Consider the following 72,089-nt stretch of genomic DNA (forward strand, 5'->3'; position numbering starts at 1 on the left):
CTGGCTAAAATCTACCCAAATGCCTCTCCCCTTTGTTTCCGTAATTGTGGTCATACAGGTTCTATGTTACAAATCTGGTGGGAGTGTCCGAAAATCAGGAATGTTGGAATAAGGTATTCCACATTATACAGAAGATCACAACCATCCCCGTCCTCAAAACGCCACACATAGCTTTACTCAATTTCCCCTTGCTGGGAGTCCCCAAATTAACTCAACAACTCATTAGATTTATTCTAGTCGGAACTAAACTCACTATTGCTAGGGCCTGGAAAAAACCTTCGGTCTCCTTGAGAATGGTTAAAAGGAACATTTTGTGGATCATGGTCCAGGAAAAAACAGTGAGCATCTTCCTCGATACGGTGAACAAACATACAGCGATATGGGATCCCTGGATCAGATACACCTCTAAGTGTCTACATTTACCTGGGACCCCATGTTGAGGTATGGTGAGAGAATTCCACTTCGAACATAGCTATCTAATCTCTTGTCCCTTTTCTTTTCCTTTTTTCTTTTCTTTCCCTTCATTCTTACTATTTCTGAATATATCTTACCTCATATTTAGTGCCTCTTACCAGGCTTATTGTAGGTACAACATAAGGTTTGTGCTCTCTATAAGATTATAAACCTCAAGCCTCATTTCTGTTAGTGGATTGCTCATAGTCTTATTTTGATCAATCAGGTACTTCGGTACGGGACATTTGCTTTACAATACTTGGTCCTGATGGTGTTTTTACAATAGGTATTCGATCTTGGGATGGGTGGGGTCTCCGGGTGTTCGGCACAGAAAGTTCCCATTCGGGGTGCTGGGCCCAGGAGGCTTGACCTCCCAGTTCATATGTGGGATTTTCGGGACCTAGAGAGTTATTGCTAATAAGATGCTGTATTGCTTATGATATTTAGCATTAGGATTTACTGGTATTAACCGGCTAGATTTCTGAGTTTAGCATTGTTCATTAGGCCTCAGGGTTTATGTTGAAAGCAAAATATATGGTTTGAGAAAAGGTGTTCAACATCATTAGTTGTGTTGGTAAATGCCATTAAAGTGAAGTCATACTTTGAATTACAACCTCACAAGTACAGCTTCTAATACTCATGCCAATACAGTATTCTAATACTCCATTACTACAACTTCTAATACTCATGCCAATACAATCCTAGAACCTGAAGTCATTATTCTAACGATAAACATAACAGTTTCATGAACAAACTCTTCATAGGATCTCACACTTGCAACCTTATAATAATAGTATATATGTGGACAGGTTTATAAATGAATAACGAATACATATATACTATAAACATATTATAAAAGAAAACATAATTTAAAATACAAAACAATAGGAATTGTGAATAAGCCCTCTGGTTTCTGTGGCTCAATTCTGGAAATACTATTTAGTGTTGCAGACTCATGGTTCTCTTATCTAGTTTATTTACCGTATTTATCGGCGTATAACACGCACTTTTTCCCCCTTAAAATCGGGGGAAAGACGTGGGTGCGTGTTATACGCCGATCCCCACGGTCTGTGAGGCTAAAAGACCGAGCAGCGCCAAAAAAGACCGAGCGGTGCCGAAAAAGACAGAGCCGTCTGCTCGGCTCCGCTCGTAGTCCCGCCTCCCTGCTGTTTCTGGAGCGAGCGCTGCCGAAAAAGACTGAGCCGGCTCTACTGTGTACTCGGCTCGGTTCGGCTTGCAGTCCCGCCCATACATGTTTCCCCTTGGTGTTCACATGGAACCCCTATCAGATAGACTTCCGAGCAGATGATATGAAGCAACATGGTCTTAGCTTTCTGTTCTTTGCTTTTTGGTGGACGGAAAGAAAATCACTCAATTCCCCCATCAATATAGTTAGTGTTGATGGGGGAATGTCTCCAGCAGGGCTATTGGATTCTGCCAGCAGGGGGAGGGAGGCGGGTGTGGGAAGCCTGCTTGGTTGGCAGAACACAATGATTACTACTATCAGCTATATCCACCGAACCTAATTGCATGTAAAAAAGAACTGACAGGCTGGTTGTACCATAGTCAATCAATGGATCGACTTGGGTACAATCAACCTGCCCATACATGGATCAAAATTTGGCTAGTCCTGGCTTTAGTCTTCTGTCCCAGTAGATATTATTTTGGCGTGCACAGTGTAGCCATATACTAGAGGAACTGAGATGACATGACATTTCACTGCTTTCATTTCACTTCACAGATCACCAGGAAAGACATCGGTAATCCAGAAATCAATACAGAATGTCCCAACAGCCCATCACTATTTTGCTAGCAAGCAAGAGTGGAAATCAATTTGTGTTCCAGTCTGCCAGTTTTGTACCTCTCCTGCCACCTCTACAAGTGATCCCGTAGCCTGGAATCACTTTTATCCAACCCCGAATTGCCCACAGAATATGAAGCTACAGGGGTTATGGTAGCTAGCTGCTGCCATAGCAACGGTATTTAACGTCAAAGGTAGACACGTGCAGAACGAAAAAAATGTGTTTCGTTTTGTTTTGATTTGTTATTTACATCTATTCCTTTTGTTCAATTAATTTTTTTAAATTAGTTTTGTTCAATTTGTTTTGTTCAATTCAATTTGTTTCCGAATTTGAATTTCGTTATTTCGGATTCTTTTAAATCCAGCACTGTTCTAATTTGGAAATTCAGATACATCCATTTTCTAACAAAAATTTGTCCGAATTTTAATCTTAAACGAACCACACGTGTCTAGTTAAAGTCATGACACACTTTAGGCAGTCAAGAAGTGGCTAAACTACCATCCTCCTAAAGCAGTATTAGAATCAAAAACTAAAAATGTAATATATTGCAGCTTACTAGTTACTAGATATGGTGGCTGCATTAGTTTTCTTTTTTAGGCTTTTTCCTTCTGTATTCACCTAATGATCTGAGCACTACCACATCTTCCGGCAGGCACGTCACCAAGAGACTCAGCCTAAACATAAACCGGTTATAGTAGACACAATTCAAGTAATATACCAATAGGTGAGCACTGTATAAGGAAACATAATCACATGATCTCACTGGTAAAAAGTAGGCCTCCAGCAATATGGAGGAGCCAAGTAAAAGATCATGGTCATACTAAGTAGAAATGTACCAGTCTTTGTAACTAGAAGAGTCTGGGAAATATATGCCCTTGCTGTGTATTTACCATATGGACATCTACCCAAATCTCAAGAACTTTTCAGGGAATATTTGTGACCATAGGTGTGTGCAGCCCCTTTGCATTAAGGTGTGCACACCAAAGCTCAAACACAGAGTGGATGATATCAGTAGAGCAATGGACGTGTCAGTAGTTGTCAGTGGGACCAGGCATTTTTTACTGACAAAACATGGGAAATTTACTGGTAGAGCACATTTTTCTGGGGCTTTGGTGAAATATCAGGGGTCTAAACAGTCCCCTGATGTCTTGATTTTGGGACAGAGAAAGGGACTGAGATTCCCCAGTTCCTTTCTCTGCAGCCTCAGCTGCACTGGACAGTGAATGAATGGGAAGTGCTCTGTGGTGAGTGGTTTCCTGTACATTCAAAAATTGAAGCATAGTAAACACAGCTTATTATTCTTGAATCAGAATGAACAGGGTGAGTGATTGTGTGGTGGAGATTTTGAAATCCATATTTATATCAAGGAGTTCCAAGGGAACTTGCAAGGACTCTAATTGTATCTGTAGGTAGATGTTTTTACTGGAAGACAATATATATATATATATATATATATATATATATATATATATATATATATATATATATCATATCATATCATGATAAATTACTTTTTAGAAATACAATTTCTTCTGTCTCGTGGGAACCATTGAATGTTCCCAGGTGTTAATTGAATTCCCTTTTGTTTTACCAATTGTCTTTGCAGACATCAAGGCTCCTTTTCACCAGGGGTCGTTGACATGCAAATGTCGGAACTGTTTGGGCTAGTGGATCAAAGGAGATTGTTCATTAATTCATAGACTGAATGGCACCTGAATTTTAAGACCTGAAGCATGGACATTCTAGGAAGCTTCAGAGGTAGCCAATCAGAATGTGAGGCAGCTAAAACCAATGAGCATTTAGACTTCAGAAGTAGACAATCAGAATTTGATGCAACTCGGAACCAATGAATGTGTTCCCTTTGTTGATTGGTGGAGAATGCATATAAAATAGGGTGAGAGCTACCTGATGGTCTGTCCAGCTCCAGACCATGGAGACAACAGGATGTCCATGTAAAGTATTCTCGTATATCTCTCTTCACCACTTCCCTAACCTTTTCTATCCTAGGAATTGTCTTATCATTTTGATAGCCTGTGTATGTCGATTCTAACTATATTTGAGTTTGGCCTAAATTATTTTGGTAGCCTGACAACACTGTACCTGTAACATCACTTGACATATTTGTTCATTTCTAATTATTTGAACTTTTCTTTTCTGTATGATTAAATGTAATTGTTTATCTTTTTGCACCGTTATCGTTTGTTTTTATTCTCATATAGACAAAGGTTTAATCACTTATTTTTTTATTGTTAATAATTTAAGTGAGATATAAACATTGCCAACACAATTGGTAACGATCACTCACTGTGTTCATACAGAAAAGGAAGGGGCTGGTAAATTATATATTTCCCGGTCCCTTCCCTCCACACTCCATTCTTAAACATCCCCCTATGTGCCCACAGCAGCAGCCAGTCGGAGAGGAGGGAAGCTGGCAGTGCAGGGATAGTGGGGGCACGGGGGCCCAAGCAGAATGGGGAATCTGCACTGGGTGATTACAACTGGCACACCCCATGCGCACGCCTATGTTTGGGACTTTTAGTACCCCTTTCTTCCTTTATAGCAATCTTTTAAAATTAACAAGCAAAACTAAATGTCAGGCTCAAAATACTGTCAAACGTTATCCCTGGAGGATGAACAAAGGCTGTGGCAGATGCCACCGTCATGTCCCAGGCATCTACAAAGCCCACATTAAGGTCCTTGAAAACTTCTCTCAACACAAGATACTGGGTATAACCATGAAAGTCTCCCTGTCTTTCAACCGGGGCATAGAGCTCCCTGGTGTTTTCTGATTTAATGATAACCTTGGTGTCTGGACTGCGAAGAAAAAGGTGTTCTACTGCTCGGCGGATGTTGAGTGCCCGTCTGATGAAAAGTTTTAGCGGAAACTGTCTGAAGTGTTGTCCCATGGTTATAACAAAAATGGTGTTCTTCCCTCCAGCACGCTGATCGATCTGACGACTCGTGTACATGTCCTCCTTGAAGTAGTAGAAAGTTTCATGCTCCAGGGGGAAGCCATGTCTTTTATAGGAGACGTATAGGTCCTTGCCCATATTTAGAGCTTCCAGGGTCATTGCCCAACCAGTCCATCCGCTATAATGGTAACGAAAGTATTGCACAACTGTTGGAGGCAAGAACAAGTGTTAATTAGAAGCAATATGATTTCAGATTTGTTTTCTCTCTTTAATTGGATGCTAGACTAAAATAAACTTTGTTCCCTGCCTGCAGTAGAACTTTATACAGCACTACCTAGAGGTGTAACCTGGAATCATGCCTTGACCATTCAGCAAAAATCTCTCTAGTGATAAAAGAGGACCAATCCAACAACAGATACAAACAGTGGCAAGCTTGTAATGCCTGTAGGAATCTTTTGTGGGCATGATAAGACTCCTGGATTATGGGCAAACACTGAACATAGGGCTTTTACTTCTATCTGATTCCTGTCTATATTGCCCAAAAATAGCCCTCTCCTTACTATATGATTGGGGTTGGATCCAGGGTTTCCTCATGTTCAAAGACAACTAGCTGAACATTACTGAACACATCTGCAGATATACTCAATCTTTGATACTATTTTCAGTTTGATCGCCAGGTTGACAATAAGCACAGCATATGGTGAGATGTTTGTGTATCAAGAGATATAAAGAAATAGGAAACTAAAAAATAAGAATTGAGCACTTTAGCCCACTTTGAAATTGATTAATGTGGAATGAAAATAGATATTGCTTTCTTTATTCCCAAAAAGTAAACTTTTATGCTGCGTACACATGGTCGGATTTTCCAACGGGAAATGTTGGATGTGAGCTTGTTGTCGGAAAGTCCGACCGTGTGTATGCTCCATCGAACATTTGCTGTTAGACTTTCCGTCAACAAATGTTTAATAGCAGGTTTTCAAATTTTCGTCCAATCGTGTGTACACAAGTCCACAAAAGTTCACGCATGCTATTGAATTACCTTTTTCTCGGCTCGTCGTACGTCTTGTACGTCACCGCGTTCCCAGGTTTGTAATTAGGGATAAGCCGAACACCCCCCCCCGGTTCGGTTCGCACCAGAACTTTCGAACGGACCAAAAATTTGTGCAAACTTTAGAACCCCATTGAAGTCTATGGGACTCGAACGTTCGAAAAAAAAGTGCTAATTTTAATGGCTAATATGCAAAATATTGTCCTAAGGGGACATGGGTCAATGCCATTTTTTTTTTTTTTTAAACTGACGTTTTTTCGGGAGCACTGATTTTAATGACGATTAAAGTGAAAAAAAAGTGAAACATTCCTTTAAATATCGTGCCTGGGGGGTGTCTATAGTATGCCTGTGAAGTGGCACGTGTTTCCCGTGTTCAGAACAGTCCCTGCACAAAATGACATTTAACGGAAAAAAAGTCATTTAAAACTCCTTACGGTTTTAATGTAATACCTGGTTCCGGCAATATGGATGAAAATCATTGAGAAAAATGGCATGGGTAGCCCCCCCCTGCCCATTACCAGCCCCTTTGGGTCTTGTACGGATATTTAGGGGAACCCCATACCCATATTAAAAAAAGAAAAGGCATGGGGCCGCCAGGCCCTATATACTCAGAACAGCAGTATACAGGCGGTGCAAACAAGACAGGGACTGTGTAGGTTTGTTGCGTTAAGTAGAATCTGTTTGTAATTTTGAACTGGTACATTTTTAAAGTGTAGCTTCAGTCAAAAAATCTATTTTTAAGATTTTTGGAAAACATAGGGAAGGGTTATCACCCCTGTCTAATTTTTTTTGCCATCCTTCTTTTTTCATCTAATTTCCTGCTGTCTCCTTCCATTTGCAAGTCACTAATTTTGGCTGCCCTATTATAGACCCGTCGTTGAGCCTCCTGGGCTTTTTGTAAATGTTCTTTAACTAGCGGCATCACAGTTCGGATCCTCTCCTGCATTTGAGAGACATATTCAAGAACACTTTTATGCTGAATTGGTTCACTTTCCCATTCTTCTTTAACAAAGTCCAGTAATCCACGAGGTCTCCGCCCATATACCAATTCAAAGGGCGAAAACCCAGTGGAGGCCTGGGGCACTTCTCGGATAGCAAACAGGAGAGCTGGTAACAGGCAGTCCCAGTCTTTCCCATCCCTTTGTACCACTCTCTTGAGCATAGACTTAAGGGTCTTATTAAAACGTTCTACCAGTCCATCTGTTTGGGGATGGTAGACCGATGTGCGCAGCTGTTTAATCCGGAACAGTTTGCATACATCAGCCATAACCTTCGACATAAACGGGGTGCCCTGGTCTGTGAGTATTTCCTTGGGAAAACCTGTCTGTGTAAACAACTGGAATAACTCCCGTGCAATAGCCTTAGAGGAGGTATTCCGCAGCGGTAGCGCCTCAGGATATCGAGTGGCATAGTCGAGGATCACCAGTATGTAAGAATGACCTCGAGCCGACTTTACCAAGGGACCCACTATATCCATGGCTATCCTCTCGAATGGGACCTCAATTATGGGCAGAGGGACCAACGGGCTCCGGAAATGGGTCGCCGGAGCAGTCAACTGACAGGTGGGACAAGAGGTACAGTATCTCCTTACCTTTGCTTTCAAGCCTGGCCAGTAAAACCGGTCGGCGATCCGTGCCTCCGTCTTTTCAACTCCCAGGTGTCCCCCTAAAACATCATCATGGGCCAGGTCCAGGACCTTGCGTCTATACTGTTGGGGTACCAATAATTGTTCTACCACATTTTCTATCACTTTAGTAACCTGATAAAGCAATTCATTACATATTGAAAAATGTGGCCACCGCTCATTAGCACCTGGCTCTTGGGGATCCCCATTTATTACTACAACCTGTTCCCGTGCCCTGGCCAAAGTGGGGTCCTGCATCTGGGCAGTACCAAATTCCCCCTGGGGAACACCCAAATCTGGCAAGTCAGGGGTAGAGGCCATTTCCTCATCCTCTTCCCCCAGCATTACCTGAAGCGGGGAAGGTTCCCCCCCTCAGTGTTTAGGTAGGTCTGAGAACCCCACATATTGACATCCTTAACAGTATCAGCACTATTTTCATCATTATTAACCAAAGTCTTGGCGTTTTTATCAACTGGGTCCATATTACGAACATGTGGCATCTCAGGGTTATTACCCTCAACAACAGGAACAGAGGGACTAGTTTCTTCCCAGTCTCTGGACCTTTCAGATAGTTCTCCTTGTCTCCAAAGTTTTGCAAATAATGGACAGTCACGTCCTATGATAACGTCATGTACCAAGTTCTTTACCACCCCCACCTCTTGAGTACCAGTGCCACATGCTGTGGAGATGGACACCGAGATGAGAGGGTACTCTCTAGTGTCCCCATGAATGCACACAACCCGCAAAATTTTGCTTACCGGACCGATCTTCCCAATTACTCTAGGGTGAACCAGGGTTACCATGCTTCCAGAGTCCAGCAAAGCCTGTGCAGGGTGGTGGTTCACTTGGACTTCACACTCAAACTTCCCCTCTCCAAGGTCAAGATGTGTTGTACACGCTTTATGGGCATAAAAAGACCCCCTCCGAAGAACCCCGCATTCCATGGGTTCTTCCTGCAATGGGCAGTGGGCCCGGGTATGGCCCCAGGCATGACATCGCCAACATTGTACATCCCCTCCTCTCCGATCAGGAACAGGTCGCTGAGGGGGTAACGGGTGTGACTCTTGGCCTTCCGGGGTGTTGGTTCCAGGGCTCCTGGGGACATCCTTTCGAAGGGCGGCAGTTGGTCGGAAAGGCCGTGGCCGGTTCGAACGATACTTCCATTGGTGCACTCGTTGGGCCCGAACAGCCGTAGTCACCCCCAACCGAGCCAGTATTTCTGCCTTTAATTTTTGATAATCTTTAGCGTCTTCTGGTGGTAGGTCGAAATAGGCTTTTTGAGGATCTCGGGTGAGGAAAGGAGCAATTAAGCTGGCCCACTGGTCCTGGGGCCACCCTTCTCGCCTCTACATCATCACTCAGGGACAATTTCTGCAGAAAATGGCTTGCCCTTACGGACACCTGGTTGCCAGGGGCAACGGCCACTTGTTCATGGCCCTGAGAAAGCTGCTGCACTGCTTCTTTTAAGGCAGCCATCTGAGCCTGCATAACCTCTTGTTGGGTCGCTTGCTGGGCTGCTAACTGGGCCACCAGCAGGCGAGTATTTTCTTGCTGCAGAGCCAGCGCCTCGTTGTGGTGCGTTTTTTATACCTCCAGCTGGGTTGCTAAGCGCTGATTAGCTTCCTCATGGCGAGTCTGCGCTTGCATATTAGCCGAGGACAGCTGTTTAATTAGCTCCTCCATTGTTTCAGCTTTAACCCAGGACATAAATTCACTGTACTGTCCCTTTAAATGTCAGTTCAAATCCAATGCAAAAATAAATAGCAAGAAAAACGCCTGTTACTTTGTCCTGCCCGCATTTGAGCACCACTTGTAATGTTCGGGGGACCAGGTAGATCGCAGGACACAGGCTTTTCATACAACAAAGGGTTTATTAACTTAAATAGCTTTACAGCAGCCAAAAACAAAAGGAAAAAGGGTTTGTAGTCTCACCAACTTGCAAAGTCCAGAATAGCTGTCTTTATCAAAACAGAGCTTGATCTTGATGGCAGGTAGCTTCCCCTGCCAGGAGCCTTCCAAACAGGACACTGCTGTCCACTTTAGTTGCTGCAGTCCAAAATAAACACCATCCACCATGTCTTCTCCACTCCTCCACACCCATCTACCACTTCCTGTCTTGTTTTTTTAAAGACACTTCCTTAACAGGTGGGTTAATCAATTTTATTCCCTTAAAGAGACCACAACCCAAACAGAGGGGAAATATAGCGTCCTTCCAGGACCCAGCCACGGAGTCCTGTACAGCGGCATTACGTTACAAATCTAAGCACCAGCAAAATGTATGATTGCAAATAATAAACTTCTCATAGGAACACCCAGGAATCAATTTTATGATGGACTTTTTCATTTCTTAGTCAAAGTCACATTTTTCCACTTCTCATTCTTGGAAAACCAAGAATTGAAAGTACAATGTGTACACTATATGCCCAAAAGTAAACAATATGGACTGCCCTTAAAAAATGACAAAAATCTGGTGTTTTAGAAGATTATTGGCAGTGCTACAACATACAGAGACATTTTAGACAATTGTGTGCTTACATCCTTATGACCACAGTTTGGGAAAGTTTCTTTTTTATTCTAACATTACTGTGCCTAAAGCCAGCTAAAAACATGATTTGGTCAGTTTCATGAGTGACCTGCACAGATCCTTGACTTTGAACCTTGAAATGCAGATTTTGAACCAATATGCTTTATCCAACATGTGTAGCTTACAAATGCTTATGAGGCTCAAAATCAACCACATTCCAAAATCTTGAAGAACGCCCAATGTAGTGTGGGTTTTTAATAGTTTATTGATTTACAAGAACCTTAGTAATAGTTTTATGTTATCAATTATGTTAGTGTACAATTAATCACTTCTATTTTTATATAACATGTCTAATGTATAACGAGACATCAGGTCCCATTATTCTGTGGGAAGTTGGGAAACCTCTTACCTTTCTATTCTATGGTGTGGCTAAAACCAGTTTTAACTAGTTTTTGGCGTGCTTTATATATGATTGGAAAACCAAGAGCTGTCACGATCAGGCTCGAAGACCAATTGCTATAGCAGTTGCAGGACTACCACTAACCAGCAGGATAGGTACACAGGCAGTCACTCTGGCAGATGACACAGGCTCACATGAGGTGCGAAGTCTAAGTACTAACCGGTGTTCACCAGAGCTCCTGAAAGTGGAGATGGATTTAGCTGCATGTTAGTACCAGGTGGCGGTCCTCAGGATCGCCCCACCAGGAGGTGAGCAAGCCAGGGGTTCAGTAGCAGATGAGCAGGTAAGGATCAAACAGAAGCATGGTCAGTAAGCAAGCCAAAAGGTCGGTAACAAGTTGTTGCAGGTTGGGATCAGGCAGAAGCGTAGTCGTGGAACAAGGGTCGATAACGAGCAGTAGCAAGTATAAACGGCAGCAGGGGAGACAGCAGCAAGATACAGGCTGGAGATAGCACAATATTCTGGCAAGGAGGAAGTGCAGAGACATGGCTTATATCAGGAAGTTCATGGGAGGAGCAAAGAGTTCAAGGTTCAGCTGAAATCAAGGTACAAGGCAGGGTTGTCTAAAGGATCTGACAAGGCACTGTCCAGCATCTCAGATAGCTCAGTGAGAAGATTCTTTGCTAGACACAGCTGAGGTCCCCAGGTCCTAAGGTCCCAGGAAGTCCAGGTCCTGACAGTACTCCCCTCCTCCCAGGACGTCCACTGGACATCTTAGGGCCCGGTTTGTGAGGGAACCTCTGGTGGAATTCTCTTAATCTAGGAGCATGAACATTCTGCTCAGGCTCCCAAGAATTTTCTTCTGGTCCATATCCTTCCCATTGAATCAGATATTGCAATTTGTTCCTATAGATCCTGGAATCAAGAATTTTCTCCACCACATATTCTTCTTCACCCTGTACCTTAACAGGTGAGGGGGTGGAAGAATTCTTCCCGAAAAAGTATTTTCGTGAAAAGGTTTGAGTAGCTATATGTGAAACACAGGGTGAATCTTCATACTGACTGGAAGTTTTAGGCGAAAGGCGACTGGGTTGATCTGGGCCGAGATCTGGAAAGGTCCCACAAACTTTTGTCCCAACTTTGCACATGGAACATGAACCTTCAGATTTTTAGTAGATAACCAAACTTGATCACCCACAGGAAAGGTAGGAAGTGCTCTGTGACGTCTATCTGCAGCCTTCTTGTAACTTTCCTGAGCTTCCCTCAAAGTCTCGATCAATTTCTCCTGGATCTCCTGTAAAGCAGTTAATCTGTTGGTAACAGCAGGAATCGGAGTTGAGATAAGGAGATCAGGGATAAAAGCTGGATGATGCCCGGTATTTAGGAAAAAAGGGGTCTGAGAGGTGGAGCTATGTTTAGAATTGTTATAAGCAAACTCCGCTGTAGGAAAATAGTCCACCCAGTCATCCTGAAGATAATTAACAAAACATTGAAGGTACTGCTCTAACGTTTGATTAGTCCTCTCAGTCTAACCATTAGACTGAGGATGAAAAGCAGAAGATAGATTAATTGTTACTCCTAGAGCTGAGCAAAAGCGTTCCCAAAATTTTGAAGTGAACTGTACTCCTCTGTCAGAAACTACATCTTCTGGAATTCCATGTAGTCTAAAGATTTCTCGAACCATCAACTATGCAGTTTGTTCTGCAGAGGGTACCCCCTTTACCGGTATAAAGTAAGCCATCTTTGTGAAGAGGTCAATAACAACCAAGATAGTGGTCATTTCTTTAGAGGGTGGTAAATCAACTACAAAGTCCATAGAAATTGATCCCCATGGTCTTGATGGGACAGGGAGTGGCTGGAGCAACCCCAAAGGAGAAGCTCGGGGTATCTTATTGCAAGCACAGACCAGGCACGAGGCTACATAACCTTTGACATCTCTTTTGTACCCAGGCCACCAAAAAGAACAGGATAAAAGTTCCTCTGTCTTAGAAATTCCAAAATGTCCAGCAAGTTTGGAGTCATGAACCAACTTGAGGACTTCAACCCGAGCAACTTTAGGTACATAGAGGCGATGTGCTTGAGTCCAGAAGCCATTTTTGTACTCAAGGATAATGTCCATAGAAGGATTTTTGAGGAGTGGGTCATTCTCATACCCTTCCTTGAGGAGACTCAAGAGTGCTTTAGAACTTGTAGCACCTAGAAAGTTCTTTTGAGGCAGGACTGTGTATTCAGAGTTGTTTTCCTGAAGAGGCCCAGACAACATTCGTGATAAGGCATCAGCCTTACCATTCCTTGACCCAGGTTGATACGAGATAATAAAATTGAACCTGGAAAAGAACAATGACCAACGTGCTTGCCTAGAAGACAATCCCTTGGCAGAACGAATGAATTCCAGATTCTTATGATCTGTGAGAATGGTCACAGGATGCTCAGTGCCTTTGAGCAAATGCCTCCATTCAGAAAATGCTTCCTTAATTGCGAGTAACTCCTTAGTCCCAATATCATAATTTCTTTTGGCTGAAGACATTAAACAAGAGAAGTAAGCACAAGGATGAAGCTGCATCTTTTCACCACGTCGTTGAGAGAGGATAGCTCCCACGGCAGAGTCCGAAGCATCCACTTCCACTATAAAAGGTAATTCAGGATTGGGATGTACCAATACTGGTGAAGAAGTAAAAAGAGTTTTTAACTTTCCAAAAGCAGCCTGTGCCCCAGCTGACCACACCAAGGGCACCCCTTTCTTTGTTAGTTGGGTAATTGGAGTTATCACCTTAAAGAAGTTCCATATGAATTTTCTGTAAAAGTTGGCAAACCCGACAAATCGTTGGATTTCCTTAATGTTTCCAGGGGCAGGCCAATCTACCACTGCTTTAATCTTCTTGGGATCCATGCTCACTCCATCTGGAGAAATAATATACCCTAAGAACTGGATCTGGGCTTGTTCAAACTCACACTTTTCCAGTTTGATGTAAAGTAGATTCTGCCTTAATCTTTCAAAGACAGTGCAAACATACTTGCGGTGCTCTTCCAGGTTATTGGAAAAGATAAGAATGTCATCCAGATAAGCTATGACAAATTGGTCCAACAGATCTTGAAAAACATTGTTTATGAAGTGTTGAAAGGTTGCAGAGGCATTGCAGAGACCAAAAGGCATGACCAAGGATTCAAAATGTCCATACCTGGTTCTAAACACGGTTTTCCATTCGTCTCCTGGACGAACCCGGACTAGGTTATATGCCCCCCATAGGTCAAATTTTGTAAACACTTTGGCAGAACGAAGTCTTTCCAACATTTTCGAGATCAAGGGGAGTGGATAACGGTTTTTAATAGTGACCTTATTTATGTGCCTGTAATCAATGCATGGACGCAAGGTGTAGTCTTTCTTTTCAACAAAGAATAAGGCTGCTCCTGCAGGAGATGTTGAGTGTCTAATAAAACTCTTCTCTAAATTTTCATCAAGCCACTCCCTGAGCAGTTTTAATTCAGGTTCTGACAGATTGAAAAGGCGGCCGAAATGTATTTCAGTCCCTGGGAGCAGCTCAATGGGGAAATCGTATGGGCGGTGAGGAGGTAGTTGATCTGCATTTTTCTTATCACAGACATCCCGGAACGCATGGTATTGTGGAGGCAAGTTGTCATATGACTGGGTAGTTACCACACCAACTTGCAATTCCTTGACTAGGGGAGAACTTGTTTGGTAAGATGTGAAATCTATGGTCCATGTTCCCCAGTTGATAGAGGGATTGTGAGTGGAGAACCAAGCAATGCCCAAAATGATGGGACATTTGGGTGATGTGATCAACTGAAAGCTGTAGGTTTACCAGAGGAACTGTTTTATGGGTAACAGTTCCTGAGGATAAGGGTGAACCGTCAACCTTCTCCATCTCAATAGGAGCAGATGTATTTCTGGTTTGCGGTAGGCAAACTCTATATCCATAAAGTTTCCTCCAGCCCCAGAGTCCAGCATAGCAGAGCAAGGAATTTCACGGCCCTCAGAAATAAGCTTAATAGGGATGACAAAATGAGACAGTGGAGAATTTACTTTATTTTCTTCAAGAATCAACCAGATGTTGCAATTTGTTCCTATAGATCCTGGAATAAAGAATTTTCTCCACCACATATTCTTCTTCACCCTGTACCTTAACAGGTGGAGAGGGTGGAAGTATTCTTCCCGAAAAAGTATTTTCGTGAAAAGGTTTGAGTAGCGATATGTGAAACACAGGGTGAATCTTCATACTGGCTGGAAGTTTTAGGCAAAAGGCGACTGGGTAGATCTTGGCCGAGATATGGAAAGGTCCTACAAACTTTTGTCCCAACTTTGCAGATGGAACATGAACCTTCAGATTTTTAGTAGATAACCAAACTTGATCACCCACATGAAAGGTAGGAAGTGCTCTGCGATGTCTATCTACAGGGAAGACAGGAGCGAGATACAGGCTAGAGATGGTACAATATTCTGGCAAGGAGGAAGTGCAGAGACATGGCTTATATCAGGAAGTTCATGGGAGGAGTAGAAGAGTTCAAGGTTTAGCTGAAATCAAGGTACAAGGTCCAGCATCTCAGATAGCTCAGTGAGAAGATTCATTGGCAGATATAGCTGAGGTCCCAGGTTCAAGTCCAGGTCCCGACAAGAGCTAGTTGAGTTGGATTCAGAAGTATGAATTGCCTCCAGGAACTTCAAATGAAGAAGTTGTGATCTCTCCTGGGCTGGACATGCTGTATTTATCTATTTTTATCATCTGTAATACCTCTTTTAAGCAAGCTAAGTAAATTCCTTTTATTATTATACTCTCGATTTGACTGAAATGATTGCATGAAACTAACATATATAAAAGGTTAAACATAGGAACTTTTAGGTAATAAAGCCTAACTCCTTATTAGACCCAAATATTTGGATTGGGGGGGGGGGGGGGTATCCCATATTATTACCCATGGTTTTAAAATGGGATGCCCAGCAACTCATATAGGTAAGATGGTTAAGGGTCCTCAAACTTACAGTCATGAAGTATAGTTGAAAGTTAGCCAAGTAAGCAGGATCATCCCCTTATCATGGAATTAACATTATTTTCAGCATCTCCAGGTTTTCCCCATAAGTCTGAAAAATTCTAGAGAAACCTGATGAACTGAAATCTAGTTTTATCTCAGAAGACTGAAACTCCAATCTGGTATTCAACCAAAATCCAACATGTTGAGAACATGTCAATAAGAGCCATTCATGGAAAACTAGTTGTTATAACATGGCACCCTTGTTGAAACTGAGCGAAAGTATTTTGCTCTTATGAATCTTACTTTTGATGCCTTCAGTAAAGTGCATAATGAACTGTCGTAATGTAGAATCTCCAATGAGGAAAAGGTTCTTCCCTTTCAGGCATTTCAGAAAATCTTCTCCAGTTCTGTAGACGGTCATATTGCAGTAGACGGGGTTCCAAACATTTTTGAAAAAATATCCACTTGGGAAAGGAGATCCCATTCCCATCTGACATTTTGGCTTGGGGGTAAAATCTGAGCCTGAAAAGAGGTCACATAGCATACAAGATCAATGAAGTTGAACAAATTACTTTCTGAAGTCTCTATAGACTTTGTTTTTGAACTCCAATCTCTGAACATATCTGAACCTGACCAACACAATATGGGACCTAATGGCCAAGAAGGGCACCATTGGAAATGTATAACTTTATCTACTACTAGACAATAATTTTCTTGTTCAGTTTTTCTTTTTTTTATTGAAATGTTGAGGTTATACAAAATACTGCATATATCTCCTTCAAGATATCAGTATTGCAGAATGCCACAATAAACAGCTAAGTAATTCATACAATGTCTTAATTGTAGAACTAGATGTAGGAGGAACCTCAGCAGTTCACAGTAGATAGCTATGCTTGAGAGGGCAAACCAAGTGGAGAAGGGTATGGAAGGGTGTGAGCACCTCAAAGCCTTTTTGAGTTATCATAGGCCATGCACGTGGATACTAATTTTCAATAATACAATCTTGCATTTTTTGCAAGATAAAGTAGTCATATTAGATATCACTGTACTCTACAGCCATGGCCAAAAGTTTTGAGAATGACACAAATATAAATTTTCACAAAGTCTGCTGCCTCCGTTTTTATGGTGACAATTTGCATATACTTCAGAATGTTATAAAGAGTGATCGGATGAATTACAATTCATTGCAAAGTCCCTCTTTGCCTTTAAAATTAACTTAATCCTATAAAAAAACATTTCCACTGCATTTGTGATTAAGGCTTCAGGGTGTCCAAGAAAGTCCAGCAAGAGCGAGGATCGTCTACTACAGTTGATTCAGCTGCGGGATTGGGGCACCACCAGTACAGAGCTTGCTCGGGAATGACAGCAGGCAGGTGTGAGTGCATCAGCATGCACAGTGAGGCGAAGACTTGGCTTGGTGTCAAGAAGGGCAGCAAAGAAGTCACTTTTCTCCAGGAAGAACATCAGGGACAGACTGATATTCTGCAAAAGGTACAGGGATTGGACTGCTGAGGCCTTGGGTAAAGTAATTTTCTCTGATGAACCACCTTTCCGATTGTTTGGGGCATCCAGAAAAATAAACTTTTCCGGAGAAGAAAATGAGAATGCTACCCATTCTTAGCATTACCATTGCTACCAGTCCTGTGTCATGCCAACAGTAAAGCATCCTGAGAACATTCATGTGTCGGGTTGCTTCTCCGCCATGGGAGTGGGCTCACTCACAATTTTGCCTAAGATCACAGCCATGAATAAAAAATGGTTAAAAATTATACTTCAGTATACCATAGTAACATCTGACAACACTGAAGCAGCAGACCTTGTAAAAATTATTGTTTATGCCATTCTCATAACTTTTGACCACTTCTGTATAAGCGCTATTTGAATCAGTATATTTGGAGTCCCTAACCCAGAACAAAGCTTTAGTTTGCAGGAAGAAAAAACTTTTTTTCCTTAGTCAATTAATTGACTTGATAATCTTAATCCATCCTTCATAACAGCTTCATCACAGTAAAAACATCCGGGACAGCATAATAAATAAAGAAAGCAAAAGGAAATTAAGTAGCTTACTGTTACACCCGGTTACTACTATAGGTGAAAATGTTTCAGGGATTTCAACAGCAATATTTGACCTTAGAAAACAAAATAAAATTACACAGTAAAAATATTTCACAATGGTAGAGAGATAAACAATAGAATACAGATCAGCAGAAAAACTGAGCTTTTTCACAAATCCAGGTGTTGTTGCTTGTAAAAGAAAGAGGAATGGGGAGAGAGAAAACAGGAAAGGAGCAGGGAAATAGAGAGAAAGTAGAGAGAAAGTTTCTCTTCCAAATTCATTGTGTGCAAAATGGAGCTTAAGCTACTGAGCTCTGTACATGGGATTTTTTCAACAGATAAGCTATGAATAGGCAGGTACACATTTGAAAAGGAGTCCAGATCTCTACCTTCTGCATGTCCCTATGTGATAGTAAACACAGGTGGTGACAGGTACTCTTAATGGTGGCAACATGGACCTAAATAGACCTCTGACTCAGCCTTGCTGTATCTCTAATGCCCTGTTTGGAAAACGCAACTTCCATTATAGTCAAAGGAAACGCACCAAAAACACACAAGGTATTCTTTAGCTGTGTTTTTTTAGTCACATGTTCATTTTTCCCCATGTGACTAGGGATGAAAATACATGCAAAGAGCATGTAAAATGCATTATGCATTGTCTACTCTAAATTTTAAAGCAATGCATTTAAAATTTGCAAAAACCACAATATTTAGAAAAAACGCTTAGTGCGTTTTACAGTCCCCCAGTGTGAACAGGCTCTTATGACAGAACACAAGGAGGAGCTCAGGAGGAAGGGCATCTGCTGGCACTGAGGTCTGCGCTGAAAGTGGGGATTCGACAGAAGAGCATTTGCACTAAGGGAGGATTCGGGGTATGGGGAAAATAAGAGAATATATGCTAGAAGCAGGGGTTGGGGGAATATCTGTGCTTGTAGGGGGGATTTGGGGGATAAAATAGGAGGATTTGTGCTAGAATGAGGGAATTTGGCAGTTGATTAATGCTCAGAAAGGGGATGGGGAGGTAGATTTGGTCTAGAAGGAGGTGTTGTGGGGGGGGGGGGGGATTTGTGCTGCAATGATAATTTGGGGGAAGATTTGTACTAGAGGGTTGAGTTTTGGGCTGATTTGTGCCAGAACAGTGGGGGGATTTGGAGATTTGGGAATTTTGTGCTGGGGGGATTTGGAGAGGAAGGAGTTTTGTACTAGAAGGGGAATTGGGGGGAGTTACAGAGTTTATGCAGGGTGGAGAGGACTTATGCTGGAAGCGGGAATGGGGGGCATTTGTAATAGAAGGAGGAGGGGATTTGTGCTGGGAGCGGGAATTGGAGAGAGAATTTGCGCTCGGAGGGGGAACTGGGAGGGGTGTACTGTATAACGCCCATATGATAAATTGGGACACAATGATGTAATTGCAAACGTTGTCCTCTACATGTTTCGTGACAAAAGTCACTTCTTTAGGAGGGGTGAGAATATACATCTAAAGAAAAATAATCTCATAATTACAGGGTCAAACAAATACAGAAATAACAAAGTAGCAGAGCTGTCAATAAATGAGTTAAACATGGAGTGGTACAAACAAATTAACGAGACTCACCACTGAGAGCCCATGTGGGCATCGAATGGCATTGAAGACACCCTACTCCGTGTGTCTCACTCTGGGGCAGACACAGGAGGCTGTAAGTGTTGGACGGACTAAAATAAGAAATGTATAATGAAATGGTGGTAATATAGGACCATTTCTCGAGCCGTCACCCAGGGAGTGAAAAAAGTGAAGGGCACGGCAAGGGAGGGAAGGAAGAAAAAGCAATTATTGTGGATTGGGGGGGGGCGGAGAAAGGGGAGAAGGGAAAAAAGGGGGAAAGAGGGGGAGGAGGAAGGAAGGAGGGGGCCAAAAAAGGAGGGGGGCAGCAAAAGGGGGGGGCGGGGGGCAAAGAATGGGGAGGGAAAGAGGGAGGGAGGATGGGAAAGTGTGGCAGAGAGGGAGGGGAGAAATGAAACTGTGGGAAAGAAGAAGATGAACTTCAAATGGATCCAATTTCATACCATTTTTCTTTTTTATAAAAACTGAAACCCAATTAAGATCTTTCCTTAAGCCTCTTCCATGTGGTCATTCTGATCAGATCTGCCTGTCAGTTTTTTAGGCGGATCTGATAAAAGCTAATGTTAGTCTATGGGCAGGCAGATATGAACAGATGTGTGTTTAAGACTCTGGCTCCCAGGCTGAAAAAAGTTCCCCATCTGGAAAGGACAGCGCTTAGAGACAGGGGAAGGTTACAGAGCAGTAGGGACAGTGCAGGCACTGCATCTAGCTCTCCTAGGAAGTCTTCCCTTGTGGGTGTGGAACAGCCAAGCTGCATTCCACTTCTCATGGCAGACGCTGTTGGCTTTTTCCTTTTTTTCTTTCTTTTTTTCTTAGTTTTGGATAGAGTATGGAAGGATTAAAACCAAAAAAATTGGCTGAACATACATTTTAAGTTTAGTAATACTTTGCTCCAATTGACACTGACAGCTGTCACACAGAGAGGCTTTGGGGAACCCCATCAAAATTTAGCTGAGGCCCCATGATTTTTAGCTACGCGCCTGCTGACCTCAAACCAATTGAATATCTTTGGGATGAAATGTAAAGCCAGGTCTTCACATTCAACATGGAGATTCTGCAAGCAAGATAAATTCTGGAGGAAGAGAGAAGTGTACATAGAGACTGTATATAGAGACTAAATATAGGAAGAGTTGTCCATGAAGAGTTGCTCTTTAAAGTCAAGTGGGCATCCCATAATTTCCCTAATCCCCATCCAAATTTTAATCCCTCTATAAATAACAAAAACAAAGCACTGGGCTGTTTTCTGCCTCTGAGTGCCTGTGAAGATGCCATGTGCCTGGCTGTGCAGGGTAGGGGATCACTCCTTACGGAGTTCTCTACACCTACCTATCTATTTCAACATCAATCAGATGCTGCAAGCTGTCCCCTGCCAGTTCTAAGCCCGAGAACTGAATGATCATGTGACCGCTGACTGCTCAGTTCTCAGATCTGCCCTGAGTACAGATCGATGACTGCCAGTCCCTGTTCTGTGCTCTGCCTCTCCAGCGATCACTGGTGCACAGGGCAGGAGAGGCGGCAGAAGCAGCTGCCTGGGGTTTTCAGTGGCTTGCTGAGATGCTGAGCCAGCTGCCTGTAGGGCATCTGGGTGTATCCTCAGGGCAGTCTTTAAGGCAGGGCAAAAGGGGCAGCTGCCCTGGGCCCTGTCATTGTTGTGGGGCCCAAAGCATCTGCCTCATACTTGCCAACTATCCTGGTTTAAATTCCCTTGTCCCTCAAGGTTTTAGTCCCATGCTGTGTCCCAATATCTCAGTGTGAAGTGATGCTACTAATGCTGCCCAGATCTGCCCTATTATGTACAGATAACTCACCTGGAGACCCTGTGTTTACATGTAAATTACCGGCATTCATATGTAAATAGCAAGGGCATTCATATGTAAATAGCGGCATCCGGCAGCATTAATATGTACATCATGCCCCCCAAGGTCATATCCACAGGAATCTCTAGCAACCAATCAACAAGCAGAAATCATGTGCCGTAACCTCTAGTAACTAATCAGTGAGACGTAATGTGTGCTATAACCTCTAGCAACCAGTCAGTGAGCGGTAATGATAAACTGTAACCTCTGGAAACCAATCGCAATAGCTGCCTGATCTGATTAAGTAAACAAATTTTGGGTCTAGGTGTTATTTATTGCATGTCTCAGAGCAGGTGGAGAGCGAAACTGCATGGGGGGGGCCCAAGAAAAGTTTTGCCCAGGGTCCAATCAATATTAAAGACGGCCCTGTGTATCCTGACATTATTGTCGAGATCTCTCCAAAGTCTGGAGTGGCTCTAAGATGTCAGCTGACAGATTTTGGGTCACAGGAGTGCATAACTAAGTGCAATCCCGTGACCCACTTGACAAGTATAGCCAAAATAGCTCTAGCCATACTTCTCTTTTAAGACTATAAAAGGAAAAAGGTTTGTCAGGAGGACATCAATTTGGTGATATTCTTATCATTTGTAATGTTCGAAGAGCATTTTCTAACCTTCATGATGCAGGGGAAATTACCTATTCTTACAGTACACTGCACTGCTAGGAGAACATTATACCTCTGAAAAATGTTTCTTTCTCCAGGAGTAAGATATGAAGCTTGAGGATCAAAACATTTCATTTCATTCAGGCTTTCACAGGTGAAGTTGGGCACTTTGTAGCAGTAGAAGGCCTCTTCATAGACTTGATCTATGTACTCACAAATCTCCTTGCCTTCTTTCTCTTCAAGCTTAAAGCCACATGGAGTTGTAGCTTCCTTGCCAAATTTTTCAAACTTTCCAAAGAATCCAATAACGCCCAAACTGCTGTGCCTGGACCTCCAAAGAGCTGCAACCCCTTCGCTAGGGTGGAACAACAAAATGGAGACTTTGCATTTTCCCTCCCAATACAATGGAAAATGGATATGATAAGAACCATTGTTGAAATCTTCTACCCTGCCAGACACAGTTGCTCCAAGCTCTGGAGAGAATAATCTTGGTCTTATGAAGTCTCCGCCGTAGGTCTTCCTGTTACCCAAATAATCGTACATATCAAGCTGTATCACCAAGTCTTCTCCCACACAGTATTGTTTCTTGGGGTTCACTATGGAGGCCTTACTATTTTTCCCACTGGTGGTTCTGTTGAAATATGTGAATGGAGCTTCAGGGATAAGTCTTTGTATTTTCTCAAACAGGTTATCTATGTCAACTTGGAGTTCTGTTCTTTGGGGAGATGGGGTTTCATCTTTTTCTTCTGGCCTACGACAACTTTGGAGAAACTTGTTCAGAGAATCCTGCAACATATTAGTTACCATAAATGATAAAATTACTTTTGCAAAAAAAAAAAATGTTTCTTTAAATATAAAAGAAAGAACTTTCTGTAGCTACAGAATCCTCATCAAGTTTGTGTTGATAATTGTGGATAATCAAAGTGGAACTACAGTACACTGCATCTGAGCACCGCAAATCAAAAAAGATATTCATTTTTAATATTCAAAGCATAGGACAAGACACATTTCAGAGGATGTCTGCATTTTATTACTGCACAAAGTAATTCAATTTAGGTATTGACAGATTTCCCCCCTACTAGCGCTCCATAGTTACACATGTGCTTTTGGCTGCTAGATTCTGTATAGCAAGAAGGTGGAAATCAGACAAAGCCCCAAACCTCTCAGAGGCAGTTGAGATTGTTTGCACTACAATTATGAAGCTATGCTTGCTACTAAGCGGAATACCAGAAAGAGTTTTGAATCACATTGGCAATTATAAACTGATAGATTTACAGCGAATTAAAGTGTTGTACTGTTGCTCCCTTTTCTCTGACGTTGGAATACATGACAGCATTAGCCCTTGTACATACGGTCGGACATTCCGACAACAAAATCCGTCGGATTTTTTCTGACGGATTTTGTCCGAAACTGGTGTTGCATAAACGCGGTCGGACAAAGTTGTCAGAAAATCCGATCGTTCATAACGTGATGACGTACGTTCGTTGCGACGGGACTACGTTGTGGCTAGTATCCAATAGCTTTGGTCTCGTAATTTGATCTGAGCATGCGTGGCACTTTGAATGATCGAAATTTTCTACAAAACCATCGGACAAAGTCCGATCGGATCATGTCGTCGGAAAATTTTATATCCAGCTCTCAAACTTTGTTGGTCGGACATTCCGATGGAAAAAGTCTGATGTAGCCCACACACGGTCGGATTATCCGACAACACGGTCCGATCGGATATTTTCCGTCGGAATGTCCGACCGTGTGTACAAGGGCTTACACTTTTGGACCTAACCTTTTTATACTCTCTTTTTGTGTCGATTTTATTACAAAGTATTAAAAAGACATTTAACATCAGGTGGGCAATAGAAACACCCATTTTTCTGCCTTCTCTAGTTCGAATTACATTTGCTGGGCTGATGACCTCTTGATATAAGGCTGGTTTCGTTTGGATATGCCCCTTTGTACACCATATCATTTGCATCACTTTTTTGTTTAACCCGCTGGTTGAACCAAAAAGAACTGTTTGCGTTTATCAAGCCTTCTGTTATTTATATGAGCTTTCATGAGCTGCACTGAGGGCGGTCTGTACTGAGGGGGGTCTGCATTGATGGAGGGGGGTGGTCTGGACTGAGGGAGTCTGCACTGATAGAGGTGGGTCTGCACTGATGAGTGGTGGGCTGCACTGAGGGGGGGTCAGCACTGATGGAGGAGGGTGGTCTGTACTGATGGAGGGGGTGGTCTTGACTGAGGGGGGTCTGCACTGATAGAGGAGGGTCTGCACTCTGCACTGAGGGGAGTCTGCACTGATGGAGGGGATGGTCTGCACTGAGGGGGGTCAGCACTGATGGAGGGGGGTCTGCACTGAGGGGGGTCAGTACTGATGGGGGGGTCTATACTGATGGAGGGGGGTCTGTACTTGGTGAGGGTGGTCTGTACTGAGGGAGGGGGATATATGCCGTGGGAGGGGAGTCTTTACTGTGGAAGGGGGGACTGTACTTAGTGGGGGGTCTACACTTAATGGAGGTGGGTCTGTAGTTATTGGAGGAGGGTCTATACTGAGAGAGGGGTGGTCTGTACTTAATAAGGGGGGGGTCTGTAGTTAGTTGGGGGGTGACAACAAATTTTTTCCACACCGGGTGACACCAACCCGGTACAGTGGGCGGCACAGTGGTGTAGTGGTTAGCACTTTCACCTAGCAGTAAGAAGGGTCGCTGGTTCAAATCCCAACCCCGACACTACCTGCCTGGAGTTTGTATGTTCTCCCTGTGCCTGCGTGGGTTTCCTCCAGGTACTCTGGTTTCCTCCCACAACCCAAAGACATGCAGGTAGGTTAATTGGCTTCTGTCCAAAATTGTCCCTAGTATATGAATGGGGACCTTGGATTGTGGGCTCCTTGAGGGTAGGGACCAATGTGAGTGTGCAATGTACAGGGATAGGGACAATGGTAGACACTCACTCAGGTTGAACTGGGTGGACTGGTGTCTTTATTCAACCTTCGCAACTATGCAACTATGCAACCCTAGTGACGCCATTGTTTATGGCTCTCTTTTAGCATTAGCTTTCTTCTTGTCACTCTTCCATAAAGCCCCAATGTGTCGAGTGCACGACTAATGGTTGTCCTGTGGGCAGATTCTCCCACCTGAACTGTGGATCTCTGCAGCTTCTCCAGAGTTACCATGGGCCTCTTGGCTGCTTCTCTGGCTCTCCTTGCCCAGCCTGTTTAGGTGGACGGCCATGTCTTGGTAGGTTTGCAGTTGTGCCATACTCTTTCCATTTTCGGATGATGGATTGAACAGTGCTCTGTGAGATGTTCAAAGCTTGGGATTTTTTTTATAACCTAACCCTGCTTTAAACTTCTCCACAACGTTATCCCTGACCTGTCTGGTGTGTTCCTTGGCCTTCATGATGCTGTTTGTTCACTAAGGTTCTCTAACAAACCTCTGAGGGCTTCACAGAACAGCTGTATTTATACTGAGATTAAATTACACACAGGTGGACTCTCTTTATTAATTAGATGACATCTGAAGGCAATTGGTTCAACTCAGAGGCGTAGCTTGAAGCTTGTGGGCCCCGATGCAAAAGTTGACCTGCCCCACCCCCCCACTACTTCCAATGTGCGTGCAGATACATCCACTGCACGCCAAGATACTCAAAGGGGCTTAAGAGTTTAGAGTTCCCACAGTTCCTCTTTACATCAGAGCACAGGGATTACCACTTGGAGAATCAGAGGACAGGGATCACTGCTGACCCACCGCACACACTACACAAGGCTGAAATCACATTCCTTTACACACAGGGTGTATCTGGCTTTTATGTTGCCCTTCTGACCTGTGAAATTCTGTGGTCGGATTGGCAGTGTAGTTGCAGTAGGCAGATACACCATGTGCAGATCGTGGCTAACTGGCTGTGTTGTAAAGGGATGTGATTTCAGCTCTGCAGAGGAGGAACAGTATAGAGTGTTGTAATGGGAAAGGAGCTCAGCAGCCGGGCATTGCATGCAGGGTGGAGGGGGTGGTCGGGGGGGCAACTTATATCTGGGAGGGCAAAGACATGTAACACAAAATCTGGAGCCTGCAGTCCTTCAGGGGCCCCAACGAGGGGGTGTTAAGGGATTTGTTTTAGCAAAGTTTTCCTGTCAGTGTTGGCAGGTGTTGGGGGAAGGTCACCTCCCGGAGGTGTGTGTCTTTTGCCCAGTTGTCGGGGGGGGGTAAGTAGACATCCCCGGGTGGGGGGTACAGAGAATCCCACCTGGTGACTAGGAGACACTGAGCAGTGTCTTACCTCACCAGTGACAGCGGTCACATCGTGGCTACAGGATGGCACTTTCCTCCTCTTGCCTCGCTGTGTTTCCAGCACACAGCACAGACACTTTCCCATCCTGGGCTGTTCTCACCTCGTGCTCCTATCCTTTCAGGAAATGGCTCACAGCTTCTCCCCAGCCAATGGGAACAGAGGGGTGTGGAATGTGGAAGGCAAAGTAAGCCCAGGAAGCCCAGTACTGGCTGTGGGTCCCTAGGGCAGATCGGAGCTGGATTTTATGGAGGATATGATACAATGACAGGACGGCTGCAGGGGCCCCCTTTAGCTAGAGGACGGGTTGCGATTGTGACTCCTGCAACCCCTTATGCTACGCCCATGGTTCCACTAGATTTTAGTTAGGGGTATCAGAGTAAAGGGGGCACACCACACTATTTAGATATTTATTTGTAAATATTTTTGAAAACCATTTATCATTTTCCTTCCACTTCACAATCATGTGCCACTTTGTGTTGGTCTATCACATAAAATCCCAGTAAAATACATTTACGTTTTTGGTTGTAACATGACAAAATGTGGAAACTTTCCATGGGTTTGAATACTTTTTCACTGCATTTTAATCATCCATATACAAGAAAGTTCACCTGAAATTGGATCCTGTGCCATCCATAGCCCAGAAGAAATATTGTAATTAGAAGAAGTACAAGACTCTTTCTGTTTATAGCCATTGGTGCCTTGTCTAACAAGAGAAGAGAAAGAAGGTTATTCATAGACAGGGAAGGGAAAAAAAAGAGGGGAGGAAGGGAAAAGAGAAATGTGAGGTATAGGTAGAAAAAGTAAGAGGATGGATGAAAAGAGAAAAAGGGAGGAGAGTGGGGGAGGAGAAAAGAGGAGAAGAAATGAGAAGGAAGGGAAGGACAGGAGATGAAATTAAAAGAGAAGGGTGGGGAAGGAGAGGAGAATTGAGAGGATGGGAAAGGAGAGTAAGGGAGAAGAAATGAGCAGGAAAGGGATGAAAAGAGGAGGGAAGGGGATGAGATTTGAAAGGATGGAAGAGGAGAGTAGGGGAGGAGAAGGGAGGAGAATAACTCAGAGGGACAGGAGAGGAGAAGAAATAAGAAGAGGAGGGGGGAAGAGAAGAAATTAGAGGGGAGGAAAGGATGGGAGAGGAAAGGAAAGGAGGAGAGGAGAGTAGGGGAGGAGAAAGGAGGAGAAAAACTAAGAAGGACAAGAGAGGAGAAGAAATAAGAAGAGGAGAGCAGAATAAATGAGGGAGAAGAATTGAGAGGAGAGGAAAGGAGAATAGGGGAGGAGAAAAGAGGAGAAGAAATGAGAATAACAGGAGAGAAAAATAAATGATAAGAGGAAAGGAGAGGAAAATCGAGGAGTAGAAAAGAGGAGAAGAAATAAGAAAGAAGGAGAGGACAGGAGAGGAAAGGAAAAGAGAAGGGTGGGGAAGGAGAGGAGAGTTGAGAGGATGGGAAAGGAGAATAAGGGAGAAGAAATTATCAGGAAAGGGATGAAAAGAGGAGGAAAGGGGATGAGATTTGAAAGGATTGAAGAGGAGAGTAGGGGAGGAGAAAGGAGGAGAAGAACTGAGAGAGACGGGAGAGGAGAAGAAATAAGAAGAGAAGGAGGGAAGAGAAGAAATGAGAGGGGGAGGAAAGGAAAGGAGAGGAGAGTAGGGGCGGAGAAAAGAGGAGAAAACTAAGAAGGACAGGAGAAGAGGAGAAATAAGAAAAGGAGAGCAGAAGTAATGAGAGGAAGAGGAAGTGAGAGGAGAGAAAAGGAGAGTAGGGGATGAGAAAAGAGGAGAAGAAATGAGAATGACAGGAGAGAAAAAGAAACAAGGAGAGGAAAAGAGAGGAGAGTAGGGGAGGAGAAAATAGGAAAAGAAATGAGAAGGAAGGAGAAGAAAGGAGAGTAAAGGAAAAGTGAAGGGTGGGGAAGAGGAGGAGATTTTACAGGATGAAAAAGGAGAGCAGGGGGAGAAGAAATGAGAAGGAAAGGAAAAGGGAAGGGTAGGAAAGGGGATGAGATTTAAAAAGGGTGGGAAAGGAGAGCAGGGGAGAAGAAAAGAGGAGAAGAAATGAAACGGAGAGGAGAAGAGAAATAGAGGAGAAGGAGGGGAGAGGCTAAGAAAGGAAAGATGAAGAAAAATTGATGGAAATGAAAGGAAAAGAGAAAGAAAATGGATGAAAGGAAAACGAAAGATGAAGGAAAAAGAGAAGAGATAAGAACGGAATGTTCAAATAAAAACGAAAACCAACATAGTCCTCAGCAACCAACAGAATTCCTCTTTAATTTTGGGACTTCTCTAAACTGATGATGATGATGATGATGAACACTGAAAGGTTGTCAATGTTGCTTATGCTGCCATGGATGCCACCCTCTTATCTATTAACATTATATATGATTATTATGATTATTGTAAATAAAATAACCCCTACTGTGTTCTGTATGCCTGTGTCTTTGGGCTTTTGTTTGCTTCAGTCAAGTTTTGTAGTCCCTAAAATCCAGATTAGTAGGAGGTCAAATGCATCTGAATGATCTCAGAAACATCTCAAACTGAAGCCGCCATTACAAGCCCAAAATCAGTGGTAACAGGCCCTTAGGCCCCATTCACACCTCTGCGTTTTGTAGCTTGACGCTCAAAGTTCCAAAATGCTGGAGGAGAAAAAACAATTATTCTCTATGGAGATGGTTCACATCCCCACTCCAAAATCGCTTGAAGCTGAATGCCTGAAGCTCAAAAAAGTTCTGGAGCTTTTCTTGTAGCTCGAATTGGGCAGATTTGAGGGTTTTTGACGCATTTTTATACCCATTGAAATGAATGGGAACACACCATCGCGTGTTTTTTGTGGACATTCGCACATTAAGACGCATTTTAATTGGTGATTTTCTGCTCAAATGATAAAATTTTTTTTTAAATAACATGGTAATAATATATTAACAAAATGTTAAAAATAATACACATACACGTACAAATAATTATAATCATCATAAATAAAACAAATGATGTAATAATATATAACTACATAATAATTAACCCCTAACCTTAAAAAATATAAAATCAAATATTATTATTATTATTATTATTATTATTATTATTATTAATAATAATAATAATAATAATAATAATTATAATCTAATAAACACTCAAACTTGAAAAAAAATATATTATATATTAATTAATTTTGGGTTAGGGTGTTTAGTTATTTATTATTACTATTTTATTTTATTTTTTTAAGGGTTAGGAGTTAATTATTTATTTATAATTACTTAGTATTCATTTATTGAATTTATTTATTAATGTTTATTTGTATTTATTTGTGTATTTATTTTAAATTTATTTATTAATTTATTATTATTAATATTAGTAGTAGTAGTAATAGTAGTAGTAGTAGTAGTAGTAGTAGTAGTAGTAACACCCTAACAAAAAGAAATAATAACCCTAACCCCTAATCTTAACCCTATCCCCAACTCCTAATCCTAAATCTAACCTAACCTTAACTCCCTAAACACCCAAACCTGAAAAAAATAAATTATTATTATTATTTATTTTGGGTCAAGGTTAGGGTGTTCATTTATTATTGTTATTAGTAGTAGTACACCCTAAACCTGACATAAAACATAAATAAATAATAACCCTAACGCCTAACCTTAACCCTAACCCCAACACCTAATCCTAACTCTAACCTAACCTTAACTCTAACCCTTTACTCTAGCCAAAAAAATAAAATGAATAACAATACTATTAAAAAAAGAAATAAAAAATAATAGAAAAGCTAAAAAAGCTGAAATACCTAGAAACAAACACTACACCGCACACACTGACAAAGAAGCATTTGCCCTTGAGATGGCTTCTTGTTGCTTTAACTTACACACTGTGTCTTGGAACTCCTCTTGGCCCCTTCTATATCTCTCCCACTTCAATTTTGTTGCTAAATAAACTCATAAATGTCCAGAGATGGCCACTTAAAGGCCAGTCCTATCCAAAATACATAGCCCAGTTTTTGAAGGGCTATAGTGGTTTGAATCACCCACCAACTTTGTGGACTTCTGTAGGACACCTCATCACACTGGACTAGGTAGAGATCACACTTGCAGTGCTTAGATTGGAAGGGGCGGATTAACATAGGGGCTATTTCAGCTGCAGCTCCAGGCCCCTTACCTTAAGATAGGCCCATTTAAAAAAAAAAAAAGAAGAAAAATCACAAAAACAAAAAAAGATTGACTTCGAGGGTCGTGGCTTGGCACCATTAACAAAAAATGTTCCTCAATGTATTAGCTATCTCCTGCATGTGAATAATATTATCAATGCTGTCAGCACTTCTTTTTTCAGTATTTACTAGGCAGTGTCTGCAGAGGGACTACACACTGGGGAGCAGTTATCCCCCACACACACATAAAGCTGGGTATACAGTTTTCTTGTTCGTTCATTGTATTCTGACAGGGGAGAATCCCCCCCCACCCCTTTTATACGTAGAGCTATTAACATATGAATCAATGTACGCCTCCCATTGCGCCTCCCAATGTGCAAAAAAGGAAAGGGTTGGAACCCAATAATGTAACTCAATTGCTAGAATAAAAATATAAACAAAAAGGGGTTACTTGTAAAGAAAATACTTACCTGTTTTACTGCCCATATCAGAGCTCGCTGTTCTAATGAAGAGTTACTTTGGTAGAAGAATCTGTAGCATCCGACACTTCCGGGTGTGTCAGATGCCTGGTCCTCAGCTGAGTGCTGTGGTTAAGTTTGTCGGCCCACTGCTATGCCCCGTAGTTACATAGAGGCTGGTAGAAGGGAACTACAGGTGGTCCCCGGGTTACAAAAAATATAGGGTCTGTAGGTTTGTTCTTAAAGCGGAGTTCCACCCAAAAATTTAACTTCCACTTTAAGTGCAGGCGACCCCTTGACATGCCACATTTGGCATGTTATTTTTTTGGGGGAGAAGCAGGTTCCCTGTTTTTACAGGGACCCAGCTCCCACTTCCTGCCCTGGCTCTGGGGCGCCGGAAGGAATTTCACCTCTCCCCTTCCCTCCCTGCAATCTTCTGGGACACATAACAGGTCCCAGAAGATTGCCCGGTCATTCCCAGCGCGGAGCGCGGCTCGTGCATGCCCAGTGCAGCTCGCACATGCGTAGTGCGGCTTGCCTGGCTGTGAAGCCACAGCCCGGCACCACAGTAATGATGCATACACATGGTTGGATTTTCCAACAGTAAATGTTCAATGGGAGCTTGTTGTCGGAAATTCTGACCGTGTGTAGGCTCCATCGGACATTTTCCGTCTGAATTTCCGACAAACAAAATTTGAGATCTGGAGCTCAAATTTTCCCGGCAACAAAATCTGTTTTTGGAAATTCCGATTGTGTGTACACAATTCTGACGCACAAAGTTCCACACATGCTCAAAATCAAGCAGAAAAGCTGCACTGGCTATTGAACTTCAATTTTCTCGACTTGTCGTACGTCACCGCATTTTTGACGTTCAGAATTTCCAACAAGATTTGTGTGACTGTGTGTATGCAAGGCAAGTTTGAGCTAACATCCATTGGAAAAAAAACATGGATTTTGTTGTCGAAATGTGCGATCGTGTGTACGTGGCATAAGAGTGCTGGCGACGTGGAGAGGAGGGGGAGAGGAGCCAGGCTTCCTGCACCTGCATTGCTGGACCGTGTACTGCTGGACCATAAAGGAGGCAGGAAGCATAGACAGCAACTACTCTCATGCACATCGCTTGATTGAGATTGGGCTCAGGTATGTACTGGGGGGAGCTGGGGGGGAATAGGGGGCTTAAATTAGTTGGAAAGGCTGGAGTTTTTTTGACCTTCATGCACTCTATGCGTGAAGGTCAAAAATCCTCCAGCCCACCCAACTATAGTAACACCTTGAATTGCAAGAATTTTCGTTCCGGAGACATGCTTGTAATCCAAAGCACTCTTATATCGATTAGAAAATAAGAAATGGAAACTCAGATGATTCATTCCACAACCATTTATTCATAAGTCCTTCAGTTTATAGTCTATATAAAAAGATTATAGCAATGTGACCAGGTTGTGTAACCATAAAATGTCCATCCACAAATGGAAGCCTCCACAAGGGGATTAGAAGTCAAATCCAGCAGGATCTACAAAGTATAAGAGAAGAGATGCGCCTCTAAGTGTAGTAATATGGTTACATTTAAAGAGGAAGTAAACCCGGATGAGTTTACTTCCTCTTTCATTCCCTGCAAAGGTAAAGCATAATGGACTACTATGCATCACATAGTAGTCCATTATGTGTCACTTACCTGACACAGGAGCCAGCAATGTCACCGCTGTCCCCTGTAGTCCGGCGCATCCATCTTCTCGGTGGGTCTCGCTTCACCTGCCGCTGTCATTCGGCGAAGCATTGCGCATTCCCGCACATGCGCAAGGGAGCCGCCACGCGCGGCATATCGCCGTTGATGGGTGCCGCGTTCAGTGCGCCTGTGTGCCGCTGTCTACGGCGCATGCGCCGTAGACAGCGGTGCCTGTCTTTTGGCAAATATCTCCTAAACCGTGTAGGTTTAGGAAATATTTCTTGGACCTACAGGTAAGCCTTAATCTAGGCTTACCTGTAGGTCAAAGTGTGTTGTAAGGGTTTACAACCACTTTAATGAGGGTACAACAATTATCAACTCACATGGTTGATGATTAAAACAGGCACATCTAAGTATGCAGACATCTGGGATAAAGCTGTCCACATATACCATCTCACGCATCACCGGCTCTCACCGCTGTCAGTCTGCAATTGTGACCGGGAAGACTACCCTGTAGTAGAGTGATCTGTAAGCGAGGCTTGAAGAGCTTGTGGAGAGCAGCGTGGAAGGGATGATGTTTCTGGCGTTGCGGTGGAGGGTCTATGTGGACAGCTTTATCCCGTAACCATATTGCTGCATTAGAGGCGCCTCTGTTCTCTTTTATACTCAGTTGTGACATGAAGCTACTTGTATGTAGCACTAACCCATGAAGGAGCTGCTGGTTTTATTCGGGCTTACCATTACCTCAGCTGCTCGCCTCTTTGTCTTAGGGTGTCCCATGGAAAGTAGCCCAAATGATGTTAAATCCGACACTTAGTCCTTTCTTGAAGATTTATTTAGGGATAACACCCAAGAAAGACAAAAGACACAGTCCTTCAATAGAGGGTTAGAGGATAAAGGGGAGTTCAGGCACCTAGTAATTGCGGGTTAGAGGTATCGGTCAGATCCAGAGGACAAACGGCTCCACAGACTGGATCCAGCAGTCACCGGATAGGCCCCTCTCACTTGACCTAGCAGCCGATGAAATGCTAAACAAAGTCTCTGCCACAGACTTGTCAATTGAACTTAGTGGTTTTGAGAGTTTTAGGAAGAACTACCATACAGTACCAGATTCTATCAGTCAACTCGGCGATACTGTAAGCATATTGATCCGGGTTGCGTCCTTCAACTGAGTTTCCAGGCTCCTCCAGAGACACCAGCCTTGTGTTCGGTCCTCCACCTGAGAAGTCCTCCCCTCGATTCTCCAGTTTTCATGGCTTCTCCCCGCAGGCGAGACAGCACAGGACAACCCCTGGATCAGTAGGCCCCAAGACATTCCTGGGCCTACACTCTCAGTTGCAAGGCCTCGGGCCAGCCGGCCCGAGGCGCAGATCCATGCGGCACAGGCCCCAGGCCAGGATGGGGTCAGGGCAGTGGACCCCAAGACAGGGACCTGGGAACAGCCAGGCGGACAGACCCAGAAAAAATGGTGTCGGTACCTTAAATACCCTCTCCCAGAATGCACAACAGGGAAACCCCACCCACTGAACTATTTCCGAGCAAGAGGTGGCATTCAATGCATCCAGCCTGCTGCTGTTCCACACCCACCAACGGTGACAGCAACACCTATGGTCAAGTGGGAATCAGTGCAACCCAGCTGGACTGGTACAGAAACTAGAACTTTTAGAAAAATTTGAGACAAACTACAGCTTCAGAAAATGTATTAGAAAATTTGAAAAAGAACAATAGCGTACAATAGCGTATATCAACACATTGCTTGTATATCAGTCAAAATGTATTAACCACTTCACGCCCAGGCCAATTCTGACATTTCTCTCCTACATGTAAAATTCCTAATTTTTTTGCTAGAAAATTACATAGAACCCCCAAACATTATATATGTTTTTTTAGCAAAGACCCTAGAGAATACAATGGCGGTCGTTGCAACTCGTTTATCTCGCACGGTATTTGCGCAGCAATTTTTCGAACGCGTTTTTTTCAGAAAAAAAAACAGTTTCATGCTTTAAAAAAAAAACAGTAAAGTTAGCCCAATTTTCTTGCATAATGTGAAAGAGGAAGATACACCGAGTAAATAGATACCCAACATGTCACGCTTCAAAATTGCACGCGCTCGTGGAATGGTGCCAAACGTTGGTATTTAAAAATCCCCATAGGCGACGCTCTAAATTTTTTTACTGGTTACATGTTTTGGGTTACAGAGGAGGTCTAGAGCTAGAATTATTGCTCTCGCTCTAACGTTCGCGGCGATACCTCACATGTGTGGTTTGAACACGTTTTCATATGTGGGCGGGACTTACGTATGCGTTCCCTTCTGCGTACGCGCTTTACATTTTTTTTTTTATTGTTAATTTTATTTTTATTTTTTTAGTTTGACACTTTAAAAAAATGTATTACTTTTATTCCTATTACAAGGAATGTAAACATCCCTTGTAATAGGAATATGGCACGATCGGACCTATTTACAGTGAGATATGGGGTCAATAAGACCCCACATCTCACCTCTAGGCTGGGAAGCCTAAAATAAAAAAAATAAAAACGATCTGCCTTCCTAGCCAAATCGGCGCCGTTAATTTGAATGCAGAGGCCGGGCATGACGTCATAACATCGTGCTCGGCCTCCGAACGATCACAGAGACTCCGGGGATGATCTGGTCCGGGGCCGGCGGATCCTGTGACCGACTCACCGATGGAAGCGGTGAGTCGGTACAAGCACCAGAGGGCGGCGGGAGGGGGGGCGTCCCCTCCCGCCGCCTGTAAGAACGATCAAGCGGCGGAACAGCCGCTATGATCATTCTTATGGTGTAGGGAATCGCCGGCTGAAAACGCCGATATCTGAATGATGTCTGTGGCCTCAAGCATCTTTCAGATATACCGCCACAAAGCCCATGACATCAATAGACGTAGTATGGGCGCCAAGTGGTTAAAAAAAAAATTGATTGTCTTGCAAAGCGCTCTCAAACCAAGTTACTCTCAATCCAAAGGTTTTGCTGTAATTTAGGCCACCTAGTGGTCGTTGCAGTAAAAAACAGTAAAATTCTTATCTTATAACTGGCCATGGTACTAAGACTAAACTCCTCTTTCGCTATCGGAAAAAAAAAAACATTTTTTCTCTTTCTGTAGAGTGGAAGGATGTGGTGGCCCAGTAAACTAAATTGATGATATCCACTAGGGATCAATGTTTCCACCTGAACTTTTTAATAGACATGCGCACTGCTGAAAAAAATGTGTTCGTTTTCACTGGCTGCCATAACCCCGGTATCCTCATGTACGGCTGGCGGTCCAGTTTCTGATACGAGTGGTCTCTGTGGCGGATTTGCTGCGAGATCCCTTTTATTGGCGGCGGGAGAGGGCTCCCGCCGCACTCCGGTGCCCTCCGCCACTTACCAGATCTGTTGGCAGCGGCGGAGGCGATCGGATCTTTGCCCGGGCTGTACTTTTAACCACTTACGGACCGCTGCACGATGATATGCGTCCTAAGTTTGAAGAGGAATATTGTTGTTATGGCAGCAGCTAGCTGCCATAACCCCGGGATACATTTCTTCGGCCAGCGGTCCGCTTTCCGATAAGAGTGGTCTCTGCTCACTCAAGATCACTCTTATCGGCGGCTCTCCAGTGCCCTCCGCTGCTTACCGGGGCCATCAGCAGCGGCAGAGGCGATCGGATGTTTTAATTTGCTGGGTATGGAGACGAGTGAGGGGAAGATGGCCCCCACCTGTCTCCATACCATTACAGGGCGGAAGCGTCTTCAAAACATCACTTCCGCCCATAGCTCTTAAAGGGCAATTTAAAAAAAAAAAAATTTAAATGACAAGATTTTTTTTTTATTGCATTTTAGTGTAAATATGAGATCTGAGGTATTTTTGACCCCAGATCTCATATTTAAGAGGTCTTGTCATGCTTTTTTTCTACGACAAGGGATATTTACCTTCCTTGTAATAGGAATAAAAGTGACACTTTTTTTTTAAAAGAACAGTGTAAAAATAAAAAAATAAAAGGTAAAATAAATAAGAAAATACATAAAAAAATGTAAACGAGCCCCATCCCGCCAAGTTCATGTGCAGAAGAGTAGCTCCCGCATATGAAAACGGTGTTCAAACCACACATGTGACATATCGCCGCGATCAGTAGAGCGAGAACAATCATTTTAGCCCTAGACCTCCTCTGTAACTCAAAACATGCAACCTGTAGAATTTTTTAAACGTTGCCTATGGAGATTTTTAAGGATAAAAGTTTGTCAGCCTTTCCACGAGGGGGTGCAATTTTGAAGCGCGTGGGTATCAATTTACTCAGCGTAACATTATCTTATCACAATATAAAAAAAAAAATTGGGCTAACTTTACTGTTGTCTTATTTTTTCATTTAAAAAAGTGTATTTTTTTTCCAAAAAAAAGTGTGCTTGTAAGACCGCTGCGCAAATACGAGTGTGACAGAAAGTATTGCAAAAACCACCATTTTATTCTCTATGGTGTTAGGAAAAAAAATGTATAATGTTTGGGGGTTCTAAGTAATTTTCTAGCAAAAAAAAAAAAAAATTGTTTCAATTTGTAAACAATAGATCTCAAAAAGAGGCTCGGTCCTTAAGTGGTTAAATACAAAACCCGATTACACGACTCGTAAAAATTCAAGCTATTTATACAACTTATGACGGCCGTGAAACAGACAATAACTAAAGCATGGAAAACTTCCTTACTAAAATTAGCAGAAACCAAGCACAGAATGAATCGGTCATTGTTACATGCAGAAATGGAAGCCCTAGATAAAGAAAATCTGAAAGGTTATGAAGGTCTATGGAAACAATGGATCACACATTGTTTACTTATAAACTTTCACCACCAAGTACTCCAGTAACTAACATTTTTATATGCAACAATGATAAAACTATAAGAATAGATTATGCCTTCGGAACACCCCATGCCCTCTGCCCCCCCCCCCCCACTTTTCCGTACCCTTATTTTCTTTATTTCTTTATTCTTCTCTTCCTTATTTCTCTCTTATCATTTTATCATTTTATAAGGTACCTAACAGCAACAGGTGATAACACATATATTTAAAATATCACACTCAGTAGTTTGACACATATACTTTATTCAAATGTTTAACACACATAAGAACTCAGACACAAATAGACCTAATGTTCTTTCATTGACTGATAATGATCCTCTAAATATTAATATTAATTACTGTAAGCTAATATTGAAACAGTCTGAAAACTCTATCTTTTTGATAAAAAGGGAAATTATCTAACATTCACTTTACTATCTGTGTGTTATATTAATACAATGCCGTAACCTGTTTGTTTAATTTACATGTAACTACTAAAATACCTTTCATTGATACATTATATACTTGTTACTATATATTGATTTTTCAATAAAAACCTTTGAACGAGAAAAGTGACAGTGTGATTTGCAAAGTGAAAAGTGCAACCACAAAAAAGAAACCCAATTTCACTGCTGCTGCAAAAAAAAAAAATACAAATAGATTAGAATTGCAGCACTGTCCCATGAATATTTAGTGCTCGAAAACATCAAAACTCATAATAATCAATAAACCAAACAATCATCAAAAAAAGTAACTTTGGATTTTTGATTTCATTTAGGTTTTTGCACAATGATATTGCATAAGAACACATAGGAAATCGGAGGTCATATATTATATTGATATGAACTTTATTTATTTTTTATTTTTCATGTATATGAATAAGTTGGCACTTTGCTATGCTTTACTATGCTTGTTTGGTTTATTGATTATGAGTTTTGATGTTTTGGAGTGCTAAATAATTTATGGCACTGCAGCGCTGCAATCAATTCTAATCCATTTTAGGATTGTGTTATAAAATTAACTTGCTACTTACGTGGCAAGCAAAAGGATTCAGTTGACTGGTGTGCCAAGCTGGCCGTTAGAAATAAGATATCACATGAACTTCACATCGATCTTATCCATTGCTGTGAGCTGTGAATGCGTTTAGTCTAAATCCTGTCTGCAAGGAAACAATGCCAGATGATTTTGCATTACGCCTTCCAATTTTCCTTGTTGACTGTGCAAAACAAAGGGTTTTTCCCAACCTCGCCCACATTGTAAAGATGGATTGTGTTTTCCTAAACTTGAGTCATTCCATTTCTGCTTCGCATTGGACCAGTATTTTTTTATAGTTTCATAATTTCTGCTCACTTGCAGTTTACAGGATTGAAAGGCAACAGGTCAAGATGAAACAAGGCAGCTGCCATTGCTCACCGGTTTTTGAACGTGTGATTTCCATGGCTTTGTTTGCTATTTTATGAGTTGCTGCCTGGGACAAACCTGTGATTGTCCGGGGTCATCACACCTCATGCTTGTTCCAGTCCATAGAGCTAAGCTGGGTGCACACACAGAATTTCATTTGAACGTTGGAAATCGTTCATCAGAACATTTTCTCATGCCCTGAGTCAACTAATTTAGTTTGGAAGTCCTTAACCCTTTCACTGTCACCACTGTATGTCTTATGGGGGTGGCAGTGGGGGGGGGGGGGGGGGTTAAACACACTCCCCAGGGTGTGTCTACACACCACAAGCTGACTTTCATCCTGCTAATGAAAATGATCCGACAGCCAATTGCTTTCTGTGACCTCCACCCCCCTTTCAAAGTGTGCCTCCCAGAATGACCCCCCCCCCCCAGTCATGCTTCCCAGGCCCATCCCCCCTGTCCTAACCAGGACCCACATGACAGGTGCCATTGGGTATCCATTCAATGATCTCCCCTAGCTGCAAAGAACCCAGAAGCAATGTGTTAAAGCGGGAGTCCGCCGGGAGTCCGCCGTTTTTTTTTTAAAAAGCCAGCAGCTACTAATACTAATACTGCTAATACTGCAGCTGCTGACTTTTAAAATAATGACACTTACCCGCCCAGCGCGCCCGCGATTTCGGCACCCGAAGCCGATCTCTCGACCGTCTCTCGGGTGCTACCGCCGCCATCTTGGGTATGGGAATCAGGAAGTGGAGCTTTTCGACTTAATTTCCCGGTTCCCTACTGCGCATGCGCGAGTCGCGCTGCGCAATAAGGATGGTCCCCGCTGTCTCTGGGATCTTCGTGTTTTCCAGCAGGCAGTGGGGGACCTTCGGAAAGGGGCATAGATTCTGCGGAAAGGGGCGTATATTCTGCAGAATCTACGCCGGAAGTGGGTGCAGATACCTGTACTGTACAGGGGTACCTGCACCCCCCTCCCCCCTGAAAGGTGCCAATTGTGGCGCCAGAGGGGAGGAGGGTTCCAATGAGCGGAAGGTCCACTTTAGGGTGGACCTCCGCTTTAACGTCGCTTCCGGTTTCCATTGCCACTTTTCCTGTTCCCAGGGAAGAAGATAATGGAAAGCTAATAAATAATGAGAGCAGTAATTCTAGGGCCAATATTCACAGGTACAGTAAAACCTTGGATTGAGAGTAACTTGGTCTGAGAGTGTTTTGCACGAGAAGCAATTTTTTTAAATAAATTTTGACTTGATAAACTAGCAATTTCTTGACATACAAGTAGCGCCACTTCACAGCTGAATATAAAGGAGAATAGAGGCGCATTTCAAAAACTGCTGATCTACTGGGATTTTCAAGCACAACCATCTATCGGGTTTAGAGAGAATGGTACAAAAAAATATACAGTGAGCGGCAGTTGTGTGGTTAAAAATGTTAGAGGAGAATGGGCAGACTGGTTTGTGATGATAGAAAGGCAACAGTAACACAAATAAGCACTCGTTACAACCAAGATATGCAGAATATCATCTCTGAATGCACAACACATCAAACCTTGAAGCAGATCTGCTACTGCAGCAGAAGACCACACCGTGTGCCACTCCTGTCAGCTGAGAACAGGAAACTACAATTCACACAGGATCACCAAAATTGGACAGTAGAAGTTTAGAAAAACTTTGCCTGGTCTGATGAGTCTCGATTTCAGCTGTGACATTCAGATGATGAGGTCAGAATTTGGTGTAAACAACCTGAAAGCATGGATCCCTCCTGCCTTGTATCAATGGTTTAGGCTGGTGGTGTAATGGTGTGGGGGATATTGTCTTGGCAAACTTTGGGCCCCTTAGTACCAATTGAGCATCGCTTAAACACCCTGACCTACCTGAGTATTGTTGCTGACCATGTCCATCCCTTTATGGCTACAGTGTACCCATCTTCAGATGGCTCCTTCCAGCAGGATAATGCACCATGTCACAAAGCTCCAATCATCTCACCACTGGTTTCTTGAACAGGACAATGAGGTTCCTGTACTCCAATGGCCTCCACAGTCACCAGATCTCATCCAATAGAGCACCTTTGGGATGTGGTGGAATGGGAGATTCGCGTCATGGATATGCAGCTGACAAATCTGCAACAACTGTGTGATGTTATTATGTCACTATGGACCAAAATCTCTGAGGAATGCTTCCAACACCTTGTTGAATCTATGCCATGAAGAATTAAGGCAGTTTTGAAGGCAAAGGGGGGTCCAACCCGGTATTAGCAAGGTGTATCTAATTAAAGTGGCTGGTGAGTGCATGTGTCAATTCTGTATCATAAGTAATTACAACATTATAGACTCATGAATAGACGCATAGCAGAAATGTGAAAATATGATCTGGTCCATAGGGGGTAAACAGGTGTGAGAGCCAAAGTGGTTAAGCTCTTTAGTTCAGTGTGGTGTACCAAAAACATTGGCAATATTTTACTGCATGCCACAACCGCTGCATACATTTCAGCTCAACACTGTTTTTAGCCCACTCACTACTCCACCAAGAGGGAGGGATGGCACAGTTTGACATCTTTGCCCTGGGCACCGAATTACCTTTTTCCACCACAGGTAGCAACAGCTACTGGACAGGGAGTTGCAGAACATACAGAAGGTATGTAAGTAGTCATTGTGAAATCCACTGTGGTCATCAGAACACAAAATACAAAGACAGAGCACATCTAAGAGAATGACATTGATTTAAATCAAGCCAGTATGTATGGCAAAACATACTTACCTTAACATGGGTACCAAGCTTACCCTATATGTCAAAAGATACTATATAGTACAAATAGCCGAAAAGCCAATGACTGGATCCCATGCAACGTGCTTCCCGGAGAAGACTGAAGAATGACTAAAATAGCTGTAGATGGAATAGATGCAGAGCAAAGTTCCATCATTCCTTCTCAGGATTTTTACAATAGCTACACAGTAAAGCATATATACCTTATGGAGGAATGTCATATATATATATTACCTTGTGCTTACATGGTTGGTTGCCCTACCCATACCCAACCCATAGGACTATTGTAAATCCATAAAAACGAAAGAAACCATATCTTCACGCAATTTTTGTCCTTAAGCCAGCAGGATCGTTATAGCTTCAGCTCCTTGCTGTCACCAATAAAGAAGGACTAAAGTTCCGCAGTCACAAACTGTCATACTTACCTGCTCTTTGCAAGTCCCGATCCTCCTCATTTCAGGTTCCTCACTGGTGCTCTTTGCCCCTTTCTCCTGCAGAGTGCCTGCAGAGAAAGCAGCTTGCAATCGGGGCACCCAAGCAGGCTCGTTCACGCACCGCGGCCCTGCGTGTCTGTTTAGACAGACTCGGCCCTGCCCCCTCTCTCTCCTCTTTGGCTCACTGGCTGTGAGCCAATGGCACCCGCTGCTTTCTCAGCCAATGAGGAAGGAGAGTCTCCGGAGAGCCGAGGTTATCATGCACATTGCCGGAAGAAGATGAGGCGCAGGTAAGTATTGGGGGGCTGCTGCAGAGAGGAGGTTTTTTACCTTCATGCATAGAATGGTGAAAAAAAAACCTTGAGCCTTTGGAACCACTTTATTGTCAGGGCTGGGCTCTCAGCCCTCCCTTCTCGGTGCTCAGGTTGCTCAGTTGTCGGTTAATTCTCAGCACTCATCGTTCCACAGTGGTTCCGCTAGTGATCATTTCCTGCTCATCAGTCCAGCCTACAGCCAGCCCCTTTTGGCTATTTAAACTGCCTGGTTCATTCCTTCCGTGCCTTCTCCTTGGTCAAACATATCTGGAGACTCTCTGCTTTGTTCCTGTTGAAGACTTGCCTGGCTGACGTCCCTTCTGGTTCCTGATCCTGTCTGTTGCCTCCGACTACACTGATCTCTGGCTTCCTGATTTACTGGCTTGTTCTGACTAGGGATGAGCCGAACACCCCCCGGTTCGGTTCGCACCAGAACTTTCGAACGGACCCCAAATTCGTACGAACGTTAGAACCCCATTGAAGTCTATGGGACTCGAACGTTTGAAATTAAAAGTGCTAATTTTAACGGCTAATATGCAAGATACTGTCCTAAAAAGGGTTTGGGGACCTGGCTCCTGCCCCAGGGAACATGGGTCAATGCAAAAAAAAACGTTTAAAAACGTCCGTTTTGGCGGGAGCTGATTTTAATGACGATTAAAGTGAAAAAAAAAAGTGAAATATTCCTTTAAATATCGTGCCTGGGGGGTGTCTGTAGTATGCCTGTGAAGTGCCACGTGTTGTTGTGTTAAGTTGAATCTGTTTGTAATTTTCAACTGGTACATTTTTAAAGTGTAGCTCCAGTCAAAAAAACTATTTTTAAGCTTTTTGGAAAACATAGGGAAGGGTTATTACCCCTGTATAATTTGTTTTGCCGTCCGTCTTTTTCAGAGCACGCAGACAGCACACACAATCTCCTACCGCTGACTGCAAGCTCTATTTAAAACGAGCAAGATAGTTAGCTATATAGGTGGATATAGCGGTGTATACTGCGTTCAGAGCACGCAGACAGCACGCACAATCTCCTAACACTGACTGAAAGTTCTATTTAAAACGAGCAAGATAGTTAGCTATATAGGTGGATATAGCGGTGTGTACTGCGTTCAGAGCACGCAGACAGCACGCACAATCTCCTAACACTAACTGAAAGCTCTATTTAAAACGAGCAAGATATTTAGCTATATAGGTGGATATAGCAGTGTATACTGCGTTCAGAGCATGCAGACAGCACGCACAATCTCCTAACACTGACTGAAAGCTCTATTTAAAAAGAGCAAGATATTTAGCTATATAGGTGGATATAGCGGTGTATACTGCGTTCAGAGCACGCAGACAGCACGCACAATCTCCTAACACTGACTGAAAGCTCTATTTAAAACGAGCAAGATAGTTAGCTATATAGGTGGATATAGCGGTGTGTACTGCGTTCAGAGCACGCAGACAGCACGCACAATCTCCTAACACTGACTGACAGCTCTATTTAAAATGAGCAAGATAGTTAGCTATATAGGTGGATATAGCGGTGTATACTGGGTTCAGAGCACGCAGACAGCACGCACAATCTCCTAACACTGACTGCAAGCTCTATTATAAAAGATAGATATATCGCTAGCTATATAGGTGATGTAGACATGTCACTGGAGAAGTGGTTGAGGGGGTGTACATCTCACCTAGGTTGCTACACAGTGTGAGATGGTAAGTCCAGGATGGATCAGTTTCTCAACAGCAATATGCTGCTGAGTTGTTATTTAAATCTTGCCGGGCCTGGATTTATATGGAATGGCAGGTAGGTTTGGTAGAGGGACCTGTCATTCCACACCCCCCATCCCTCGTTCCAGTTCTGGGTTTTGGATCAGGTGAGCTTTGATCCTAATTAGCCTGGGAAGGTAAAGGCTCTGCGGGTCTGCAGGTGATTGCTCTCAGCCAGGGAAACGAACAGTCTGTGTGTTTGAGGAAGCTGCAAGCACAGCCTGTTCGTTTCCCTGGCTGAGAGCAATCACCTGCAGACCCGCAGAGCCTTTACCTTCCCAGGCTAATTAGGATCAAAGCTCACCTGATCCAAAACCCAGAACTGGAACGAGGGATGGGGGGTGTGGAATGACAGGTCCCTCTACCAAACCTACCTGCCATTCCATATAAATCCAGGCCCGGCAAGATTTAAATAACAACTCAGCAGCATATTGCTGTTGAGAAACTGATCCATCCTGGACTTACCATCTCACACTGTGTAGCAACCTAGGTGAGATGTACACCCCCTCAACCACTTCTCCAGTGACATGTCTACAGTGAATATAGCGGTGTATACTGCGGTCAGGGCACGCAGACAACAACCACTACAGAAGAGCAAGAACGAAAAATCGTCCGATAACGATCGGTGTATACTGTGTTGAAGGTACACAGAACACCCACTAACTGCTACAGATGCCAACACACTACACAAGGCTGCCGCGCTGGCGGCCTTATATAGTGTGGGGCGTGTACTACACAGCCTGAGCTATGATTGGCCACAGGCATCCTGCCTATGGCCAATCATGGCTCTCCTCGCTGCCGGCGCTGTGATTGGCCAAGCATGCGGGGTCACAGTGCATGCTTGGCCAATCATGAGCAAGCAATGCACTGCGCCATCGCAGTGCATTGTGGGCCGTGAGCGCCACACGAATTTGGCGCGAACGGTCCATAACGTTTGGAATTCGCCGAACGGGCGAACAGCCGATGTTCGAGTCGAACGTATGTTCGACTCGAACACGAAGCTCATCCCTAGTTCTGACTATCCGCTTTGGCTACCAAACTCTGGCTATTTTTGGACTACGTTTACTATTTGTACCATTTTAAACATTTTATTAAAAGGTGTGATTTTTACTGCATTTTCTGTCTCCATCTGATTCATGTTTCCTGACATTTATCTGGTCGATCCCCCCCGGCATAGAGAGACTGTGTGACTTAAGAGTTAGTAAGTCACCACCACCATGCATAGAAATCTCACTACATGAACTTGGAGGTAAATTAATTAAATGTATAAAGGCAATGCAAACAAACAAGGGGTAAATAAATAAATAATAAACATATAATTACACAGACTTAAGAATGCTTTAAAGGGTGATGACTGTCACTAATGCCATGTACACACGATTGGACTATCCGGCGGACTTGGTCCGGCGGACCAGAGCCCGCTGGACAATCCGCCTGTGTGTGGGCTCTGGCGGACTTTTTTTCCCCAAAAGTCTGGTGGACTTAGAAAGAAGTTTTGACTCAAAATTGTGCGCTGGACTCGGCAGTCCAGCGAACAATCCGGCCATCTCTGTGCTAGTCCGCCGGACTTTTGAAATGAACGGACTTGCCCACACGGAGAAAAGACCGTTCATTTTGAACGTGGCTCCGGGTAGACGGAACTAGCGAAGGACGTCAATGTCGTCGCCTCCATCGGCGAGATTGACACTTTGCTGGCTCCGTCATCTGGTATGGACTTAAAGGGGAAGCCCTATGCTGAAAAAAACAGCGTGGGGGTCGTCTCCCCCAGGGACCATATCAGACCCTTATCCGAGCACGCAGCCCGGCCGGCCAGGAAAGGGGGTGGGGACGAGCGAGCGCCCCCCCCCCTCCTGAGCCGTACCAGGCCACATGCCTTCAACATGGGGAGTTCTTTGGGGAAGGGGGGCCCTGCGGTTCCTCCACCCCAAAGCACCTTGTCCCCATGTTGATGAGGACAAGGGCCTCATCCCGGCAACCCTGGCCATTGGTTTTTGGGGTCTGTGGGCAGGGGGCTTATCGAAATCCAGGAGCCCCCTTTAATAAGGGGGCCCCTAGATAGCTGCCCCCCACCCTATGTGAATGAGTATTGGGGTACCATGTACCCCTACCCCTTCACCTGGTGAAAAAAAGCGTAAATAAAAAAACACAACACATGTTTTTAAAATAATTTATTGCACAGCTCCGGTGGTCTTCCGTCTTGGGGGGTCTTCTCGCTGGACTCCTCCACTATCTTCTGCTAGCTCTTTTATTAGTGGAGGAGCCTGGCTTTCTTCTTCGTCGCCATCCGGGGGTCATCTTCCGACTTCGGGGGTCTTGTCCCCCTCTTCAGTTCTTCTTGCCTATCTTCCTATAGCTCTTTTACTAGCGGTGGCCCAGTCTTCTGTCGCCGCTGCCTCTTCTTCCGCCTTTGAGGGTCTTGTCCCCCCCTTCCCCAAAGCACCCCCCCATGTTGAGGCCACGCCACCTGGTACAGCTCAAGAGGGGGGGGCGGGGGGGAAGGGAGGCGGCGGAGCGTCATGACGTAGGCGGCTGAGAGCACCTTCTCCCATGCCCGACTTCCCGTACCTCCATCAACCCGCCGTCCTGTCGGAGTCTTCGTGAGACGCCGACGGAGATCCCCTCGCCCGCCTACTGCTCTATGGCTCTTCGGCTTCACAGCTTGCCAACTCCTGCCTGTGAATCCCGTTAGCTGACGGCCCGCGCGGATATCCGGAGCTGTGCAGTGATCGTCCACCGTCCGGGCTCCAGAGAAGGAGAGTCAGCAGAGAAAACCTGAGGTAACTGACAGTTCCTCCCCCCCCTGGACCAACCAAGCGTGGTGAGTGAGTACGGCCTCAGGCTACAGCTGCAGCTTCAGTGAAACTAAACAAAACGGCAAGACAGCATGGCTATGTGAGGTAAGCTAAATTGTCGGTGTCTGGAGCGGAAAGTAATACCAGGAAGGAAGGGAAACAGAGAAGAGAGGTCCTAAGAAGGAGGTAGGGGACAAATTCCATAAGCCTCTGATTTTGTAGCATTACATTTTGCAGCATTACAGCTGGTTCCCCCGCAACTTTTGCAGCGCTTATCAGTACTAGTGGTATGCTGGACTATTATATGGCTTTTTCTTACACAATAATTCTCCCAGGCTACTGACTCTTCAGCATGGTCCACGCTACATATATATGTATCTATTTCTGCTAAACCTGCAATATCCAGCGATGTTATTGACTTATATTTGCATTATCTTCGTTATATCTGATACATTTTTGCAATACCTGTAAAGTCCTCGGTTTAATTGAGCTACTAAATGACTGTCCCTTGTGAGACATCTGAAGGAGGAAGGAGATAATCTCTGCATGTCGCTGCTCGCTCCGTATGCCTGAAATATCAGTTATTATACAACGCCGATCATAATAAGTGACTTGGTTGGACTACTGTAAGGCTCCCTATTGTGTGTTAGACACGGGATGGTAAAAGTTAAAAAGTGATGTAGTAACTGATTTACCAAAAGAGGTGAAATAGTGTGGGAAGCGACTTTAAGTTATATTAACCAGGAGCATAAGTCGCATGAAAGAAGTAGGTGATTGTCCACATTTATATCCTCCCAACCTTACCTACCGGGCATATATGGTTAAAGTGAGCAGAAAAGAACATAACGGACTCTCCTTACATTTAGTATCAGAGAGCTCTGACTGGATGGAAATTAGGCCGGTAGAATTTGAGGTTGTAGAATATTGTTGGTCCCAACAATATCAGCAACACCAATATTAATTGGGACTGTAACATCAACAACACCTGGGACTGGGACTCTCTGGGCAGGAAGTGGGAACCCTAGACTCGAAGCCTAGAATTGAATAAAATGAAAGGCAAAACAAAAGCAGGAAAAAATATACCGCCGGTGGCCAGTCCGGGAGGTATTCAGCGGTATATGGCACATATGGCTAACACACCAGAGGAAGGACAAGGCAGCCCAAAAACAGGACCAATACGTAGATCAGGGTTAAATAGACAGAAGGGTTCGGAGGAAGGTAAACCCAGCAGATTAACAAGAACTCAACAAGTAAGGGAGGAAACAAGAGAGACAGAAACGGGGACAGGAGGGGTAGGAGCTGCTTCCCCTATACCTCAGGAAGGGGAAGCAGCCACAATAAAGGAGATGCTAACGGAAATGTTTGCTAAAATGGAGGAGTCAATAAGAACAGAGATAGCAGGAGTAAGGGCAGACATAGGACAGGTATTGGAAAGAGTAGAGGAATTGGAGGATAGGTTGGATAAACAGGATGTAAGGTTGGATGGGATAGCAGAACAAGTGGCAAACTTGCAGAGAATAAATATAAATCTCCAGTATAGAATTGAAGATCAGGAAAATAGGGGGAGGAGAAAGAATGTGCGTATCAAAGGACTCCCGGAGAAATATATCTCCGGGGTTCTGGGAGATACATTACAAAAACTTTTCAATCCCCTGTTAGAGAGGGACCCCTCTGAGCCGTTAAAATTGGAGAGAGTTCATAGGATCCCCAGGGGGAGGATGGCAGGAGAAGAGGCCCCAAGAGACGTAATAGCAAGATTCCACTATTCAGAGGATAAGGAGCAAATAATGGGGAGGCTGAGGACGCACCCAGAACTGTCCCTGGATGGGGCAGGACTGCAGGTGTTCTCAGACCTAGCCCCAGAAACATTAAGGAGAAGGAGATTACTAAAACCCCTAACTCAACAGATGTCTGCCTTAGGAATTGCGTACCAATGGGGTTTCCCAGCCTGTCTAAAAGGGAAAAAGGATGGTCGTTCGGCAGTATTACGTTTTCCGGAAGACCTTAAAGCCTTTTGCGATAGGCTGGAAATACCCCAACCCCTATTACCAGGGTGGGGAACTGAAGCTATAGAGGAAGGACCGACTCAAAGGAGAGCAAGATGGAAGAGGGGGCGCGGGGTAGATTTTAATGGCGGGGAGACAGTTAGAAGCTAAATTAAAAGAGTAGGCGAGAGGGGGGGAGGATGGGGGGATAGTGGAGAGGGGGGGGGCGGGGGGGGAGCTCTTGTAGGCCTACTAATGTGAGCCACCTAGGTAACTATGGGAAGGAAAAAGACACCTCGAGGTGATGTGTCGACCCCATATGATCAACGCAGAAGGGGGGGTTCTCCGAATAGCGTTACGGAGAGGGATGGGAGGGAGGGGGGAGGTTAGGGAAAATTTGTGGTGTTTTTTTTTTTTTTTTGATCTGTCCCCTCGAAAAATGTCTCTCGGTCGGTGGAGGTCGTGAAAAGAAATTAATATTTAATGACATTAATTAATGTGATAACATATAATGTGAGGGGGTTAAATACAAGAGAAAAAAGATTTAAAATCAATGAGGAATTGCATTTCCTGAGGGGGAATGTAATTTGTTTACAGGAGACGTATATAACCAATACCTCTGGAATTAAAATGTCATCAGTACAATTTCCAGTGTGGTATTATGGAGACTCACCATCGGCCCACTCAAAAGGAGTAGCCATTGGTTTTGATAGACAATTGAAATTCGATATCCAAGACCGCTTAACCGACCCAGAAGGCAGATTTCTGTTTTTAAAGGGAAAAATAGGGGCAATGCAATATACAATAGCAAATATCTACGCTCCAAATAGAAACCCAGATAGATTTCTAAAGAATATTTTAACAAAACTTGAGGAATTCCGAGAGGGCATAGTAGTACTAGCAGGTGACCTAAACTGGTGTCTAGACCCAAGGATGGATTCTTCGGGGGGGGGGGGGGGGGTTTAAGAGCGTCGCAACAGAGATATAGGGGGGTAATTAAAGAATTCTCAAAGGCCCAGCTTTGAGATGCCTGGAGGATTAGCCATCAAAAAGAGTGGGATTACACTCATTTCTCAGCGGTCCATAAAACTTTTGCGAGATTGGATTACGTTTTCATAGAACATCGACTGGTGCCCAACCTGAAAAAAGTAGAGATCAAGCCCATTACCTTACCAGACCATGCCCCTATAGTTGCCCAAATAGAAACGCAGGAAGGGACAGAGAGGGAGATGATCTGGAGAATAAATGATTCTCTAATGCAGGAACAAGGAACAAGTCGACAAATTGAAAAAGAGTTGAATGATTTTTTCGAACTTAATGACACGCAGGAAATATCTAGAGCGACCCTATGGGAAACACATAAGGTAGTAATAAGGGGTAGGCTAATTGGGATCGGAGCAGGAATAAAACAGGAAAAACAGAAAAGGAAGACCCAATTATATAATGAGATAGAACAATTGGAACAGAAAACTAGACCTAGAGGGATACAGGAGAGCCAGGATTTACAAAAAAAAAAAAGAGAGAGTTAGAAGAGCACCTGGACCAGGATAGGAGAATAAGGTATCACGAGATAAATAAGGAAAGATACCAATGGGGGAATATGCCAGGTAAATGGCTCGCAAAAAGGGTCAAGGAACAAAAAAATAGGACTTTCATTCCTAAAATTAGAAATAAGGAGGGGGAGTTGAAATTTGCGACATCTGAAATCGCAGAGAATTTCCATTCATATTATAGTACCCTGTATAAACTAGGAACAGATGGTAAAGGAAGAAAAAGGAAGGAAGCGATCAGGGAATATCTCAGGAAGCTCGAGTTCCCAAGAGAAGAGAGAGAGGAAATGGAGGCCCTAGAGGCCCCCATTTCACCTAGGGAAGTTGAGAGAGCAATAAAGGAAATGCCACTAGGGAGTAGCCCCGGCCCAGATGCGTTTTCTAGCAGGTACTATAAGAGATATAAGACCCTGTTAGTTCCAAAACTATGTGAGTATTTTAATGCAGTGGGAGAGGGCCTATTGTTCCGTAAAGAAGCGCTTCTGGCCCATATCTCCCTAATCCCGAAGGAGGGTAAGGATCCAGAAACGTTGGAGAGTTATCGCCCAATATCACTATTGAATGTAGATATAAAAATATACGCAAAAATAATAGCTGATAGGTTAAAGGTTCTTCTACCTGCATGGGTCCACGCCGATCAAGCGGGATTCGTGCAGGGACGAGAGGGAAGGGATAACTCGGTGAAATCCATCATTCTGATCCAAGAGGTAAATAAAGAGAGGAGTCCAACAGTGCTGATGTCAATTGATGCCGAAAAGGCCTTTGACAGGCTAGATTGGGAGTTTATGTATGAAACCCTAAGTTATAAGGGGGTAGGAGAAAGAATGATGAGATGGATCAAGGCATTATATACTCACCCAACGGCCAGAATAAGGGTTAACGGATCCCTGTCTCGCCCCCTAGAGTTGTTCAACGGGACGAGACAGGGATGCCCGCTCTCGCCGCTACTATTTGTTCTGAGCCTTGAACCCCTCTTGGTGGCAATACGTAGGAATCAGGATATCCAGGGTATCAGGGTGGGGGGGATGGAATATAAATTATCGGCATTTGCAGATGACGTGTTATTGTATATAACTAATCCAAGAACTTCTATCCCCCCGATCCTGAAGGAACTGGAGTACTATGGAAGATTATCAAAATTTAAAATAAATCTCACGAAGACAGAGATCTTAAATTTGAATGTACCAGAGGTAGAACAGAGTGCCCTAGCATCAAGCTTACCTTTTAGATGGTGTAAGGGAGAATTGAAGTATCTAGGGATAATGTTGACCCCACAGAGACAAGGTCTTTATGAGGCAAATTACATCCCGCTTCTAAATAAAATTAAAAAAATAATGAATAACATGAGGTACAAAGCAGTATCCTGGATGGGTAGAGTAAATGTAATAAAAATGATTATTCTCCCTATTATAAATTACACATTTCAAATGATTCCTGTTCCGATCCCAATGTGCTTCTTTAGGAAATTAAAAACGTTAATGATGACTTTTGTATGGCCCCTGAAACGAGCGCGTATACCATATAAAGTCTTAGTAAAGGGAAAAGATAAGGGGGGAGTAGCATTACCAGATGCTAAGAAATATTATGAGGCAATAATAGTAGCTAGAGTGGCAGATTGGATACATAATCAAAAGGAAAAGGGTTGGGTAAATTTGGAAATGAGACTGAGTGGAGTGCCGCTAGACAAGATGGTATGGATACCACCTGATCAGCGGAACTTAGGAGAAAACACGAGTAATTTAACTAGACACACGTTAAGAGTATGGGATAGTATTAATAGGGCACATAAATGGACTCACAATTCACCGTTAATGTCACTTTTGGACACGGACTATTTTTTGCCAGGGAAAGAGGAACAATTATATTTTAGTAGATGGGCAAGTAAGGAGGAAATAAAATTAGGAGAAATTATTAAAGGGAATAGGTTGTATACGTATATGGAACTCATACAAGATTGGGGACAAAAACCGTTAGACAAATGGAGGTACACTCAAATCTCACACTTTGCACAGAGTTTACCAGGCCCACTACGGGGATTAGAGTCTTTGAGACCTTTGGAGAACTTACTGAAGGATAATAAATGTTTGGTTCGAAAAGTATCAAAAATCTATAAAATATTAAGACAAGAAAAGGATTTAGAATTTCCGAGATTTATAGGGAAATGGGAAGAAGATTTAGGGGCACTAAGGAATGATGAACACAGGATAAAAATATGTAAGTTAACTCACTCATTATCAAGAGAAGTCCGTATGATAGAGATGTCGTATAAATTACTATCAAGATGGTATATGACTCCTCAAAGCATGCAGAGGTTTACAGGGGCACAGCAGGCATTGTGTTGGAGGGAGTGTTCGGAAGAGGGCTCCCTCTCACATATATGGTGGAGTTGCCCTAAAATATCCCCGTTTTGGGATAAAATTGTAGAAATCATAAACTTGGTGACACAAAAGAAACTTAAGAAAAGCCCCTGGACATGTCTCTTTCATGATACTGAATTAGGAGCAACACAATATAGAAGCACGATAGTCTCCCATCTCCTAAACGCTGCTAAGGTACTGATTCCTCGGTATTGGAAATCTAAACAAATCCCAAGAATCACGGAATGGGTCCAGAGGGTGGAACAAACGAGGAAAATGGAGGAATCACTACATAAACTACAAGACACAGAGGAAAAAGATCATGGGGAGTGGCAACACTGGCTGGCATTGCTGGAGAGGGAGGACTGTCGTGAAATGTTTGAGGGCTAAGGGGACAGAGAGGGAGAGGACAGGGTTTTTTTTTTGGTTTTTTTGGGGAGGGGGGGGGGGGTGGAAGAAATAAGGGAGTATGGGAAATTTTCTGTAATGTATTTATATGTGAATAAATGTATAATTGTTTATTAAATGAAAAAGAAAGATAAAGAAAAGGAAAGGAAAAAAAAAGGGGGAAAAAGGGAAAGGAAAAAAAAGAGAAAGAACATTTTTTTTTTTTGCCACAATGATGTCAAAAGGAGTTAGCGGAGACATGAACAGTGAGTTGATTACACTCCGCAAGGATAAAGTAATAGACTGAGATGGCAAAAAAGAAAAAAAAAAGAGGGGGGGGCGGTCACTCCTCCCCACCCCCTTTCCTGACCGGCCGGGCTGCATGCTCAGATAAGGGTCTGATGTGGACCCTGGGGGGACCCCCACGCCATTTTTTCGGCGTAGGGCTTCCCCTTTAAGTCCATACCAGATGACAAAGCCAGCGAGGTGTCAATCTCACCGACAGAGGCGGTGACATTGACTTCCTGTGCTAGTCCCATCTACCTGGAGCCACGTTCAAAATGAACAGACTTTTCTTCGTGTGTGGGCAAGTCCGTTCATTTCAAAAGTCTGGCGGACTCAAGCCATAGTCCGGCGGTTTGTCCGTTGGAAAAGTCCGGTCGTGTGTGGGAAGGTCTGTCATTCGGAAAGTCTGGCAGACCTCAGCTGCAAAGTCCGGCGGTCCACTGTACTAAGTCCGCCGGATAGTCTGATCATTTGTACGCGGCATAACTGCCACTCAAAAAGACTGTTGTAAAGTTAAACTGAATACAACAGATGTGTAGCAGTACCCCCGTAGGAGCTGCTCAAAGTTGTGGCCCACCTATCACCCTGCCCAGCCCGACATTCAATTCCCAATCACCTTGGAGACAATGAACAGTCCATGTGATTGCTTTTGTATTTTTATTAAGGGATTTGGACTTGGATAAGTGTCAGAAACCATGAAACAGACTGAGACAGAAGTACAATCAAATTACACTTGTTTATTAATAAAAATAAAAAGGTAAATAGAAAAAAGCGTAGTCAAGCATAGCCAGAGTCCTGTAGCCAGATCGGGTAGTCAGCCAGTCCAAAGTTCATTAACCAGATCGAGTAATCAGCCAAGCCGGAAGTCAGGGATCCAAGGAGAGCAACCGCAAGCAGGATAAGAAGCCAGGTGGGATGACAGCAAGCCAGTCTTGAAACAAACAGCAGGAGATGGTTCCTAGTGATGTGACCAATGCGAAGGCAAATGAAAAAGTGAGCAGGAAGGCTTTAAATAGGCAGGTCAGACGAGCATCATCGGGAACAGCTGGTAACTGTGGAAAGAGAAGAGAGCTGGCAATTAGCCGACAGCTGAGCGGCCAGCCCAGAGGAGGAAGGGCTAAGCCAGCCCTGACAATAGGGATAGGAGTATATGAGATGCACAGTAGAATTTTAGAACAGTCAATCTGGGACAGAACTATGTACACTCTTTGTACATGGCACTTCTTCAAGCTCCTTCTGTACAACACTTAACTCCAGGCACAGCTAGCACATGGTTAGGCCCAACTCTGACTCAGTCAGACCCTGGAGATTGCCATTTACAGGCAAGGACCGTGGGTACCTTTTTTAAAGTAGAAAAAAGACAATAGGAAGTCTTTAGTGCTAGCTGTCCTATGATGGACTACTGTTCCTAGCAATCCCTCTTCAGGCCATGCCAGACCTCCTGGCTGCAGCTGGCCGACTCCACTGCCTGTGACATTGCAATATTCACTGGCTCCACACTTTTTCCTCTCAGTCCTCTCTGGCATGCCTCTCCGGCACTCCTGATAGCACATGTCAGTCACCAGCCCTCCTGGTTGCACACACACCAGTGGCTCCTTTATGAAGACTTGCCCAGCAACACTAGCTCCTGTGTTGTCCTCTTTGGTTCCTCTCTGTGCCTCCTGACTAGATCCTCTGTGCTTTCCAGAAGGGCTCCATCCTGCATCCTAACCCCAGGCCCAAATTCACCCCTCCCCCAGAATGCCCTGACAACCTTGTGCTCCATCTCCAGTTCTTCCACCCGAAAACTCCTCCCCAGCTGGGCTGACCCTGGGTATATCAAGGAGGTCTGCTCCCTGCCGATCCTAGTTGGGGATTGGTCAGGGCCCCCCGAGTCACCTCAGACAACTCCACCTCTCTTCTAGCATTCTCTAGAAGACAGAGGGTAATAACTGAAAGATGATGCTGTCTGTGAGTCACCAGCCAACTGTGGGCCACTCCCAGCCCACGCAGATCAAAACACACTTCCAGCTAGGCCTGCCTAAATTTACCTGCTCTGACAAAAAAAAATCTCACCTCTAGCACCTACCTAAGTAGAGGGTGCTACATTCACCCCCCACCAAAATCCAACTGATCCCTCAGCTGGAAAGTTACAAAAATGGCTCTGAGGCCCAGGAGCAAGGGCATACCATAAGATAAAATGGAAGGTGAAAGGGAAAATAAATTGGATGGGGAAATGTACAAATAAATTACGTACAAAAATAGAGGTATACATCTCTGTTAGGTATTTACATCTGTACAGAATGAATAAGGCACTTCTATCTATAGGACCCTTCAGCTAACAGTATGTACAAGTGAGGAGGAAAGTTTTTTGGGTGTATGCACCCTTGCAAGGGGTATTGCTTATCATTTTCTCCTTGGATCTTCCGCTGATACCAACGACTGTCAGCGACTCGTTGACGCTGACAGTCGGGTCCAACAGTTCTGGTAAGCGTGCATAAGTCATACCATATGTTTGAAAGAAATCTCCGTGTGATGGTATATACGGCTTTGTGACATCCTCACCAAGATATTCTACAACCTCCATGATGGACACTTTCACTTTATTTGTCATACTTGTGGACTTTTAATATAGTTTCACTATTTTCCCTGCAGGGTGCACATTACTGAGTGATTTACATATATTGCATCAGTTTGACCATTTAGCGCTACTCTTTCACCTCTATCACTTTTCAAATTTTTGCCACATTCATGTGTAGCTACTTACCTTTTTGTTCCTTTTTGGGTAGGTGCAATTATTATTTCTATTCACAACAGTATGTACAATCTGGACCAGAGCATCTCTCCCTTGAGAAAGACACCCCAGAACACCATCCCAGAAGATTCTAAGAGAAGAAAAAACAACAAAATCCTACATTTCAGATCTAACTATACACTGTACACAATTTCTGTCGGGAGGAGGTTAGCATCCTGTCAACAGAAATATAAAACAAAAACACACACATTCTTTTTCTGTCTTGTTCTGTCGGAAGGGGGTTATAACCTGCTAACAGAACAATGGGGAAGAAAAAAACATATTTACATGTAGCGGTACCCTGCTGATTTGGTTATAGCAATCGGCTAATCACCCTGTTGCCAACCCCCCACTCACCATTTTAAAGACAATGAATAGTCGTTGTTGCTTTTATTGTGGGGTACAACTTGGATAGGAGAAAAGGGAACATGAGATGCCCATGAATTGTAGCACATTCTTGAAATGACTGATGGCCTTGCCCTTGTATCCCTGTATTTCTGTGCATTAACTTCTTTACTGACTGTTGCTTCTTTTGCTAGGTGCAAATCCTTTACTGCATAGTTACTGAGTTACTAGCTTCACTTCCAAAGAAACCACTCTGAATTATTCCCACTTGTACACTGGAATTATGTTGTCTCCATGAATTAAAGAGCCAGAACTACACACAGCTGCTCCCTCCAGCCTCCATAAATCGAACAGTCACTCCAGTCTTTGGAAGATATTACCAATGTGCTAACCAGGCCAGAGATGACACGGCATCTCCCCCCCATGACCTGACACATGGCAATAAAACGAACCACTGATTCCAGCAAGTCCATCGCTAACAATGCTGTGTTCCCCGGCCACAGCATTCTACTCTGCTCTGACAAGTTTCTCTTCTTCTATTACACTGCCAGAACAGTTCTGTGTCCCTGGTCACAGAATGCTGCTCCCCTCTCGTCCGCTTGACTGCTACTTCCTTTGCTTGATTCTCTTCACATCCAGGTCCTGTGTTCCCCAGTCACAGCATCCGAATGCCTCCTTGCAGCTGTTCCTTCATCTCCTTCATCCCTCCTCCGCGTTGGCCGCATCCCCCCCCCCCCCCCCCAAGTGAGGACGTGCAGAACAACACCTCAAACCTCCATTCTGTCTTTCTGCTTCACAGAACTCCACCCTGGAAGCATGTGACTCCAGCTTATATGAGAGGCCTGCCCCCTGCCAATACAGACAGATAATTAATCAGGGCTCCTCACATGAGCTGCCTGCCACTCAGGTCTCAAGTCCAACTTCCCTTCCAGAACAATCCATCTGAAAGCAGAGAAGGCATCTCTAAGCCAAAGTACAGGTGGCCACACCCCCCACTATACTGATCACTCCCAGTCCCAAATCACAACAACCAGGCCCAGCCTAAAGTATAGACCTGGCTAAATTTACCTACACTTAGGCCCTGAGCTAGAAAAATACTACTTTAGCACCTACCTTTAGGTAGAGCAGGGGTGTCCAAACTTTTTTCAAAGAGGGCCAGATTTGATGAAGTGAACATGCTTGAGGGCCGACCATTTTGCCTGACATTCTTTAAACCATTAAAATTTGGTCTAATGCCCCGTACACACGAGCGGACTTTTCAACATCCAAAGTCCGAAGGACCGAGTACGTCAGACTATCCGATCGTGTGTGGGCTGCAACGGACTTTTGATTCGCCAAAGTCTGACGGACTTTAGAAATGAAGCATGCTTCAAATCTTCCCGAAGGAACTCCGCCGAACCCGGTCCCCTTCGAAAACTCCGCTCGTGTGTATGCTACTCCGACGGACTAAAACCGACGCTAGGGCAGCTATTGGCTACTGGCTATGAACTTCCTTATTCGAGTCGGGTCGTACGTCATCACGTTCGAATCCGTCGGAGTTTAGTGTGATCGTGTGTGGCCAAGTCCGTTCGGCCGAAAAGTCTGTCAGAACTCCGTCGGAACTCCGGCGGAACTCCGGCGGAACTCCTTTGGAAGTCTGTCGGACATAAGTCCTCTCGTGTGTACGGGGCATAAGTGTGTTCGTCCGAGCACTAATACACCCGTAACAGCTATGGAACATGTAAAAAGTCCCAGACTTGGTCATCCTCCCACTCTCCCCAGGAGTTCTCCACGATGTCCATAATCTGAATAGGCAGACAGGGAAAGTCCAGGACTACCCTCCTCTGCATTTCATGCTTGAAATGGGAGAATCTCAGCAACACAGGCATCCTGGGCTCTCATGACCCACTGACAGTAGGCAGACGTTCTGGTCTGGGTGGTGGAAGGCCTATTCAAAAAGAGCTGCCTGCTACTAGTCAGGGTTCCTATGGCTTCCTCAGATATCTGGCCCATCTCCACTTTCAAGGACTTGGGATTCCCCAGTCTCCCACTCCCCTTCGGAACTGTCACTGGGTGATGACAACTCTGCCAGCCTCTAGAAACCCAAACTCGGCCTGCACTCTGGGGAACCCCAATCAATGACCTGGCCCTCACTTTCCCTGTTTAGCTCACCTTAAGGCACACCTTCCTTTGGTAAACGCTCCCTCAGGACTGGGATAGCAAGGGACTTAAAATTGGCTGGCTCCTCAGGGGTTGCATCTGGCTCCTGCACGGCAGTGCTCACAGTTGTCAGGTCCCTGGCCAGGCCACAAGTCGCAACAGTCTCTTTTCTGCTGATGTCCTCTCTCTTCATGGAGGAGTCGCTAGGCCACAACTCCACTCCACCTTTAGGGGGTGATTCTAGGCCATCTGAGGCCTTCCAGGATCTCCGCAGCTGCAGACTACTACCTGATAGCAGGTCTACAGTGTAGTATTGCGGCTCTTGCTGACTGGGCCCCAGTCGGGTAAGTGGCTCCCTACAATGGCCGGGCTCAGGCATTAACCACCGTGGTTGGAATCTGGCACTTTGGACAGAGCAGGCACAGTCGCTCCACTCCATTGATCACCCCGAGGGAGAATTCCCTGAGAGGCTGCAGTCGGACACTGGTGTCCTCCAGTGAGTGCTCCTGTGTATCAGACAACCACGTTAAGGTAGGTACCAGCTGGCTACCTTCTGCCATCTTCCTCTGCCTCGTGGTTTCTGCTGCTAGCAGGAAACTTTTGGTCTCCTTCAGGGTGTGGCACAACCCCCTCATTTCCAGATAGACTGACGCCGGTAGAGCTGATGGGCAGACATCTCACTGGGCATGCTGCTGTAACCCCTTGTTAGACGAACTGAAGTTTGCAGGCATGCTAATGCTGGCAGGACTTGTCCAGGCATGTTGCTCAGCACCGACTGTGCCCAAGCAACTGAAGACAGATGACCGCTGACTTTGCCAGTGGTTGCCAGAGGTAACAATAACGATTTTATCCAATGTTCTACTGAAGGGCACTATCTTAGCACAATCCCACCCGCAGGCACCCGCAGGTATCACCCCAGGTAATAGTAGACACTTCCAGACACACTTTACTGTCTATAGCAGGAGTCTGGAGCAAGAGTTCAAGATGTCCAGCATTTACAGAGCGCTGGGAATATTTGTAATCCAGTGAAAAATGTCCAACATTTGCAGGCCTCTGGGCATATTTGTAATCCATGGGCACGATCGCCCGCCGTGTTTATCACGGGTGACAGCACATGGTGAAAAGTAACTGAATTGCAGGATTACTATAAGTGTCTGCCCCAGCGCTGGTTGTGGCAACTGGGTAAGTAGGCAGCAGCAATTATCAATGGCTCCCACTGGTTGCTATGGGCAATGGCACTTTGCGGTACTGAATAGCAGACAGAGCTCATAAGTTCTTTTCCTGGGTTCAATTCATTCCTTAGAGTGTAAGCTCCTTGAGGGTAGGGACTGATGTGAATGTACAATGTATATGTAAAACGCTGCATAAATTGATGGCGCTATATAAGTACCTTAAATAAATAAATAAAATAATACAGTGATAATTCTATACATTGCAACGATGACACTGGCTGGGAAGGGGTTAACATCTAGGGTAATTAATGGTTTAAGTGTGTGCCTAACAAGTGTTAATGTGTGCATTTAGATGAAAAAAAAACTTCTTTGTGCTTCAGCCCCCCTTAGCCCCCCTAATACTTACCTGAGCCCATCTCGATCCAGCGACGTTGCATGAGAGACTTGACTGTCTTCGCCCTGATTGGCTGAGAAACCACTGATGCGCCACTGGCCACCGCTGCTGACAATCAAACTCAGTGAGCCAATGAGGATAGGAGATCAGGGCCAGGTCACGGCTCAGTGTCTTAGTGGACACACAGAGCTCGGGTGCACCCATAGCAAGCTGCTCGCTTTGGGGGCACTCAACAAGATGGAAGGGCCAGGAGTGCAGAGAAGAGGAGGATCTGGGCTGCTCTGTGCAAAACCACTGCACAAAACATGTATATATAGTCTAGTCTAAGCTAGCTGACTGAGGACATCTAATGTCAGAAAAAGGGTACTGCAGGGGAAATCTCTGGATTGAAAATTAATATTGCAGAAAATGCTGGTTTTGTTATTTTATCTTTTACTGGGTGGTTCATTTTTATAGTGCTGGGGTCCTGCTTTAACAAAATCACATCACACCATAATTAATTCAACAGCTTAGCAGCCCAAACATTTTTTATTAGATTTTTTATCCAACTGGTAAGGGAAATGTAATGTACAAAATGTAATATTCAGTATTTTGGACACACAACCAGACGCCTCTGTGACAGAATTCAGGACCACATTTCCAGTATTAATACAAACAGAAATACTAACAAAAATACTAACGTTGCCAGACACTTCAGATCCCAATATGGTTTGGATACCAATTCCCTCAAAGTTCAAGTTATAGAGCGTGTGTATATCCCAGTTAGAGTTGGGTGATCGCTATTTTCTGCTCTGCAAAAGAGAAGTATATTGGATATTTAAATTGGATACACGTATTTCAAAGGGACTAAATTATGCGTGGGATGTCATACATGTTTTTAAATGGTACCCCTCCCCCCTTCCTCTCCCCCTATTTTATTTTTCATTAGTTTTCATTTTAATTATTTTTTTATTTTTTTATTCACAAGTTTCTTTTCATTACTTTTTTATTTTTTTTACTTCTGTGCCATTCTTCTTTTTTGTTTAGTTTTTTTCATTCCCCATTTTATACTCATTCTTTTTCTTTATTCGTTTCATTCTCTCGTCTTTTTTTTTTCTTAATTTCTCAATATTTTTACTATTTCATTTTATTATTTTTTTTAAACAACAGGAGTGCTTTATTGTCAAATACAAGTATACAGAATAACAAAAGACAGGGGAGTAGCCCACATCACAATCGGATACAGAAAATAGAAAATTACTATATAATACAATACAGAGTGCCATACAAGCAAACACACAGTCTTAGTAGAATTCCCATCATGTTAGCAATCGTAGAAGGCATTGCCCAGATTAAGTAGGCATACCCATACATAAGCCCCCCGAGCAGGTGAAGGGAGAAGAAGGCCTCCGCGATCAAACATAAGCGCCTAGCCAGAGGTCCATGGGAGCCAGATCTTGTAAAACTTCCATGGACAGCCTCGATTGTGGTATGTTAATTTATATAATGGCAGGACACTATTTAAATTTTTTCCCACAGGGCCACACTGGGGGGAGAAGGTGAAAACCAATTACATATAATCTCCTTTTTGGCGTAGAAAAGAAGATATGAAATCAACAGCTTAGTATGGTAGGGTGCTTGTTCATCAGCATGTATATCCAACAGAGCCAGTTCAGGAGTCCTGGGGACACCCAACTCCAATGGTCAAATATCTCGGTCCAAAAAACAGCCAGCTTTCTACACTCCCAGAACATGTGAAAATATGTCCCAATCTCTGTTTTACATCTGGGACAATGAGGGTCTCTAGCAGGATAGATTCTGGACAGTCGCACGGGAGTGTGGTACACCCGGTGCAAAAACTTGGTTTGGATAAGCTTATCTCCCGCGGATATAACCAATTTAGTACCCCTTTCCAAGCATTCCTCCCAGTCATCCCTCTCCAACGCCGGAATATCCGCTTTTTATTTACTCCATAGTGAGTTCAGTTTGGAAAGAGCAACAGGGAATACGACACGATATACGTCGGATAGTGTTTTTTTCGGGCCGTCTCCCGTGAACAGATCCTCCAGCAGAGTGGCCTGTAAGGTCGGGAACTGGGCTCTGGCTGCATGGCGCACCTGGGCATACCTGAAGTACATCCAACCGGGCAATGCATGGGAGGCAGTCAGTTGATTAAATGAAAGCAGGCTACCCGATGGCATGACGTCTCCCAGCGTTCGTACCCCAAATCGCACCCATACCTGTGGATCCGGGACCGTCCTAAATTGTGGCAAGTTCAGATTACCCCGCAGGGGTTGAGCCAGGGACCAGCATCCCGACCGCAAAAATCTACGCCCGGCCACCCTCCACACCCTAAGCGACGCCCTCGCCCTCGCCTCGCCCTCGTGGGACCGGGGAGAACCGCATATGCCCTTACCCCTCTGTAGGCCAAGGCCTGCAGGTCTTGCATGGAGCCCAATACAGCCACCTCCAAACACACTGCCGCATTCGAACTTCACGCCGCAAACCACCAAGAGACGGTAACTAGCATAGCAGCCCAGTAATAGACCTGCAGGTTGGGGAGGGTGAGACTCCCAACCCTTGTCGGGGACTGCAACGTAGACTTAGCCAGCCTAGGGGCAGAGCCATTCCATATAAAGGAACCTATGTGTTTGTCCGCCTCCTGAAAGAAAGATCCCGGAATCCAGCCCGGACAGTTCCGGAATACATAATAAAATTTGGGCAAAAGCACCATCTTAAAGATGTTAATGCGTCCCAACAAATTCAATGGGAGCCCAGACCAGGATTGACATTTCTCTCGCAGGAGGGAGCACGTTTAGATTGTAATACTTACTGGGGTCCCTAGTCACCCACACTCCCAGATATTTAAATTCGGCGACCCAGTGCAACTGCACATTGCCAGACGGCGGAGGTGTTCGGTCATCCATGGGAAAAAGAATGGATTTGGACCAATTTATATGTATACCTGACAAAGATCCGAACCTATTAAATATCGTGAGTGCTGCCGAAAGGGACGGACCCGTGTTGTTTAAATAGAGTAGGGCATCGTCGGCATATAGGGAGATCTTTTCTTCCGTGGTACCTTTCCGGAGGCCCCGTATATCAGGTGACTCCCTGATTAGAATAGCCAGAGGTTCCAGGGCCAGAGCGAACAACCCAGGCGACAGAGGGCACCCTCTGCAGTGAGAAGGGTCCCCTGGCCCTGGGAGCCCTATACAGCAACCTAACCCATCTTGTGAACTTAGGGCCAAACCCAAAGCATTGGAGTATCCCCGGAATCGAATGCCTTCTCGGCATCGAGAGAGGCAATCGCTCGGGACCCCACCACATCGTGATCGATAGAGAGATTGAGAAACAGGCACCTGATGTTTATATCTGTGCCCTTGCCGGACATAAAGCCCGTCTGATCGGCATGGACCAAGGTAGAAATCACTGAATTTAATCGGGTGGCCAAGATTTTAGCTAGCAATTTGGCATCCACATTTAAAAGAGAGATAGGACGATACGACCTACAATCCCGGGGATCCTTGCCTGGTTTGGGGATTAAAACAATAATGGCCTCCCCCATAGACTCCGGGAGGCAGTCCTCCCTCCCGAGCCCATCAAGGAGTGTATTAAATCTGGGGGCCACCAGGTCTGCATGCTGGGAATAGAATTCGGCGGGCAGACCATCAGCACCCGGGGCCTTACCATTTTGAAGGCCACCGATTGCCAGCTGGATCTCCTCCAAGGAAATATCCCCATCCAGCAATGTCCTGTGTTCCCTGGATAATACTGGGAAGGGGATTCCTGTCAGATAGTTATTTAGCTCTGCGGCCGAATAATGCGTTCGGGATGCATACACAAGAATTCATAAAATCTACCATTTATATCCACTTGGGAGGTAAGCTCTTGGCCCTGGGCGTCTCTAATACTCGCTATGTGCGTGGAGGCCGATTGAACCCTTGCCAACCATGCCAGCAACCTACCATTTTTGTTTCCGTATTCAAAAAGCCTCTGTTTGGAATATAACATAGACTGCTGAGTCTGAGTCACATTGAGGAGGGATACCTCCCTAAGGACCTCCTGCCATCTCCGATAAGTATCAACATCCCCTGTCCGGACATACTCTGCCTCACGTCTCCCACACTCCTACTCCAGATCTGTAATAGATTTGGCTGTTGCCTTGCGTAGGGAGGCAATGTTGGAAATATAGTTGCCCCGAATTGTAGCTTTGAATGTGTCCCACACACTAGTACCCCCTGCTCAGTCACCGTTATGTTGCCAAAAATTACAGACCGCCTCCTCGGTCCTTTCCGGCAACCGCACATCAGTGGCCCAGAACCTGGACAGACGCCACAATTTAGAGCTGGGGGACTGTACCAGGGATAAATTAAGCATGAGCGGAGCATGATCCGAAATCCCACGGGGCAAGTGTCGCACAGACCTGAACCAACACAAGGCCCCAGGAGAGGCGTAGGCCAGGTCAATGCGAGACAGCGCCCGATGGGTGGCGGAATGGCACGTAAATTTGCGCTCATAGGGATGATAGTGACGCCAGACATCAGCCAGAGCAAAGGTGTCCGCCCAAGCCTGGAGTCCGCTACTAGACCGGGACATGGGGTGGAGTCTGTCCAGGTCCTGCTGGGGCACCAAATTAAAATCTCCAAAGACTAGAACCTCTTGTGCATGAAATCCCAAAACTATGTGCATATCATACAACAACTGTCCATTCGCTGGAGGCGGGAGATATAACCCCATCAGCACCACATCTTTTTCATATATAGATACATGTAAAATCACAAATCTGCCCCCCGGGATCAGTCCGCATCGCCCTGATCTGTATCGGGAGAGACCTGTGGATCAGAATGCTGACGCCCCTGCAGTGGCGTAACTAGAACCTTCAGGGCCCCAATGCAAGAAACCATGAAGGGCCCCCCTGAACCCTAGCCAGGGCCCTTCCCTCCGAGTCCGGCGGTGGAACTCCAGGGTGTGGTCACAGGTATGACCTTTGTGAGCCCTGTAGTTCCACCACTGGTATCAGTATTTTTAGGTGCCCCATTGGGGGACTGTCCCTAGGAAGGATGGTGTCCCCGTCCCCAGAAGAGATGAGGTCCCTTTCTCCAGGGCAGATGAAGTTACTGCCCCCAGGTGAGAAGGGGTCCCTGTCCCCAGGGGAGGTCGGGGTCCCTGTCCCCACATGAGAAGGGGTCCCTGTCCCCAGGGGGAGATGGAGGGGGTATGTAATAGTGTGTGGAGGATGGAGTCCTCTCACTCACCATGACCAAGCTGTAGGCCGCGCACTCATCCATGTTGGCCTGGGCTCCATCCAGTGTGCTGGACGGGCGATCAGCATATTTCCCAGAAAGACCTTTCATCATCTGTGTAGGACAGGGGAGGAGGGGGGCTGGCAGACAAGCCTGCAGTGTCCCCCGGGGGGCTCTCATAGGGCTGCACTGCATCTGTTTGTTTAAAGTTTGTTTACCCGGGAGAAGTATGCAGTGCAGTGTTGGCTGGACTGGACTCGGGGGGGGGGGGGGGGGGGGGACTCTGGCTGGGGAGAACAGACATCGGACTGAGCGGCAATGCATGGAGTAGGAGAGGGGTACTCTTAGGAGCCGGCCGAGGACACAGGTCATGCGGGGAATGCACAACTAAAGAGCAGCCAGAGCAATAGTCGAGCATGGAGCTCTGCTAGTCACCCTCCACCTCCAGCCACCCGTGTGCATGGTGCACTGGTACAACTAGCTGCCTATGCTGCAGCCGCCATATGTAGAGGGGGCTGCATGGGCCCCCTGCATCACAGGGCCCAGTTGCGGTCGCGACTGCTGCACCCCCTATAGTTACGCCCCTGCGCCCCTGGCATAAGTAGAATAGTTGGCATGATAGTGAGCACCCACCCAAGCCCTCCGAATACCAAGTGTCCGCGAGCCAATCAGATGAGTTTCCTAAAAAATACAAATGTGAGGGTTGTACCTTTGCAAGAATTTAAATACCAGAGACCTTTTAGTAGCCAAATTAAGGCCCCGGACATTCCAGGAAATAATTTAAATCTCATCCATCATATCTATTGTATGTGCGGAGCAGCATGATCCACAGGCACCCCCCCCTCCCCCCAGACCTCACCCTGAGACACCACAGAACTGAGCAATTCTATAGCATACCCGTACAAGACTGTATTTGAAAGTGAACACACTCCCCCCAACCATAAAGCCACTCCAAAAAATAAAAAAACATGAAACAACAAAACCACCCCGTCTGCAACAGCAGACACAAAGAATCCCCCCCTCCCCACACCCCCCCCAAACCCGGGGTCCCCCAAAAAGGTAACCAACACATCCGCTATGGAGGTTCATAGTTCATAGCCGGAGGTTTCGCCCAAAAGGCACTAGTGAGCCATAGAGTTGCTGAAAAACTAAAGAACAAGTCTCCCAACTCCTGTTAGGGGTATCAACATAGTTGCAAACAGATCCACGGTTAGATGTAGTCTGAGTATGGTCCTCTCCAAGATCAACAGAAAAAAAAAACAGCCGGGGATCGAACAGCAGCCCGGGCGACTCAGAGGGGTGGGGGTTATGTGCAATCAGTCTCCCCCAGAAATGTCAATACCACCCCCCTCCGATGAGAGTTATTGTCCCCCACAGTCCACTATCCTGCACGGTCCGTGTCATTGCAGTCACATAATACCGACATATGTAAGTCAATGCAGGTCCCAACAATAACAAAGCACTGTGTCAATATCCTACAGCGACATGACCCGTCCACCCAACATGTAGGTAGCTGGGAAGCAGCGGACCAACGCCTCCAGGTCGCACTTAGCTGCAGCCGATCCCTAGGGGCAAGCCAGGAGTAAGACAGTCCACCCCAAACATAAATCCTTCATGGATTCCTGCCGCCAAGGAAATAGCGCAAGCGAAAAAGAAAGAGGAGGCCATACCAATCCGATCACAACTCCATCCGACCGTGAATAACGGAGGAACAGTACAGTCACAGCCAGGCCTTACCGACGCGAAGGCAAAGATTCCAGCCAGGCAGCAGCCTCACGCGGGTCAGTGAAGAACCGAGCAGTGTCACCATCTTGCACCCTCAGCCGGGCGGGGAAGAAAATGCTATGTTTAATGTTCCGTGCCCGAAGTCCCGCTTTCACTTGGTCGAAGGATCTACACAGTTTTTGCGTCTCCAGCGAATAATCCGGGAACATCATACTAGTAGAGTTTTGGTATCTCAGCTCCCCTAACCGTCTGGCGGTTCACAGGGCCTCGTCCCGATCCCGAAAATGCAGGAGCCTGAAGATCAGGGTGCGCGGTCGCGCTCCAGGAGGCCCTGGGGTGGGGAGAACGCGGTGCGCCCTCTCCACCGTAAAGTAAGGGGAGAACTGCGCTTCGGGTAACAGACTTCGCAGCAGCTCCTCGACAAAAACGGTAGGGTTCTTCCCCTCAACCTCCTCCGGCAGGCCGACGATTCGGAGATTGTTCCTCCGGTTCCTGTTCTCCGCGTCGTCGACCTTGTATTCCAGGGCCCATACCCGCGTGTGAAGGGAGTGGATGGACTCCGCATGGTCTGAGGTAAGGTCTTCCGTCCGCCCAATGCGCTGCTCTGCTTCCGAAAACCCACGATCGCAGCTTGTCAAGATCCTGATGGACGAGACCCACATCCAGCTGTACGGCCTCTATCTTGTTAGTCAGCGCCGCCTGACACGTAGCAATAGCCGCCATCACCTCACGAAAGCTGATCGCAGCGTCCTCCGCCTGGTCCTCCGTCTCTGTCCGTGACGCCATATTGCGCGCCCTGGCCAGGGGGACCGCAGCTTGCACGTTCAGTATCGGGGCAGGATCTGGGAAATGAAGCTTTTTCCCCTTTCGGCGTGTTCTGCTGGACATCCAGAGCACCGGGGTGCAGCGTTCGGCCAAAAATAGGTGGAAGGAGTTGGAATCAGGATAATTGAACAGCAGAGCCATGGGCGTCCGCAGCAGGGGGCAAGGGGGGTCAAGTGCCCCCCCCCGGAATCCCCAAGGTGTTGCCACTGCCGCCGCCGCTGCCATGCTGCATTATTTTTTTTTCTGAGTCCGCTCTCTCCTGTGTATCACAGCGCTGGATGGCTGGGTTCAGCGGCCGCTCTGTAACACAGTCCCGCCCCCCCAGACCATCTCGTGTGATAGTAGAGAGAATCAACGCTCCGCCTATCACATGAGCCGGTCTGGGGGGGCGGGACTGTGTTACAGAGCGGCCGCCGAACACAGCCATCCAGCGCTGTGATACACAGTAGTAGATGCCCATGATCCGTGCTACAGTGCCTGGATAGGAGGATCGAGGGGGGGAGGGGGGCTGCAGTGCTCTCCTCCACCACCGCACTCTCCTGCCCCCCCCCGCTCTTCTCTTCCACCACAGCACTCTCCTGACCCCAGTGCTCTCCTCCACCACCGCACTCTCCTGCCCCCCCCCTGCTCTTCTCTTCCACCACCGCACTCTCCTGACCCCCGTGCTCTCCTCCACCACCACACTCTCCTGACCCCCCCCCCCAGTGCTCTCTTCCACCACTGCACTCTCCTGCCCCCCCCCCCCAGTGTGCTCCTCCACCACCGAACTCTCCTGCCCCCCCCCTGCTCTTCTCTTCCACCACCGCACTCTCCTGACCCCCGTGCTCTCCTCCACCACCACACTCTCCTGACCCCCCCCCCCCCCGTGCTCTCCTCCACCACCGCATTCTCCTGCCCCCCCTGCTCTTCTCTTCCACCACCGCACTCTCCTGACCCCCGTGCTCTCCTCCACCACCACACTCTCCTGCCCCCCCCCCCAGTGCTCTCCTCCACCACCGCACTCTCCTGCCCCCCGTGCTCTCCTCCACCACCACACTCTCCTGCCCCCCCAGTGCTCTCTTCCACCACCGCACTCTCCTGCCCCCCCAGTGCTCTCCTCCACCACCACACTCTCCTGCCCCCCCCCCAGTGCTCTTCTCTTCCACCACCGCACTCTCCTGCCCCCCCAGTGCTCTCCTCCACCACTGCACTCTCCTGCCTTCCCATGCTCTCCTCCACCACCGCACTCTCCTGCCCCCCCCAGTGCTCTTCTCTTCCACCACTGCACTCTCCTGCCCCCCCAGTGCTCTCCTCCACCACCGCACTCTCCTGCCCCCCCCCAGTGCTCTCCTCCACCACCACACTCTCCTGCCACCCCCTCCAGTGCTCTCCTCCACCACCACACTCTCCTGCCACCCCCTCCAGTGCTCTCCTCCACCACCACACTCTCCTGCCACCCCCTCCAGTGCTCTCCTTCACCACCACACTCTCCTGCCTCCCCCCAGTGCTCTTCTCCACCGCCACGCTCTCCTGCCCCCCCCAGGGGTCTCCATCACCATCACACTCTCCTGCCACCCCCTCCAGTGCTCTCCTCCACCACCACACTCTCCTGCCCCCCCCCACAGTGCTCTCCTCCACCACCGCCACATTCTCCTGCCCCCCCCAGTTTTCTCCTCCCCTGTTCTTGCTGCTCTCCAGCTCTCCCCATCCTTCTCTAGCCACCATCCCCAGTGCTCTCCGCCCCTGTTCCCCCCAGTGCTCTCCCCCCCCCGTGCCCTCCACTCCCCCCAGTGCTCTCCCCCAGTGCTCTCCTCTCTCCCCCTGTTCTTTCCCCTCCAGTGCTCTCCCCTCAGTGCTCTCCCCTCCCCCCAATGCTCCCCCCCTGTTCTTTCCCCCCCCCCAGTGCTCTTCAGCTCTCTCCATCACTCTCTAGCCCCCACCCCAGTGCTCTCCAGCCCTCCTTACTCCCCACCCCTGTTCTATCTGCCCCCCTGGTGCTCTCCAGCCCCCCCCCCCCAGTGCTCTCTACCCTCCGTGCTCTCCAGTCCCCCGTCCTTTTTGGCTCCCCCTTAGCACCCTCCACTCCCCACCCCTGTACTCTCCTCTCCCCCTGCATTTTGCGCCCACCCATGTGCTCTCCACCCCCTATAGTGCTCTCCAGTCCCCCGTGCTTTCCACCCCTGTTCTTTCTGGCCCCCACTGGTGCTCTCAAGCTCCCCCCCATTGCTCTCCACTCACCCCTGCTCTTTGTTCCCCCCCCCAGTGCTCTTCACCACCCCACACTCTTAGCCCCCCCAGTGCTCTCAGCCTACCGTGCTCTCTACCCCTGTTCTTGTTGGCCCCCCAGTGCTCTCAAGTTCCCCCCCAAGCGCTCTCCGCTCCCCACCCCTGTGATCTCCACTCCCCCTCACTCTTTGCCCCCACCCATGTGTTCTCCAACCCCGCCAGTACTCTTTGCTCCCCCTTCTCTCCAACTCTTTGCTCCCCCTTCTCTCCAACTCCCACTCAGTGCTCTCCACTTCACTCCACTTCCCCAGGACCAGAGGGCAGGCAGACTGGGGCCAGAAAATGAGGACGGCTGAAGGTGCAGGTGGCCAGGGACCACTCCATCTCACAGCAGACAGATCCTCTGGAAGGAGCACTGTCCCCATCCAAAACGAGAACAGACCCTGCCTGCTGCTGGCCGTCATGGATATCCTGCTGGCATGCAAGGTACTGTACCGAGCATAAACAACACACCTTCCCACAGACAGGGACTGCAGACTGGGACATGGGGCACAGGAGGGGCTGCAATGATGTGCACAGTGAGACTGCATTCACGGCACAGTAAAGCTGCATTTTATAGACACGGTGAGGCTGCATTTGGTGGGCACCGTGAGGCTGCATTTGATGGGCACAGTGAGGCTGCATTTGATGGGCACAGTGAGGCTGCATTTGGTTTGCACAGTGAGGCTGAATTTTATGGGCACTGGTGAGGCTGCATTGAGCTCTTGCATCAAGTCTGCAGTCTCTGTCCATCTCCTGTAGCATGTCTGAAGTCTCTGAGGGAGTCTGGAGAGGAGTCAAAAGTGGGAGCACCGCCGGGATGGGGGTCATGGGAGAAGTCAGATTTGTGTGGACTGTGGACAGGAGACTATAGGATAAGACCTCCAAGCTGGAGCCGACTGACTGAGCCCTGCACAGTGCACCTGAGAGGAGGTCAGTGAAAGCACCGCCAGGCCAGTCGGGGGTCACTGATGTAAGGGGGGAGTGAATACGATAATGTAAGGGGCACTGATATAAAGGGTTTCCTCCTTATATTAGTAACCCACCCCCCTTACCTTAGAGTATTCTTTCTGCAGAAGGTGGTCCCCCCCCCCCACGTTCAGAGTTTCTGGGGTCCCCCTTGATGATTGATCACTTACCACTATTAACTGGAATTTGAATATATATATATATATATATATATATATATATATATATATATATATAAAGCCCTATGTGATTTCATATCTATATCTAATACTCTCTTCATCAAATGTGCTTTAAAATGCATGGTTTTTCCCTTTCATGAACAAGAAAATAATGACGTTATGCTGTTGGGCTGGTATAATAATGCTGTTGGGCTGGTATAATAATGCTGTGAGGCTGGTATGAAATTTTTTCCAGGGCTGGTTTTTGAAAGCATGGGCGTCCGCAAGGTTACTCAGGTGGCTGCGTACCATGCCCATATAGCCTAGAGAATGTACATCTTTTTACATTGCAATACATCTGTTGTGGCCATATTTTTATCTTGATGAAAACAGCCTATACAGTGACAGTATGAGATCAAAATATGGCCACAACAGATGTATTGCAATGTAAAAAGATGTACATTCTCTAGGCTATATGGGCCTGGAACACAGCCGCCAGAGTCACTTCCAATACAAAGTGAAGATGAATTATCTGTTATATAACACATATGTATTACCAGTGTAAAGATTTTCATGAGATTGTCGAAAAGGGGCGGAGCATGAGTGGCCTTGAAATGATGCCCCCCCTTGGAAAAAGTTCTGCGGACGCCCATGAGCAGAGCTCTGGCAGCCACAACCTCTCAGATCGTCATCTTGGACACGCCCCAATTATTTCATTATTTTTATGTTATTTTTCTTTTTTCCATGTGTTTGTATGCTTCTCTCTTCCTTTTCGTTCCATCAGATCCTGCTTGCTGTTCTACTATGCTGTTCTCTGGCTCCCTGACGTTTTGGCTTGTCTGACTATCTGTTTCGGTTCCTGAACTCTGGCTATGTTTTGACTATGTTTAC

The 72,089-nt window shown here is 45.4% G+C and overlaps 1 protein-coding gene across 2 annotated transcripts; it reads right to left on the reverse strand.

The window, feature by feature from the left end:
* Positions 1-4,481: 4,481 nt before the first annotated feature.
* Positions 4,482-41,574, reverse strand: LOC143924945 (NXPE family member 4-like). Of its 2 annotated transcripts, none has more exons than XM_077449483.1 (6): positions 41,374-41,574; positions 26,757-26,851; positions 21,938-22,650; positions 17,817-17,878; positions 16,053-16,271; positions 4,482-5,373 (listed from the first exon to the last, which is right to left on the reverse strand). In XM_077449483.1, exons 2-6 carry the CDS (start codon positions 26,838-26,840, stop codon positions 4,829-4,831), a joined length of 1,623 nt encoding a protein of 540 aa, XP_077305609.1. In that variant the 5' UTR covers positions 26,841-26,851; positions 41,374-41,574; the 3' UTR covers positions 4,482-4,828. The 2 variants fall into 2 exon arrangements, with proteins under 2 accessions (XP_077305609.1, XP_077305610.1); XM_077449484.1 differs by lacking the exon at positions 41,374-41,574 and adding an exon at positions 38,250-38,883.
* Positions 41,575-72,089: the final 30,515 nt, after the last annotated feature.

The sequence above is a fragment of the Lithobates pipiens genome, unplaced genomic scaffold (assembly GCF_037356315.1).
Source record: "Lithobates pipiens isolate NorthernLeopardFrog02 unplaced genomic scaffold, aLitPip1_a1.2 Scaffold_22, whole genome shotgun sequence".
Classification (NCBI taxonomy): Eukaryota; Metazoa; Chordata; class Amphibia; order Anura; family Ranidae; genus Lithobates; species Lithobates pipiens.

Coding starts and splice junctions, on each gene's coding strand:
- LOC143924945 (XM_077449483.1), bottom strand. CDS start 26,840: ATGGCTATAAACAGAAAGAGTCTTGTACTTCTTCTAATTACAATATTT. Junction 16,272..17,816: donor AGTAGTAACCGGGTGTAACA/GTAAGCTACTTA, acceptor ACCTCTTTTCAG/GCTCAGATTTTACCCCCAAG. Junction 5,374..16,052: donor CTTTACTGAAGGCATCAAAA/GTAAGATTCATA, acceptor TGCCTCCAACAG/TTGTGCAATACTTTCGTTAC.